The sequence below is a fragment of the Apium graveolens genome, chromosome 5 (assembly GCF_009905375.1).
Source record: "Apium graveolens cultivar Ventura chromosome 5, ASM990537v1, whole genome shotgun sequence".
Classification (NCBI taxonomy): domain Eukaryota; kingdom Viridiplantae; phylum Streptophyta; class Magnoliopsida; order Apiales; family Apiaceae; genus Apium; species Apium graveolens.
In genome coordinates this window covers 133106859-133178947 of record NC_133651.1, presented here as the reverse complement: position 1 = coordinate 133178947, position 72089 = coordinate 133106859, and the positions used below count along the sequence as shown (strand labels likewise).

General features: G+C 36.9%; 1 protein-coding gene across 1 annotated transcript; it reads right to left on the bottom strand.

Moving 5' to 3' along the window:
• Positions 1-49739: 49739 nt before the first annotated feature.
• Positions 49740-50120, bottom strand: LOC141660389 (uncharacterized). The gene has a single exon (XM_074467375.1). It carries the CDS (start codon positions 50118-50120, stop codon positions 49740-49742), a length of 381 nt encoding a protein of 126 aa, XP_074323476.1.
• Between the last annotated feature and the right edge of the window lie 21969 nt (positions 50121-72089).

The following is a 72089-nucleotide window of genomic DNA, read 5'->3' as shown; positions in this document are numbered from 1 at the left end:
CAGGACCCAAGGAAACTTGGGTACCAAAATCAACTTGATTTGGTTTTGATGTGTGCATGGAAACATAAAGAATCTTTGGTACCTGAATAGTGGTCATTCAAGGCACATGACTGGAGATTCTACCCTGCTCATAGAGTTCAAGGAGAGAGCTGGCCCAAGTATTACCTTTGGAGATTACAACAAGGGTTATACTGTGGGATATGGCTTGATTTCAAAAGACAATGTTATCATTGAGGAGGTTGCCCTAGTGGATGGTCTCAAGCATAATTTGTTGAGTATCAGCCAGCTTTGTGATAATGGCAATTTAGTAACCTTCAACTCAGAAGCTTATGTTGTGACAAATAAAAGGAGCAACAAAGTGGTTCTCACTGATGTGAGAAGAGGAAATGTGTATCTAGCTGATTTCAACTCATCAAATGTAGAATCTGTTACTTGTCTTCTCAGTAAAGCAAGTCAAGATGAAAGTTGGCTATGGCACAAGAAGCTATCCCATCTAAACTTCAAGACCATGAATGAGCTTGTCAAGAAAGAACTAGTTAGAGGAATTCCTCAAGTGGAGTTTTCTAAGGATGGATTGTGTGATGCCTGCCGAAAGGGAAAGCAGAATAAAGCATCATTCATGATGAAGCTTGATTCAATAATTGAAGAACCTTTGCAATTGCTTCACATGGATTTATTTGGACCAGTCAATGTGTTGTCCATCTCAAGGAAAAGATTTTGCCTAGTAATTGTAGATTATTTCTCAAAGTTCTCTTGGACATATTACGTAAAGTCTAAAGATGAGGCTAGTGAAATCATCATCAATCACATAAGGCATGTCAACAATCATCCTGATTTTAAAGTAAGAAGAATCAGGAGTGACAATGGAACTGAGTTCAAAAATTTTGTGATAAGATCATTTTGTGAAGAGAATAGGATAATGCATGAGTTTTCTGCAGAAAGAACTCCACAACAAAATACAGTGGTGGAAAGAAAGAACATATCTCTTATTGAAGCTGCAAAAATAATGCTTGAAGAATCAAAGTTACCAACATATTTCTGGGCTGAAGCTGTGAATACTGTCGCTACACTCAGAACATTTCTTTGATTAATCAAGCAAAGTGTATGATGCCCTATCAATTGTTCAAGAATAAGAAGCCAACTCTAAATTTTCTTCATGTCTTTGGCTGCAAATATTATATCTTGAGAAATCAAACTGATCATCATGGGAAGTTTGATGCTAAAGCAGATGAAGGAATTTTTGTTGGATATGCTGTGGGAAAAGCATATAGAGTCTACAATCTGAGAACCAACATTGTTATGGAATCAATACATGTTGTGTTTGATGATAAAAAGATTGAAGGAGTGCAAAATGAAGATTCTCATGAAAGCCTCAAGTTTGATAATGTGGAGCTGGTTAGTGATGAAAATGATCAAGAAACAGTAAATAAGCATAATGCAGAAAACTCTACTACAAATGAAGCACAAAATTCAACATCTGTCAAGTTACAAAATGCTTCATCCGTCGGGAGACAATCTGCTTTATCCGTCGGGAGACAATCAGCCTCATCCGTCGGAACAGAAAGTGCACCATCCGCCGGGTCATCAAAAGAAGCTGAATGTCAAAATAGATCACCTATATAAAATTCTCCTTTCTCAAATCAAAGATTCACAAACTCAGGGGGAGTTTCTAATAATTAAAACTCAGTCACACATCAAGACAACAATGAGGCCTCTTCATCTAGAGCTAATCTACCTCAACAAAGAAAATGGACAAAAGATCACCCCTTTGAGCTCATCATTGGTGATGTGTCTTCTAGAGTTCAAACAAGGAGAGCAACTCAAGAAGAATGTCTATATAGCAACTTTCTATCTAACGAAGAACCAAAGAAGGTAGAAGAAACTTTTTGGATCCCGATTGGATTTTAGCCATGCAGGAGGAGCTAAACCAATTTGAAAGGAATAAAGTTTGGAAGTTGGTACCCAAGCCTAAAGGAAAGAATCCAATTGACACCAAATGGGTATTCAGAAACAAGATGGATAAAAATGGTATAGTAGTAAGGAACAAAGCTAGATTGGTTGCTAAGGGCTATTGTCAACAAGAAGGAACATATTTTGATGAAACTTTTGCTCCTGTTGCAAGACTTGAAGCCATCAGAATTTTCTTGGCCTATGCAGCTCATGCCAGTTTCAAGGTCTATCAAATGGATGTCAAAAGTGCATTTCTGAATGGAGATTTGGAGGAGGAAGTCTATGTTAGTTAGCCTCCTGGTTTTGTAGATCCAAATTTCTCAAATCATGTCTACTATCTTTTAAAAGCACTTTATGGACTAAAGCAAGCACCTAGAGCGTATGACACTTTATCAAAGTTTCTTTTGGAAAATCACTTCACAAGAGGTACTGTTGATAAAACTTTATTCTTTAGAAATGTTAATGACTCTAGTATACTTGTTTAAATTTATGTAGATGATATTATATTTGGCTCTACAAATGAAAAACTTTGCAAAAAGTTTGCCAAATTGATGCAAAGTAAGTATGAAATGAGCATGATGGGAGAACTAACTTACTTTCTTAGTTTACAAGTTAAGCAAATTAGTGATGGAATATTCATTAGTCAAACTAAATACATTCATGATCTTTTAAATAAGTTTGATCTAATGGATTGCACATCTGTAAAAACTCCCATGGCCACTGTAACTAAGCTTGAATTAAACACTACTAAAAAGTCTGTGGATATTTCAATTTATAGGGGCATGGTTGGTTCACTTCTGTACTTAACAGCTAGTAGGCCAAATATAATGTTTGCTACTTGTCTTTGTGCTAGATTTCAGGCTGATCCTAGAGAATCTCATTTAGTAGCTATTAAGAGAATTTTCAGATATCTCAAGGGAACACCAAAACTTGGCATTTGGTACCCTAGAGATTCTGGTTTTGATCTAACTGGTCATTCAGATGCAGATTATGCAGGCTGTAAAATAGACAGAAAAAATATAACATGAACCTGTCAATTTCTAGGGAATAAGCTTGTGTCCTGGTTCAGTAAAAAGCAAAATTCAGTTTCTACTTCTATAGCTGAAGCTGAATATATTGTTGCTGGTAGTTGCCGTGCACAAATTTTGTGGATGAAAAACCAACTGTCGGACTATGGTCTACAAGTGGATAAAATTCCTATTTTCTGTGATAACACAAGTGCAATTGCCATCACTGAAAATCCAGTACAACATTCAAGAACAAAGCACATAGATATTAAGTACCACTTCATAAGGGAACATGTGATGAATGATACTATGGAACTGCATTTTGTTCCAAGTGAAAAATAGCTTGCAGACATATTTACCATGCCACTTGATGAATCCACCTTTTCAAAGTTGGTAAGTGAGTTAGGTATGCTCAATTATTCTTGAATCATTTCAGCTATTTTACAAGTTGTTATGCAGCCAGAAATTTAATTGATCTTACTATTTTGATGAAATTTTGGCTAAGTCAAAATTTACATCCCGACGGATCGGATTACTATTTGCCTATAAAAATCAATTATTTTTCTGGAATATTTTATAACTCGACGGATAACTGTTTTATCTTCATCCGTCGAATTGTCTCAATCCTAGCGGTTAATTCTCTGAACATTATCCATCGAGTATACTTACAGTTTGTAAGCATGACACGACGAATAAGTGAAGGAATTTTTACAGTTTATTCATTTTTAAACGGCTATTTTGGGCAATTTTTATTGGTCCTTTATTTCACTTTATTATTTTTTGCCAGTTTATCTCTGAGATAGTATAAAAGCTAAATTATTTTTCATTCATTTCTTTTATCATTCTCAAGATTCAATTTCTCTAATTTCTTTCTTCTCAAAAGCAAATTCTCTCTCTGCAAACTTTCAAATCTTTAACAATGGCACCTGTAGTGAAAATTATGTCTCAAACCGGTTACATCTATGAGAAAAACAACTTCTCAGCATTAGTAAACAAGGAGATTCAACAGTCTGGTGACTACCACAAAATGATGGATTTTGTGAAGAACTGCAAACTCAACTATGCCATGCTGGAATCACCCACCATTTACTGTGAGGTTGTAGAGGAGATATGGACAACTGCAGTATACAACTCAACAGAAAAAACGATCTCTTTCACGCTAAAAGGTAAGCAGTTTTGCATAAATAGTGATATTATTAAAGCATGCTTTAGGATTCCTAATAAAACTGTAACTGCTCCACACACAGACATTGATATTGTTATTCCTAGTGAACTAACAGTGATATTTACAGAAGGGGGGTTGAATGTAAATCTCAAAACTTTTTCAAGTTTTGAGCAGTTTCTAGGCTATGTGTTTTAATGAACAAGTGTGTGTGAATTGCTTTCAGCTAATGCAGACAGATATATATTCAAACATAAATGTAAAGAACACAACAGACTTAAAAACTTTTCTGGTGGATTTGTTGTTCCACCAGAGATGTGTTATTTCAGAAAATCTGTGATTTAAAGAATTAAATCACAGCTGCGTCCTAGTACAAACAAGATGATTTTCTCTCTGGACTTTTCTAAACAGCTCTGGAAAATTCACACACTAGTTACTAGCTGCTACTTGGTTTATATATATCACCAAGTTTACAAGTGAAGACAAAACTATAAAATACAAATAAAAGATTCTTCACATGTTTCTTCTTCATTTCTCTATCCAATGTAATTTAGGTTTAGCTATGAATCTTTGAATACTTCCTTGTTTGCACCAGAATGGAAATGCTGCATTTTCTTGATTCCTCCTAGAGGCTGCCACATTCCAGTTTATCTCTGTCAACCCATGTGCCTCTGTCAGCTTATGAATTGTCACTATCAACTGCTATTGAACTAAGCATCCGTTGAAGCTTTCATCCGTTGATGCTTTATCCGTTGAAGCTTTATCCGTTGATGCATTTAGCAATTGAAGCTTTATCCGTTGAAGCACTCATCCGTTGATGGATGTTATCCATTGAAGCTTTAGAGACATCCGTTGAAGCTTTGTTTCTCATCCGTTGAAGGCCTTTAATATCAGTTGATACTACTTCACTTATACAAAATTACAAGGCATGAAATATTTACAATTAGCCCTCATATTTGCATATTCACTAGTAGTCAACATGACTGATAATTTCCCACAACATCTAAGAATTACAACTTAAATACAGAGAATGAAATGTGCTATAATACTAGACTTATTTCTAAATAAAGCTACTCCTTCAACGGATAGCCAAAATGGTCTTATCCGTTGAGGCTACAACCACTAGATTTCTACTTAAGTGTTTTGTTTAACTTATCATCAAACTAATACACATATTCCTAACAATCTCCCCCTATTTATGTCTACTAGAACTGTAGGCATAAATTTGGGTTTAACTTGATAATAACAAAACACTTAACAAACATATGAACTGAAATAAAGTAGAAATTCAAAAGTGCTGCAAAAGTGTGTATACTAAGATAGAATTGAAGAATTACATTATTTCCAAGGGTGCTTCTTTAGCCTGAGCAGATTAATTTCTTTTTCTTTTGATCCCTTATTTTCTTCCCTAGCCTCCTGTCATTCTCCTCTATTTGGAGTTGGAGTTATCTGTAGAATTCAGCTTCATCTTTTTCATTGATGTCCAACTTAGATTGCATATCCTTGAGAGTTTCATTACTGGAAATCTTGAGCTGATCTTCAAGTCTGAAAAATCTTCTGACTCCTTTATTGTCTCTGAACTCCATCAACCAATGAGGTGATTTATGAATTGTAATTCCTCTCTCTTGGATGAGTAATGTTCTAGGCAAGGCATTGGGCTCCCACCAAGTTTTCCTTATGCTGCAATCTTGTTGAGAATCTCAGTTTTGGCAGTCCTGGTAAAGCCATAATCCCTTTTTATGGCTGAGTAGACTCTAAACAAGGTAGAATAGCCTTCATTCAGAATCCTGTAGAGAGGCCAAGTCCTTTCCCCACTTCCCTTATATTTGAACACTAGTCTTTCTGGAAGCTGTCTGTAGGCATCTATTCCCCTTACTTCCTCTAGCTCATCCAGATAGAGTTCAATATCTGAAAATTCCTTTATGTCACAAATGTGAACATAATCATCCTTTGAGGCTTGTGGCTTAGGCTTAGGCTTCTGAGTGAATTTGATTGAGGTTAAAAGAGGTGTTGATTTGATTTTCCTTTTCTGTTTCTTTGATGGTGGAGAAGTGGTTAAGAAGGTGGGTAATTTGATGGTGTCCCAATCAATTGGTTCCTCCTTAGGAGTGAGTGTTTGACCATGGATGTTTATGAAGGGGTTAGGCATAATGGGTTCAGGAATAGAAGGTAGTGGTATAGATTTTGATTGGGTTTCTTCAGTTTCATCTACCATCTTCCTTTTTGCATTGGCCTTCTTTCTGTTCCCTTTCTGCCATTCCTTTCTTTCCTTACTTCTTTCTTCGACATCATCACTAATCATGTCTCCCATACCTACATCTTCACTCTTGTCTTCAATTTCTTTCTTTTCTTCAGCTTGACTGGACTTTAGCTATTTTTCAAGCTTTGCTTGTGCTCTTTTTTCAGCCTTTAGCTTTTTAGCTTCTTCCTTCAACCTTCTGGTTTCTTCCCTCTTGGCTATTGAGAATTTGGGATGTCCTTGTATCACACAGATACTCTTTCCCTCTCTAAATATAATGGCCATGTTCATCCTTTCAACCACATCCTTAGTCTCCTTGTGCTTCATGATATTGGCACCCAAAATCTTGTCTTCATCAGGCTTTGGAAAAGGAAAGTCCACTTCTTTTAACTGAGCAAGGCTTAGAGGGTTCTTTGTAGAGTCCTTATTGGATCTGTTGTTGGGCTTGAGAACCATAGGTTTCAGATTCTTGGAAGAAGTCTCTCCAACCTTATTCCTCCTTACTGGCTTGAGCTCCATAATGATTGGCTCCACCTTTGTACTATGCTTCACAGATTGCGATTTAGAAGTTATAGAACCAAAGATTTGTTGCATCCTTTCATTAATTTTCTTCCTTTGCTCTTTGACTTTCATCTCAGCTGCTGCTATCTGGATTAGATCAATTCCATCAAGCTTTCCTTTGATTTGAAGAGTTGGAGAAGTGGTGATGGCAGGAACTAGCACTTTAGATATTTGAACTGTGCTTGATGGCTCTCCTTCCCCTTCCCTTTTATTCTCCCCCTTTTTGTTATCATCAAGGATAGGGGTCAAGCCTTGTGCTTTTGCCAGCTGCAATAGTAGATTTGTCTGAGATTGTTGATTTTGAAGAATGGTGACCACAGAGTCTTCAATGACTTGAACTCTTGTTTCCAACTTGGCCAGCCTCTTGTCAGCATCAGATTCTCTCCTCAATCTTAGAAACAAATCTTGCATTGTACCATAAGGCATAACTGAATCCAACTTCTCAGAATTGTAGGATTTCAGATCAACAATATCCTTTTTGAGTTCATCCACACTTAAATTCTGTCTGATATGCTGCAACTGCAAGAGATGCAGAGAGTCTAGATGAGCTTGAAGAATAGCCTTTGTACCAGCATTTGTAGTCTCCTGAAGGGCCTTTTGAATAGCCATTACTTGCTTGACCAAAGCTACACCAAACTGTCATGGTGTAGATTTCTTTGTCCATACCCATTCAGGTAAATCTGGAACAGAACTTGGGCCTTCATCTCCCCCTAAGTTCATGCTCCCATCCAAAGAATTGGAGTCATCATCATTAGAATTTACTTCAAATTCTTCAGATGGCTCACCAGCTTGAGAAGGCATCCTATTAACAGCAGCTTTATCTCTTTGAAGAGATTCTGAAGTGTGCACTATGTTCAAAGTCTGCTCTGCCTCCACATTGCCCTAAGCAGCCAACAGTTGATAGGCTGAAACAGGATGAGTAAAAGTGTCAGCATCCAAGGAAATGTTATCAATTTCAGCTTTGTAATGTTGCTGAAATTGTCTTCCCTTTTCAGCATCATCCACAATCATTGACTCACTGGCAATGGCTGGATCCACCCTTATAGCTTCTATACCTGCTTTTCTCTCATTTTCTCTATGTTCTTGCATCAAGGGCTCCCCCTGGCTCACACACACCCTCACACCCTCACCCTCACCTACTAAGGTGGCACTCCCCTCACTTACTTTTGCCATGCTGGAAGAAATAGCATGCATATTTTGACTCTCAACCTCTCCTTTTGCCTGGGAGCAACCCAGCCTCTCACTCAAATTATCACTCCCTTCCCTCAATTCTAGAAGTGATTGTACAGTAACCATGTCTGCTACACTTGGAATTGAATCAGTTATATGTGTAGAGACCATCAACGGATAGGGAGTATCCGTTGAAGTGGAAACTGATGATATCAACGGATAACTGTTGTTAAGCTTATCCGTCGAAGAAAAACCACTTGTCAATGGATGAGAGATATCCGTTGAAGAAGGAAAAGATGTAGATATTGAAAGTGACATAATTGTTGAATCTGTGTGAATTGATTTTAAGTGAGGTGACACAGATTCTTCAACTAAGTCTGAAAGAATTGGATGATGATCCAACAAGTGATCTAACAGATGATGATCACCAGGATTTGAGTGGGGCTCCTCCCTGAGTTTTAAAGAGGGAGAATCAGGAATTGATGTGAATATCATATCCACATCCAGAGATGGTGATGGAGAATTTGGTGATTGTTGTGTGTCTATTATGAGGGAATGGGGTTGTGACTCCACATTTGCTGGAGCCACATCAAGCTGAATTTGAGAAGGCAAAGATACAGGTGGATGTATCTATGTAGTGTGTGCCCCCTGTGTGGAAACTAGGGTTTTAGCCTTCTTTCTTCTTGAAAAAGCTTTGACAGGTGAATGTTTGGCTTCAGTGTCCCTCCCTCTTTTGTTCTGTGTCCCTGGTTGGGGACTATTTTCAATAGCTGCATCCTTTTGGGAGGATGCAACTAGGGATGTGTTTGACTCCTTTTGAACCACCACAGTCTTTTGAGAAACTGTGGCTTGGCTGGCTAGGGTACCACTCACCCCTCCCACCTTATCCTGGGGGGTTTCTTGATGTTCACCCCTTCCCTCACCACTCACACCCTGTTCACTCCCTTCAGGGTTTTTGGTAGTTGTTACAACTGTTGTCTTTTGAGAAACAACATAGTTGGTTTTCTTTGACTTGTGTTTTGGAATTTTAAGTTTGGTGGCTTTGGTAGGAATCTGTTGGGACAAATACACAGATTCCATTACCACACTAGAAGACAAAGAAACAATGGGGGAGGAAGATGGAGGAGTTGCAGAAGTGTTTACCTCACTTACCTGAGGTGCATTCATTATTGGTAAATATACCAATGGCACCTGGCTATTGAGGTTAATTCTCAAAAGGTCTGCAAGGACTTTTTTCTCTTGTGCCCAGCATTTGAGATTATTGCTCTCATTAGTTATGACCAAACCTTCAGAAACATGGTTAGCCAATAACATAAAGAATCTAGCATAGTAGATGTTATGAGGTCTATTAGCTTTGTTACCTAACCTGGAACCTAATTCTAGCATGACATAGTTGCTAAAATTAAAGTACCTATCAGAAACTAGCATATAGAGCATATTATCAAGAGATGAAGTTATGGCATCAAAATTGCTAATCTTCCCAGAGAAAACCTTAATAAAGGCATCTCAAAGAAAACTCCATTCTTTCCTAAGGCCCTTTCTTCTAATGCTCCCTAAACTAGAAGAATCAAAAGAATAGCCTATAGAATCTAACATAGTAGATACATCATTATCAGTGTGTGGTGTTATGGCATTATTCTCAGGTAACTTAAAACATGACTGTATATCATCACAGTTAATACAATAATCCTTACCTTTGAGAGAGAAAGCAATGGTCATATCTGTGGAGTTGAACTCTGCAGTTGTCCAAATCTCCTCAATTACCTCACAATAGATAGTTGGGGCTTCCAGCATTGCATAGCTTATTTTATAGTTCTTGATGAAGTCCATCATCTTGTGATAATCTGAATGGGCTTCATTCTTTTCCACTAAGGCTACGAAATTGTTCTTTTCATAAACAAAGCCAGATTGAGACATAATCTTGACTACTGGTGCCATTGTTGTGAGTAGAGGTTGTAGAGAAAAGATTGAGAGTTTTGGGAGAGAAAGAGAGTAAAAATTGCAAGAAAGCGTAAAGTGAAAATAAGAATTCAATGGGCTTTTATACTTTCTCGAATTAAAACGTAAATAAAATTATTAAATGATACTTTTAAATAAATTACAACCGTTTGAAAATAGAGAAAACTGTAGAAATTTTGAAAACTGCCTTTAATACAAATACATACAACAGGGTATATATGTATCAACGGTTAAGTAAACAAATCAACGGTTGTGACTCACTTAAGGTAACTGATGTGACACTTCAATGGATGAGCTAAATAGTTATCCGTTGAAGGTTAACATTGTTTTATCCGTTGAAGGATAAAATTATCAGAAATGTATTTGTCTTTCAACGGATGATGAACATACGTTGATAGAACAATTTTGGCTTTCAACGGATAGGGAATATCCATTGATAGAATAATCTTTACTTAAAGCCAATTTTGTTCTTGCCACAAATTCATTTCAGGCTTCAAAGCAGATTAATGAGGACATGAATTTATGAATAATTAAGCATACGTAGCTCACTTACTAATCTTGTGAATGTTGATTCATCAAGTGGCTTGGTAAATATGTCTGCAATCTACTTTTCACTTGGAACAAAATGAAGTTCCACTGTACCTTTCATCACATGTTCCCTTATAAAGTGGTACTTGATGTCAATGTGCTTGGTTCTTGAGTGCTGCACTGGATTTTCAGTAATGGCAATGGTACTTGTGTTGTCACAGAATATAGGAATTTTGTCAACAGTTAGTCCATAATCAAATAGTTGATTCCTCATCCACAGTATCTGTGCACAGCAACTACCAGCAGCAATGTACTCAGCTTCAGCTGTTGATGTTGAAACAGAATTTTGCTTCTTGCTGAACCATGACACAAGCTTATTCCCTAGAAATTGACAGGTGCCAGTTGTGCTTTTCCTGTCTATTTTGCAACCTGCATAATCTGCATTTGAGTAGCCAATTAGATCAAAACCAGACTCTCTAGGGTACCAAATTCCTAGATTTGGAGTCCCTTTAAGATATCTGAAAATCCTTTTAATAGCCACTAAATGAGACTCTTTAGGGTCAGCTTGAAATCTAGCACAGAGATATGTAGAAAACATTATATCAGGTCTACTAGCAGTTAAATATAAAAGTGAACCGACCATGCCTCTATAACTTGAAATGTCTACAGACTTTTCAGCCTTGTTTAATTCAAGCTTGGTGGTAGTGGCCATGGGAGTTTTTGCAGATGAATAATCCATTAAGTCAAACTTCTTTAAAAGATCATAAATAAATTTAGTTTGACTAATGAAAATTCCACCACTAACTTGTTTAACTTGTAAACCAAGAAAATAAGTTAGTTCTCCCATCATGCTCATTTCATATTTACTTTGCATTAACTTAGCAAACTTTTTACAAAGCTTATCATCTGTAGATCCAAATATAATATCATCTACATAAATTTGAACAAGTATTGTAGAGCTATTAACATTTCTAAAGAAAAGAGTTTTGTCAACAGTACCTCTTGTGAACTGATTATCTAGAAGAAATTTTGACAAAGTCTCATACCAGGCTCTAGGTGCTTGCTTTAGTCCATAGAGTGCTTTCAACAGATAATACACATAGTCTGGAAAATTTGGATCTTCAAATCCTGGAGGTTGGCTTACATAAACTTTGTTATGGATAAAAAACGAAAGTTATTATATGCTGTATTTATTACTAAGATTCGGGAGCTCAAGGCCTTTAATGGCTGCTCTCGTGTTTCGTGACTCAATCTGCCTTTACGAGATGCCTACGTATCTCTGTGAATTAGAGAATCAAGCCAAAAAACGTAGTTCTGATTGGTGGGGGTGAGACCCCTTATATAGATGTGGGAGTCCTTGATTTGGACTTGGTATAGGAGACTTGGTGGACAAGCCTCTGAATTAGGATAGACTTAGGAGTCCTAGGAAGTAGGAAGCTGATCCCTTATCCTTTTAGGTCCCCTTGAGGCTAATCTATAAGGATTTATATCCTTATCGGGACTCTTCTCAATAGCTGATTTTTCCCTTATTAATTAATTACGAAATTAATTAATAATCAGGGCTTTTGGGCCTTTCTTATTCCACCAGGCCTGATCTGGTCCATCAGGCTTGACCTTTCTGGTCTGAGTTTCATATATCTTTTTATTGGGCCTAGCAGCCCACAACTTGTACAATTAATGCAGTATTTAATTATACAATCATAATTTATTTATCCCTATCATTTGCCCCCCAACTTTTGGGAAACATTGAATAGGTTTCGCAGAAGTTAAGTCTATTTGTTCCCTTACAGGGTTTCATTTTTCCGTAAAGTGTGGAGCGACCTACACGTTTACAACGAATTTTTCCTTTTATTTAGGAATTATTTTGATTTCCAGGAATTTTTCCCTTATTTCCGGGATTTTTCCCTAATTTCTGGATTTTTCCCTAATTTTTCTGGGATTTTCCCTAATTTTTCTGGGATTTTTCCTTATTTTTCTGGGATTTATCCTTAATTTCTGGATTTTTCCCTTAATTTCTGGATTTTTCCCTTAATTTCTGGGATTTATCCTTAACTTCTGGGATTTATCCGCAATTTTCTGGATTTATCCGCAATTTTCTGGATTTATCCGTAATTTTCTGGATTTATCCGCAATTTTCTGGATTTATCCGTAATTTTCTGGATTTATCCGTAATTTTCTGGATTTATCCGTAATTTTCTGGATTTATCCGTAATTTTCTGGATTTATCCGTAATTTTCTGGATTTATCCGTAATTTTCTGGATTTATCCGCAATTTCCTGGATTTATCCGTAATTTTCTGGATTTATCCGCAATTTTCTGGATTTATCCGTAATTTCTGGTTTAAAATGCATACAAAATTGATTAGGATGCAGAAGAAATCGATCAGGATTCAGCCAAATCGATCAGAATTCCTGCTCGATTTCGATCAGGATCCTGATCGAATTAACTCAGGATCTTACACTCTGGTCGACAGGATTCCTGATCGATTTCGATCAGGGCTCTGATCGAATTGATCTTCAAAGTGACACCCTAGTCGACTGTTACACGTGCTTAATCGATCAGGATTCCTGATCGATTTCGATCAGGACTCTGATCGAATTAAGTGATTTTCTATCATTCTGATCGAATGGAATATCGATCAGGATTTTCTTCTGTGTCGACCAGGACTCTGATCGATCTTAGGGGATTTCTTCCCTCCTGTTCGAATAATATATCGACCAGGATTCTCTTTGGTATCGATCAGGACTCTGATCGATCTTAGGGGATTTCTTCCCTTCTGTTCGAATAATATATCGACCAGGATTCTCTTTTGTATCGATCAGGACTCTGATCGGATTTAGGGGATTTCTTCCCTTCTGTTCGAATAATATATCGACCAGGATTCTCTTTTGTATCGATCAGGACTCTGATCGGATTTAGGGGATTTCTTTCCTTCTGTTCGAATAATATATCGATCAGGATTCTCTTTTGTATCGATCAGGACTCTGATCGGATTTAGGGGATTTCTTCCCTTCTGTTCGAATAATATATCGACCAGGATTCTGATCGATCCAGTTTAAAACTCTGGTCGATTTTTGACCATTCATTTTCCATATGAGCTTCTAGATTATTCCTGATATTTCTAGTATACGGGCTTTTAGGTTGGGCCTGGCTAAATGGGCCTAGAAACGCCTCGTATTCCGAGCTTTTCGCCTATATAAGTGTAGTGTGAAGTGAGAATCCTCACTTCACTTCTCATTTCTCATTTTCTTCTACAAACTTCTCTAGAGTTCTCCCTTTGAGTAGGCGATTTCCGGCGAGCACACAGCCACCGTAGCTCCACCATTCTCAAGTATTTCTGGGTTTCAAGCTTTTAAACGAAGTATATCAATGGCGGACCGCGACTTGGCTCGTTTGCAGAAGATGAATGTCTCTAAGAGAGGTACAAACATTCAAATTCAATCTCCATATACTTCTCTCATTGACATGATTAACTCGAGAGGTGATGAATATCCTTCTCTATCTGAGTTAGATTCGTATAATCATGGTAACACTTTTCATGAGTTAGATGGTAGAATAGAGTCTATGAACACCCTGTACAGACTTCCACCCCACCTTAGGATCACTCCAGCCGCCCCTGGGGATAGGACTTGTAATTGGGAGGGGGATACCCTGTTCATTTATCGAGGAGCCCTGACCGCAGGTCTTAGGTTCCCATTCCACGAATTTATTCCTCGTTTATTAGCCGATGTACAAATCAACCCTTGTCAACTCCCTCCCAACGCCTGGAGGAATATTATCTGTTTTATGGTCCTTTGTCTCAGGAATAACTTCCCTCTTTCCGTAGCTGTCTTTAGGAAAGTTTTCCAATTCTATAATAGCTCCATGAGTCAACCGGGATGGGTTTTAATTCGCCAACGACCCAAAGTTCCCCATATCTTTGATAGTAACTCTATAGTCGAGAACAACCCTAAATGGAGGGATGAGTTTGTGAGGCTGACCTGGGCTGGGGGTGATTGGGCCACACTCTTCCGTAGGCCATTTTGCAAGGTATCAGATGGTAGTCCTGGTAGTATCAGATTGACTGATGAGGAGGAGGTGGCCTACCAGGCCTTAATTTCAGATGATGGGAAAACGGATACCTGGACCCTTTTAGAGGAGTTTTCCTTGAAGAAAGTTGGTCTCTCCCAGGCCAGTGATAAGGGTAAATTTATACCTGCGTAATTATTTTTCCTTCTCTTTAATCGCACTTTTTCTTTTTTTCTGGATTTTAATGTTCCTTCTACTTTTCCTTTCAGCTTGCGAGGCCATCAATAATGTTAACAGGCCTAAGGAGGGGGAGTCAGGCCGTCAGAAAAGGGCCAAGCTAAACAGGGACCCTAGGAGCAAACCTGACGGTCCTTCTTTTCTTAAGCCCCACGTCCCGGTGGTCGAGCTGGGGGACGATGTGGATCCTCCACTTAAGGCACATTCCTTCAGGCCTAACTGGGGCTTCAGGAGGAGCGATACGGTGGTTGGATCCACCAAACACGCTAAAGATTGGTCTTATCACTCCGTCACTCCCCATGACTTTACTGACATTGTTACGGGGAGTGATATTGAGACTATTGAGCTTCTGGGTTCTCAAGCCCAAGCTGCGGTAATTTTCTTTCTCTCCTTCTTTGAATCCCAACTTTCTTGTATTCCAACGAACTTGTGCTAACTCATACATATTTCTTTGCAGAGTAATACCTACTTCCAGGCGGCCCTCCATCAGGCTAGGTCCTGGAAGGGTAACTCAGATGGGTTTGAGAAAGAGATGAAGAAATGGGAGGAGAGAGCCAAGGTCCTGGAGAAGAAGCTGGACACGAAGAAAGAGGAGCTGGCTCAGGCTCATTCCGAGCTGGTGAAACTTAGGAGCGATAAGGATAAGCTCATCGATGACTACATGGATTCTGACAAGTTTAAGAATCTCATGGAGATTCATGATGAGGGTCTTTATTCCCTACAGTTTACTCAGGGATGGGACGCGGCCGTGAAGGCGGTTTCTGAGAAGTACCCGGGCTTAGTCGACCCTAAGGACTTTATAAGTCCTGAGCAGGCTGAGTCGGAGGACAGCATAGATGCCCTCTTTAACTCCCCTCAGCCAGATGATCGCATCTTGGATCCTAACACTGCTTCTCCTCCCGCTTCTCCTGCGAAGGACGCTGAAGGCGCTGATAAGGAGAAAGAGAATGAAGGCTCCCACATGGAGGAGTAGTTTTTCTATTCTGTAATTTGATCCTTAATTTATGTCTGGACTTTTGTTTGTATCAGATCTTATTACCCTGCGGGGCTATGCTACTTTCCTTATTTGCATTCTCTCCTTCATTTTTCCGATACTTTAATATTCAAACTTGGCTTAATGGGCCACACAAGTATTATCACAACTCAAACATCCATAGGTTGAAATAATTTCGAACTCTTCAATTTCAAGTCTGGTTTTCCAAAATCTTACATAATATGGGTTCGACCCTGATCTATAATAGCTAAAAAAAATACTATGCAAACAAAGCTTCAAGGTGCTTTTAAACCTACTTGTCATAATGACAAGTGAGAATCGTACTTTGACCATCTTACACGTAGTAAACCTTCAGGTTTTGTGCGTGCCAGGTTCTCGGGACTTCAAAACCATCCATAGTCTCCAGCTTGTAGGTTCCTCTACCCTGAACGCTCTTGACTCTATACGGCCCTTCCCAATTTGGGGCAAGCTTTCCTTTCTGTCCGACACCAGAAGCCTCTATTTTTCTCAAGACTAGGTCACCTTGTTTGAAAAACCTCTCTTTAACCCTTAAGTTGTAGTAGAATGAAGCTTTTTTCTGATATTCTACTATCTTTGCATGTGCTTTATCTCGCACTTCATCAATTAAATCCAGGGCTAATCTCTGCCCTTCCTCATTTTCTTTCTCATCGAAAGCCTGAATCCTTGGAGAGGAATGTGATATCTCTACAGGAACTACTGCTTCCGCCCCATATGCCAACATGAAAGGAGTTGCATCTGTCGTGACTCTACAGGTAGTCCTATAAGCCCATAATATGGGAAGTATCTCATCTACCCAATTATTTCTCGACTTTTCGATCCTCTTCTTCAGTCCATCCAGGATTATCCGATTTGCTACCTCTGCTTGCCCATTGGCTTGCGGGTGAGCCACAGAGGTGAACCGTAACTCAATTTCATTTTCTTCGCAATACTTCTTGAATTCCTCATTGTTGAATTGTGTTCCATTGTCAGTGACGAGGATACGGGGAATTCCATATCGGCACATAATGTTTTCCCACAGGAATTGTGCAACCTGCTTAGTTGTGATTTTGGCCAAAGGTTTGGCTTCGATCCACTTGGTGAAATAATCAATGGCTACAATCAGAAACTTCCTTTGTGCTGTGGCCATAGGAAAAGGCCCTAGAATATCCATCCCCCACATAGCAAAGGGAATAGGTGAGTTGATAGAGGTCAGCATCTCGGGGGGTTGTCTGGCGACTGGTGCATGCTTCTGACAACGATCACACTTCTTTACATATTCTTTGGCATCAGCCATCATTTCTGGCCAATAGAAGCCTAAACGAGTTATCTTATGAGCCAAGGCCCTGCCCCCCAAGTGTTGCCCGCAAATGCCTTCATGCACTTCCTCAAGAGCCAAGCGTGCCTCATCGGGCCTGAGACACCTCAAGTAAGGAACCACGAAAGATCTTTTATATAGAATCCCATCTATCAAAGAGTACCTTAGTGCTCGAACAGTTAACTTCCGTGCCTCAATTGTATCGCTTGGCAACCAACCGGTCTGAATGTGAGCCTTGATGGGATCAATCCATGACGTCCCCAAGCCTACGGGAGCCACAAGCTTAACATCTATGCTTCGTGTCTTCAAAACACGGAAGTACACACTTCCTGAACTTTCTTCAATCTCAGATGAAGCAAACTTTGATAGCGCATCTGCTTTAGCATTTTCTTCCCTTGGAATGTGTTCAACATGGCATTCATTAAATTGGGTCATCACAGCCCTTACTAGGCGAACATACTTTGCCATCGTATCATCCCTTGCTTCAAATTCTCCCTTTACCTGGGATATGATCAACTTCGAGTCTCCACGGACCTTTAAGTTTTTGACTCTAAGTGTCCCAGCTAGACCAAGGCCAGCAATCAGGGCTTCATACTCTGCCTCATTGTTTGTGGTTGGGAAGTCTAGCTTCATGGCATACTCAATTAAGAATCCATCAGGGCTTTGCAAAACCAACCCTGCTCCACTGGAATGTGTTTTTGATGCTCCATCAAAATAGAGAACCCAATATTCTTTCTCCTTGTCCCCATTGTCGACTCCCTTGTCTTGAGGTGTGGTATCTTCCTGCCCCCCGACTTCTTGGTTGGGTATGGTACATTCCACCACGAAGTCAGCTAGTGCCTGGGCTTTTATGGCCATACGTGGCTTATACTTGAGATCGAACTCTCCCAACTCTATTGCCCACTTAATTAGTCTCCCACTTGCCTTGGGACTGTGAATGATATTTCTCAGTGGCTGATTTGTTAGCACTTCAATTCGGTGAGCTTGAAAATAAGGACGCAGCTTTCTTGAAGCCATCACCAAGGCTAAAGCGAATTTCTCAATGGCTGAATAATTCAACTCAGCACCATGCAAAATTTTGCTGACATAGTATACGGGTTTCTGGACTTTCAGTTCCTCCTTAACCAACACCGCGCTCAAGGCGCTTTCTGAAACAGCCAAGTACAAGAATAAAACTTCACCCAGACCTGGCTTGGCCAACAACGGGGCATGACCCATATACTTCTTTAACTCTTCAAATGCCTTCTGATTTTCCTCACTCCATACAAAGTCTTTAATGTTCTTTAATGACTTGAAGAATGACAAGCACTTGTCTCCTGACTTGGAGATGAATCGTCCTAGCGCAGCAACCCTTCCTGTGAGTTTCTGAACATCCTTGACAGTTTTTGGGGGTTCCATGTCCAGGATTGCCTTTATTTTATCGGGGTTAGCCTCAATTCCCCTCTTTGAGACCATCAATCCCAAGAATTTTCCAGATCCTACTCCGAAAGCACACTTCGTGGGATTCAACATCATCTTGTGGTACCTCAGGACCTCAAAAGCTTCCCTCAAATGGGTTATATGATCAGTCTTTACTAGACTCTTGACTAGCATGTCATCAACATAGACTTCCATAGTCTTCCCAATAAGATCCTTAAAAATTTTATTCACCAACCTTTGATAGGTGGCTCCTGCATTCTTGAGACCAAACGCCATAACAAGATAACAATAAACACCAAAGTCAGTGATAAATGATACCTTTGGAATGTCATCCTTATGCATTTTGATCTGGTTGTATCCGCTAAACCCATCCATGAAACTCAGCATCTCATGTCCAGCGGTGGCATCAATCAAAGTATCAATTCTAGGCAGCGGAAAACAGTCTTTGGGGCATGCATCATTCAGATCGGTGAAGTCTATACACATCCTCCACTTTCCATTAGCCTTCTTCACCATTACAGGGTTTGCTAACCACTCCGGAAATTGAATCTCCTCAATGAAACCAGCCTCTAAGAGCTTTTCCACTTCCTGCTTTATAGCCTCTTGTCTTTCCGGGGCAAAATTTCTTTTCTTTTGTTTCACTGTCTTCCGACTTGGATCCACGTTTAGCTTGTGAGTAATTAACTCCGGGTCTATGCCTGGCATATCAGCTGCTGACCATGCAAACACATCACTATTTTCTTGCAAAAATTTCACTAACTTCCCTCTAAGGGGCTCCTCTAATGTGGCTCCAATGAAAGTCATCCTCTCCGGATTCTTGGGATCTAAAGGAACCGAAACCAATTCTTCTGCTGGCCTTCCTCTATTCTCATCATTTTCTCGAACATCCATATCTTCAATAGGAAGAACCTGTCCCCCGACTCCATCTGCCCTCAAAGAGGCCACATAACAGCTTCTAGCCATTTTTTGATCTCCTCTCTCTTCTCCAATCCCGTTTCGGGTGGGAAACTTCATGACTGAATGGTAGGAAGAGGGGACTGCCTTGAAGGCATGTATCCCTGTTCTCCCCATGATAGCATTATAAGTTGAACTAGCCTTTACCACTACGAAATCCAGCATCTGCGTTGCTTGCCTTGGCTCCGTACCTATGGTGGTTGGCAACTTGATTATCCCTTCCACAGGACATTCTACTCCAGCAAATCCATATATCGGCATGTCGGTTGGTGTTAACTGGGAGTCGTTATACCCCATCCTTAGAAAGGTGTCGTGGAGCAAGATATCCACAGAAGCACCATTATCCACAAGGACCCTCTTAACCGGGCTATTTCCTATTATTGGTGTTATGACCAGCGGGTCGTCATGGGGAAACTTCACACCCTCTAGGTCGGAATCATCAAAAGCCAATGTTACTTCTGTCCTGGCCCTCTTCGGGGCTTCTCCAACAATATGCATAACCTCTCTAGTATATGCCTTTCTGGAATTTTTGGACAATCCAGCAGCAGTTGGACCTCCAAAGATCGTGTTTATCACAGGCCCTTGAGGTCTCGGCCCTCCATAAATGGTGTTTATAACTGGTCCTCTAGGTTGGGGATTCCGCCCCTGATCATCTTGGTCCCTCCTACGATCTTCAAAGTTCTTCCTTCCATTATTATTTCTGTCCCCTCCATCTCCAGTATACTTATTCAATCTTCCTTTTCGAATCAAAAACTCAATTTCATCTTTCAATTGCCTACACTCATCGGTGTCATGGCCAACATCTTTGTGAAACCTGCAATACTTGCCCCTATCTAGTTTGGCGGGATCAGCCTTCAAGGGCTTAGGCCAGCGAATATCTCTATCTTTCTCAATCTCCATCAAAATCTGACTTCTGGGAGCATTCAGCTTAGCGTATTCAGTGAACTTTTGCCCAGGTCCTCCCTTCTTGGGGGTTGAATCAGGGTTTTGTTCGGTTCTAGGATATTTGTCCTTAGCGATATACTCCAAATCAGTTTTTCGTTTCTTGCCTCCAGTGGGCTCATTACTTACTACGGTCTTCCTCATACTTTCTTCAACCTTGATATACTTCCCTGCCCTCTCTTGGAGCTGCAACATGCTCTCAGGGGGTCGTTTGGCCAAAGACATCTTAAAAAACTCATCCCTAGTTCCTTGTTGCAATGCTATCATGGCTACCTTATCATCAAGATCTGGGACTTTTAAAGCCTCCTTTGTAAAACGATTCAGGTAATCTCTTAAGGATTCCTTAGCTCCTTGCACAAGACTCATAAGAGATGCTGAACTTTTCTCATGGACTCTTCCACTGATGAATTGCTTAATAAAAGCCTGACTTAGTTCTCTGAATGATCCAATAGAATTTGGGGGTAGGCGACTGTACCATCTTTGAGCCATACCCGACAGGGTTTGAGGGAAGGCCCGACATTTTATAGCATCATTCACGGGTTGCAGCAGCAGTGCATTAGAGAATGTCCTAACATGATTAGCGGGGTCTCCCGTGCCATCATAGGCTTTGATAGTGGGCATCTTGAATTTTCTCGAGATATGGGCATTCATTATCTCTTCTGTGAAGGGTGGAGTTGGATCATCAGGATCTCCAAGGGGAAGGAGATTGCTTGGATCAGTTCTTGGGACAGCAGCCCTTCTTCTTACCGGACCATCCAGGTCTATGATAGGAGGATTTCTCCCCCTAGGAGGTATGTGGGATCTGGTGGCTTGGTGAGCCTCCAAATCACGCCTCAGCCTTTGGATTTCAGCCTCATGAGCCCTGATCTTTTCCTGCACTTCTTGGGGATTCGCCCCTGGGGTGCTTTGGGGGCGTTGCCTTCCATCGGCCATTGGCTCTTTTCCAGGGCGCCTCCTTCTCGGGGCCACTTCATCATCCGAAGATTCGGAGTCTCTCTCAGTGTATGGACCAGAAAATTCCCGATCCTCAGGGATAGGATCCAAACCTCGTATATAGGGGGGCGACCGCCCTCGTGCTTCGCTTCGCCCAGCATATCCACTTCCTCCAACCTCAGGGTGAAGGGGCATCCCATAAGGGGGGTTAGTAGTAACAATAGTTGAATATTCATACCCGACGGGTCGAGAATTCACAGGTATATGTATTTGTTGAACTTGAGGATTCGTACCTTGAATAGTCGGGGGAGTTGTCCCTTGTGGCTGAGGATGAGTTGCCCCTGTCTGGGCTTCCTCCTGAGTAGATGCATAAGTTGAATGGGGAGGAACCTCCACGGTTGATGAAATCACCTGGGTCGTCCCTGATGGTGTTCCCTCCTCCAGAGTGCTAGTTGTTCTCCGTGTTCTCGCCATGGTTGTTGTTCCGTTTTCCCACAGACGGCGCCAAATGTTATGGATAAAAAACGAAAGTTATTATATGCTGTATTTATTACTAAGATTCGGGAGCTCAAGGCCTTTAATGGCTGCTCTCGTGTTTCGTGACTCAATCTGCCTTTACGAGATGCCTACGTATCTCTGTGAATTAGAGAATCAAGCCAAAAAACGTAGTTCTGATTGGTGGGGGTGAGACCCCTTATATAGATGTGGGAGTCCTTGATTTGGACTTGGTATAGGAGACTTGGTGGACAAGCCTCTGAATTAGGATAGACTTAGGAGTCCTAGGAAGTAGGAAGCTGATCCCTTATCCTTTTAGGTCCCCTTGAGGCTAATCTATAAGGATTTATATCCTTATCGGGACTCTTCTCAATAGCTGATTTTTCCCTTATTAATTAATTACGAAATTAATTAATAATCAGGGCTTTTGGGCCTTTCTTATTCCACCAGGCCTGATCTGGTCCATCAGGCTTGACCTTTCTGGTCTGAGTTTCATATATCTTTTTATTGGGCCTAGCAGCCCACAACTTGTACAATTAATGCAGTATTTAATTATACAATCATAATTTATTTATCCCTATCAAACTTCTTCCTCCAATTCCCCATTCAGAAAGGCACTCTTGACATCCATTTGATAGACCTTGAAATTGGCATGGGCTGTATAGGCTAGAAAGATTCTGATGGCTTCAAGTCTGGCAACTGGAGCAAATGTCTCATCAAAATCTGTTCCCTGTTGTTGAGAATAGCCTTTAGAAACCAGTATGGCTTTGTTCCTTATGACAATGCCATTTTCATACATCTTGTTTTTGAATACCCATTTTGTGTCAATAGAACTCTTGTTCTTTGGCTTGGGTACCAGCTTTCATACTTTATTCCTTTCAAATTTGTTTAGCTCCTCTTGCATTGCTAAAATCCAATCTGGATCCAATAGAGCTTCTTCCACTCTCTTAGGTTCCTCCTGTGATAGAAAACTACTATACAAACATTCATCTTGAGTAGCCCTTCTAGTTTGCACTTTAGATGTAGCATCACCAATGATTAGTTCAAAAGGGTGATTCTTGGTCCATTTCCTTTGAGGTGGTATATTAGCTCTAGATGAGGTTGCCTCAGTATTGTCATGATGTGAGATAGAATGTTGATTGGTTGAAACTCCCCCTGAGTTGCTGATCCTTTGAAAGGAATCGGGAGTTCTATCAACTGATGAAGTGAAATGATTATCCGTTGACAGACTGTGATCAACGGATGCTTCATTATGAACTTCAACGGATGATGCACTTTGTCTTTCAACGGATGCTGCATTGCTTCTATTAACGGAAGCTGAATTATGACTTTCAACGGATGCAGCATTCTGTGCATTATGCAAAGGCAGATTTTGAATTCTTTTCGAGGTGCCTTCTCCATCATTCTCATCTTCACTATTATCACAATATAGCTCAATGTTGTCAAATTTAAGTCCTTCATGATGTCCCTCATCTGTCAGTCCATCAATCTTTTTATCATCAAACACAACATGCACAAATTCCATGACAATGTTGTTTCTTAGATTGTAGACTCTATATGATTTTCCAGCTGAATAACCAACAAATATTCCTTCATCATCCTTTGCATCAAACTTCCCTTTGTGATCAGGTTGATTCCTTAAAATGTACCATTTGCAACCAAAGACATGCAGAAAGTTTAAAGTTGGTTTTCTTCTCTTGAACAATTGATAGGGAGTCATGCCTTTTTCCTGATTAATTAGAGAAATATTCTGAGTGTAACATGCACAGTTAACAGCTTCAATCCAAAAGTATGTTGGGAGTTTTGACTCTTCAAGCATTGTTCTTGCAGCTTCAATTAGTGATCTGTTCTTCCTTTCCACCACACCATTTTGTTGTGGAGTCCTTGGAGATGAGAACTCATGCATGATCCCAGCCCATGCATGATCCCATTTTCTTCACAGAATAACTTCATGGTTGTATTCTTGAACTCAGTTCCATTGTCACTCCTGATATTCCTTACTTTGAAATCTGGATGATTGTTGACTTGCTTGATATGGTTGATGATGATTTCACTAGCTTCATCCTTTGATCCAAGGAAATAAACCCATAAAAACTTTGAGAAATCATCTACAATCACTAGGCAATATCTTTTCCCTGAAATTGACAATACATTGACTGGTCCAAAAAGATCCATGTGTAGCAGTTGTAATGGTTCATCAATTACAGATTCAAGTTTCTTACTGAATGATGCTTCCTTTTGCTTTCCTTTCTGACAAGCATCACACAGTCCATCCCTTGTGAATTCCACTAGAGGGATTCCTCTAACTAAGTCCTTTTTGACTAGATCATTCATTGCCTTCAAATTCAAATGGGACAGCTTCTTGTGCCATAGCCAACTTTCATCTGGACTTGCTTTGCTGAGAAGACAAGTAATTGATTCTGAATCTGTAGAGTTGAAGTCAGCTAAGTACACATTCCCTTTTCTAACTCCAGTTAGAACCACTTTGTTGTCCTTCTTACTTGTGACAACACAGGCTTCAGAATTGAAGGAAACAGTATTCCCTCTGTCACATAGTTGACTGATGCTCAATAGATTGTGTTTGAGACCATCAACTAATGCAACTTCATCAATGATGACATTTTCTTTTGAAATCAAGCCATATCCCATAGTAAACCCTTTGCTGTCATCTCCAAAGGTTATGCTAGGGCCAGCTCTCTCCTTGAACTCTGTGAGCAGGGTGAAATCTCCTGTCATGTGTCTTGAACAGCCACTGTCCAAGTACCATAGATTCCTTCTTTTTCCCTGCACACAACAAAATCAATCAAGTTGATTTTGGTACCCAAGTTTCCTTGGGTCCAGCCTTGTTAGTCTTTTTCCTAGACTTCATTCCTCCTGCATCTTTTGACTTAGGTAACTTTGGGTCAACCTTGGTCTCAGATGTAGTTGGTTGAAGTGTAGGGTTAGTCACAGAATCATTTAGCACATTTGATTGAATTTGATAAGGCATGGATTGTGCAAATATATTATTCCACATAGGCATGTTGTATGGCATCTGAGGCATACTGAATGCAGTAAAATAAGGATTATTAACATATGGCATGTTTGTAAAATGTGCATGAGGATTCTGATGAGACATGATAGGCATAGCATTCAGAGGTGACATAGATATGTTAGGCATGGAGGGAGTTAAAGGTATGGGAGCATTCTTAACAGATTTGCAGTTATCAGATAGATGATTAACACTTTTACAATGCACACAGCCTTTTCTAGGAGCATATTTATCAGGTGTGTAATTGTTGTGTTTGTTAATCCCTACCTTCCCATTTTTATTAGATTTTCTTTTAGTTTCCTTTTTATCCTCAACCAATTTAAGCCTATTTTTCAACTGATCTAAAGTCATGTGTCCTATATTCACCTTACTGGCATCTTTGGATGTGCTAGCTCCTTCTTTGACAAAGTTCTTGAAAGTTGAACCAACCTTCTTATTGAGATTTTTCTTTTTAGAATCACTTGCCTGTTTTAATTGATGAGCTTTCAACGGATGCTCTTTTTCTTCCTTCAACGGATAACTTTCATCATCCGTTGATTCCACATCCGTTGACAATCCATCAATTAATTCTAACTCCTTTTTGTTTTTCTTCCAGGCATTCTCACAGAATGATTCAATTCCCTGAACCTTGACAATCTGAGCACTAACATCCCTAGATGTTTTCCAGGCCTTGATTACCTCTTGCTCACTTTCTAACTGTTTAAAAAGAATTTCTACTTTCTTAACAGCTTCTTCTAGTTCACTTCAACAGTCAAGCATTTAATTTTAATCTTTTCAAGCTCAATTAACTGATTCTCTAGCACATCATTCCTATCACTTAAAAACAAATTATTCTCTTTAATTCTTGTGTTTTCTTTAGCTAGTGATTTAAGGGAAACACACAAATGATATAATTCATTGGATATATCATTTATGGCTTCATTGCATTCAATCTTAGAAAGCTGAGAGAGAGCAGTAGTAATTACCTGGTTGCTTGATGAACTAGTTTCATTTTCATCAGAATTAGCCATCAGGTCTAGGTTGACATATTCCATATCATCATCTTCATTGATTCCATCTGCTGCCCAATCATCTTGAGTCAGAAAATCTCTTTCCTTTTGTTTGAGCAAATCAAAATACTTCTTTTTGTAATCAACTTGCTCAAATTTCTTCTTATCAGAGGTTGGATTCCTGCACTCATTGGCAAAGTGTCGACTAATGCCACAGTTATAACATTTGAACTTAGATTTGTCCACCATGTTTTTGTTTGACTTAGTGAATTTTGTATTTTTCCTGAATTTCATCTTTGTAAACCTCCTGGAAAGAAAAGCCAGATGTTCATCAACATCATCAGAGTCATCTTGACTGGAATTGTCTTCATCCTCAGCTACTTGCTCCTTTCCCTTGCTTGATTTTGATTTGCTTGTGCCAATTTTGAGACTTGGCATTGTCTTTTCCTCATTCCTGGCTTCAATCTTCTCATTGTCAGCTACAAGTGCAACTGATCCTCCTTTTCTCTTTCCCTTTTCCAACAGCTCATCTTGCTCCATCTCAAGTTCATATGTCTTCAAAATTCCATATAATCTTTCAAGTGTGAAGTCTTTATAATCTTGAGAATTTCTTAGAGAAACAGTCATAGGCTTCCATTCCTTTGGTAGAGACCTCAGAAATTTTAAATTGGAGTCCTTAACTTGGTACACTCTACCATACAACTTCAATCCATTCAACAGTTTCTGAAATCTGTTGAAGGTGTCATTCAATGATTCTCCTTCTTCAAAATGAAAATATTCATACTGTTGAATGAGAAGCTGTATTTTGTTTTCTCTAACTTGCTCAGTACCTTCACAGATAAGTTGCACAGTATCACAAATTTCCTTAGCAGTTTGGCTGTTAATGACATTGTCAAACATATCTTGATCTAGGCCATTAAACAGAATGTTCATGGCTTTCTTGTCCTTGTGAACCTCTTCAATATCTTCAACAGTCCATTCTGCTTTTGGCTTGGGAATAGACTGTCCAATAGCAACTGTTGCAGTAGCAGCTGTGGCCACCTTGTGAGGGATGTGAGGACCATTTTCAATGCAGTTGATGTAGCTTTCATCTTGAGAGAGAAGATGTAAATGCATCTTCACTTTCCAGTGATGATAGTTATCTCTTTCCAGGATTGGAATCTTTACACCAATGTCCTTCTTACTCATGATGTTAGCAGAATAGATCTTTAAACTCTTTGTATGTTAACATATTGCTCTGATACCAATTGTTATTCCTAGTGAACTAACAGTGAGATTTACAGAAGGGGGGTTGAATGTAAATCCCAAAACTTTTTCAAGTTTTGAGCAGTTTCTAGGCTATGTGTTTTAATGAACAAGTGTGTGTGAATTGCTTTCAGCTAATGCAGACAGATATATATTCAAACACAAATGTAAAGAACACAACAGACTTAAAAACTTTTCTGGTGGATTTGTTGTTCCACCAGAGATGTTTTATTTCAGAAAATCTGTGATTCAAAGAATTAAATCACAGCTGCGTCCTAGTACAAACTAGATGATTTTCTCTCTGGATTTTTCTAAACAGCTCTGGAAAATTCACACACTAGTTACTAGCTGCTACTTGGTTTATATATATCACCAAGTTTACAAGTGAAGACAAAACTGTAAAATACAAATAAAAGATTCTTCACATGTTTCTTCTTCATTTCTCTATCCAATGCAATTTAGGTTTAGCTATGAATCTTTGAATACTTCCTTGTTTGCACCAGAATGTAAATGCTGCATTTTCTTGATTCCTCCTAGAGGCTGCCACATTCCAGTTTGTCTCTGTCAACCCATGTGCCTCTATCAGCTTATGAATTATCACAATCAACTGCTATTGAACTAAGCATCCGTTGAAGCTTTCATCCGTTGATGCTTTATCCGTTGAAGCTTTATCCGTTGAAGCTTTATCCGTTGATGCATTTAGTAGTTGAAGCTTTATCCGTTGAAGCACTCATCCGTTTGGGATGTTATCCATTGAAGCTTTAGAGACATCCGTTGAAGCTTTGTTTCTCATCCGTTAAAGACCTTTAATATCAGTTGATACTACTTCACTTATACAAAATTACAAGGCATGAAATATTTACAATTAGCCCTCCTATTTGCATATCCACTAGTAGTCAACATGACTGATAATTTCCCATAACATCTAAGAATTACAACTTAAATACAGAGAATGAAATATGCTACAATACTAGACTTATTTCTAAGTAAAGCTACTCCTTCAACGGATAGCCAAAATGGTCTTATCCGTTGAGGCTACAACCACTAGATTTCTACTTAAGTGTTTTGTTTAACTTATCATCAAACTAATACACATATTCCTAACAGATATTGTTAACATGCTTAACTCTATGGGCTATGCACTCACTACCTCTAAATTAAGTTAATTTAGAAGGTTGGGTCCTAGGAAAAAATGGAGTTATCTGTGTGATGTAGTAACTAAAGTGTTTTTTGGCAAGTGTAACGCCCTCCAGACCCGGGGAATAAGTCTGGGGGTTACTAGCTAATCACCAAACCTGTACAATCTGATTAATAATTAATAAAGAAATGAAATTAAACCCCTTTAACACTAACTAGGATCTTTTTAGGTTGAAGTATGAAAACAAGAACCACTAACTACTTTTATTACAAACCAACATTCAAAGTCTCACAAACTCTCTTTATTACAAACCATTGTCTAATTCATTTTAAACTAAGTTCAGCTTTTATTCAAACACACACACATACTATCTATCAACACTCCATCTGCTCGGGCAACTCAAAGCTTTCTTCCTGGATTGGGATCAACACCTTGGGTATGAGAGGATCCCGATGCTTGACCCGCTTCTTTACCACTCGAGTCCTGATTGGTTTCATATTCCTTCTTAACTGAAAATAATAAGGTGAATAACAATAAAAGAGGTGAGCCAAAAGTTGCTCAACAAGTCCACAAACATATAAACAATGTTAAAGCATTTTAAATGAATCCGCCATCCCAGGTATATCTGCCAAGATATAACCTCACGAGAATAGAAAGAAGGCCATTACTGGCGAGTACAAATAAACTAAACTGGACACAAGTTCGCATCTATATTCTGCTGATCAGTCAGAATATAATACAGATCCATATCTCAATATATAGATCCAGTCGGGTACCCAGGCACTACAGCCCACGTCGAGGCACCAGTCATCCCGGTCCTCAGGATTAAGACACACTCAATCCCAAAATATCATTATCCAGTCCATCGCTTAGCAACCGGGACAATCGGTATGCTTTGATATATTCCAAGCACTAGAATATATCAATCTCCATGTGTTACCAACAGAATATGAATCAAGAATCCAAAGAAATGGAGAAATCAATAATTGAAATGAAATATAAACAAAGGAATAAGGATTGTATATTAGTGATCAAGAACAATAATCAAGAGAATGTAAATGTGATAAATATTTGAATCAATATCACTATTCTGAAAGTAGAATAGAGGAAAAACTTGCCTTCTGCGCGACTTACTGCAATTGAATTACTTATGTCTATCACCTTGGACTATTACCGACTCAACTGGCCTCGCTGGCTTAGCTTCTGTTGGCAAAACAGACTGGTTAAGTCACGTCGTACTTCATTTGCATCTTGAAACGACTTCAAACCGATCCTAACATCTACTCATGCGCTTATGACTAACTCATGTATTATATATAAGCAAGTAAGACTCGATTAACCACGTAATACACATAAGCACATAAGCACATAATCATTTATATGGTTAAAATAATTTTTAAAACCAAAATCGACTCGCTGATCGCTCAACTGATCGTTATCTGATTCATTTCTCATTTTTTCGGAATTTTTCGGATTCGTCTCGGCAAGTAACTTGATTGATAATCAAACAAGTCACAAAATCAATTAACTTCTAAAAGAAATTAAGCTTTGATATTATTTTTAATGAAAATGATTCATTTTTCTGAGTTAACAGGCTTTCGTTTCACGCAAAATGGACTAACGGTTGAATTATTATTAATTAAATACTGATAATTCCATTTATTAATCATTATAAATAATTATTACTAATTTTTAAAACTCAAAAATAATTTTTAAATCATTATTTAAGAAAAATCAGAATTAAAAATAATTTTTCTATAATTTTTGGAATTAAAATGAATTTATTATGATTTATTGAAAATTATTTGATTAATTATCAAAATACTTAATCACTTTTAAATAATTAATAAGTAATAAATAAATAATAAATAATTAAGAAAATAATTCAATCTGATTTTTAGAAAATAATTCAGAATTATTTATAATATAAATTAATTAATTAAATAATTAATTAATCAATTTATAAAATAAATAAAATTGATTTTTAAAATTAATAAAAATAAAAAGTAAAAATAATTTCCAGAAACAGTTGTCAGAAAACCATCCCTGACAAAATCAGATCAAACCCGGGTATTTTACACGGGTCAAACGGGTCAAAATCCGGGTCGTGAAAAACACGCAGGATTTTGCCCAGAATCCGGCCACCGGTGCAGAATTCGGTGAGCCACTTTCAGGCCAAAAACGGAACCGTTTGGTTCATTTTTCACAAGGTTTCAATTCCAAATCGTTCTGGCAATCTAATTCTGGCAATAACATCATAGAATAACCCTCGGGTCATCTTCTCCGATCAAAATCGACATGAACTCCGGCCAAAAACCCAAATCATTCATTTGTACATAAAATCAAACGTTATATAGTGCAAAATGAAGCTAAGAACATATACAATCAAAGCCCTAACATTACAAGAACCAAATATTCACAGAAATCATCGAGTTGTGTTTTGAAAATTCGACCTAAACCCTAGAAATCGTGAATCACTATCCAAGCATCGTTTGTTCAATTAAACACCATGAATCGACTGTAAATCATCTAACAAAGCTATATCAATCATCAAAACATCAAAATAACCCCAGAATCAAAAAACCCTAATTCGAACATAAACCCTAGAAATCAAAAATCAAAAACGATGCAATAAAACGTGAAATTGATGCAAGAAACAGAAAGAACGGATCAAAACCTTCGATTTGAGTACTTGAATCACACGATTTGATGCTGTAATCAGTGAGAAATCACGACTTGATTCTTCGACTCGAACCTGTTCTTCCCGACCCGATTTCAGAGAATTTTTGGTAATTTTACAGATTTTAATGATTAATTATAATTAATTAAATAAAAATTAGGCTATTTATAGTAGTAAAAATAATACTCCTAATTAAAATTAAGGGGCTAATTATACATTAAATAAAAATATTGGGCCCTAATTTTTATAATTTTTGAGTATTAAAATTTAATTTATTAATATTTTATATATGCAATATATATGCCAAAAATTCCCAAAAATTGTGAATAATGCAAAAATGCAAAGAAATAATATAAATGAAAGTCCTATAATTTTATAAAAATAAAAATGTGATTTTTGTGGGGTTTTTGACACCCAATGGGGCCGGAAAAATCATTTTTCGCAAAACGAGAAAATTTATAAATTATCTAGATGTTTAGAACAAGGCGATTGTAAAAGCCATTTGATGAAAAATAAGGACCATTATTTTATTTGAAATACTGGCTTTAAAATCATCGTTTGGGTCGTAAAACATTTGAAATAAAACCTATAAATGCATAATAAAATATCTGAAAAATACCTTAAAAATACAGAAATGACATGGGATACACGTATCACGTAACAGTTAGGGTTTATCAGATAATTACACATAAATGGCACATTAATTCATATATTTTATTATAATCATGATATAATATAAACGTAAAGTTCCCAGTCGTTACATCCTTCCCCCTTGAAAGGATTCTGTCCTCAGAATCTTCTATGAAAACAAATGAGGGTATTTCTCTAATATTTCACTTTCGAGTTCCCAGGTTGATTCTTCAACAATAGGATTTCTCCACAACACTCACACTAAATATACAAGTTTATTTCTCAACACTTTCTCTCGCCGATCTAAAATTCTTACCTGATGTTCTATAAAAGACAAATCAGGTTGGATTTCTATCGGCTCATACTCGATTACATGCCTAGAATCAGGATTATATCGCTTAAGCATGGAACGTGAAACACATTGTGAATATGCTGCATATGAGGCGGTAAAGCTAATTCGTATGCAACTTTTCCCACTTTCTTCAAAATTTCAAACGGTCCAACGTATCGTGGTTTCAATTCACCCTTATTGCTAAATCTGGTTAATCCTTTCCATGGCGATATTTTGAGTAGTATGTTTTCTCCTTCCTGATATTCCATATCTTTCCTGGCTTGATCTGCATATTTGCGTTGCCTGTTTTGCGCTGCATCGAGTAATTTTTGAATGAGTTCAATCTTTTCTTTCATCTGTTGAATTAGTTCTGGACCCAAAATTTTGCGTTCTCCAACTTCATCCCAATATACTGGTGATCTGCATTTTCTCCCGTACAATGCTTTATACGGTGGCATTCCAATGCTGGCGTGATAACTGTTATTATAAGAAAATTCCACTAGGGGTAGATGTTCATCCCAACTGCCTTCAAAATCGATCGCACAAACTCGTAGCATGTCTTCAATCGTTTGGATAGTTCTTTCACTTTGCCCGTCGGTTTGCGGATGATAAGCGGTACTCATGTTCAATTTAGTTCCAAGACATTCTTGAAATTGTCTCCAAAATCTTGAGTTGAAACGAGGATCTCGATCAGACACGATAGATACTGGAACTCCATGTCGCATCACAATTTCTTTGAGATATATGTGCACTAGCTTGTCGAGTGAAAATCTTTCATTGATTGGTAGAAAATGTGCCGACTTCGTGAGTCTGTCAATGATTACCCATATCGCATCATGATTTGCCTTTGTCCTTGGTAGTCCTACCACAAAATCTATCGCTAGATGTTCCCATTTCCATTCTGGAATGTCTAATGGTTGCAATAATCCACTCGGACATTGATGTTCCGCTTTAACTCGCTGGCATCTGTAGCACTTACTTATCCATTCAGCTATTTCCTTCTTCATGTTCGGCCACCAGAAGTTTTCTTTCAGATCACGATACATTTTTGTACTTCCTGGATGAATGGAATACTTCGAATTGTGCGCATCTCGCAATATTTCTTCTTTTAATTCTACTACGTTAGGGATCCAGATTCTCGACGCAAAGCGTAAAATTCCTTTATTATCTTTCTGAGTTGTGATTTCTTCTCCCGTCAGGTCATCATCTTGACTCATCACTTCATTTTGACAGCGGCGAATATTTTCTAACAATTCCGGTTGGAAAGTCATAGTGTAGATAGCTTCTGCAGATTCATTGGAAATACGAATCTCAATTTCCAATTTGTCAAATTCCTTGATTAAGTCTTCACATGAAGTTAACCGATTCAATCTTTCTTTCCTGCTCAGCGCATCTGCTACAACATTTGCTTTCCCTGGATGATAACTAATCGTGATATCGTAATCCTTTATCAATTCCAGCCATCGACGTTGTCGCATGTTCAGCTCCTTTTGCGTAAAGATATACTTTAGACTTTTATGATCTGTATAAATTTCACATTTTTCACCGTAGAGATAATGTCTCCAAAGCTTCAACGCAAATACGATCGCTGCCAATTCCAGATCATGAGTGGGATATTTTTGTTCATGAGGTTTAAGTTGTCTCGAAGCATATGCGATGACGTTACCGTGCTGTATCAGTACACATCCTAACCCGCGATACGAAGCGTCGCTGAAAATGATGAAATTTCCTAGCTCGTCTGGCAATACAAGTACTGGTGCGGTTAGTAACCGATTTTTCAGCTCTTGAAAACTTTCTTCACACTTATCACTCCATTCAAACTTTTCATGTTTCGAGTTAACTTGGTCAGCGGCGTTGTTATTTTCGCAAAATCTTTGAGAAACCTTCGATAATATCCAGCCAATCCCAAGAAACTTCAAACTTCTGTCGGCGTCCTTGGTCTTTCCCAATTTAACACAGCTTTAATCTTCGCTGGATCGACTTGGATGCCTTCTCTACTGATAATATGCCCTAGAAATTGTACTTCTCTTAACCAGAATTCACATTTCGAAAATTTTGCGTATAGTTGCTTTTTCCTCAGAATTTCCAAAGCTATTCTCAAGTGTTCTGCATGCTCTTCTTCTGACTTGGAGTAAATCAAGATGTCATCAATGAATACAATCACGAATTTATCCAAATATTTCTTGAATACTCTGTTCATCAAATCCATGAATGCTGCTGGCGCGTTTGTCAGACCGAATGCCATTACCAAAAACTCGTAATGCCCATATCTTGTACGAAACGCAGTCTTTGGAATATCTTCAGCTTTAATCTTCAATTGATGATAGCCTGATCGCAAATCTATCTTTGAAAACCATGCTGCTCCTTTTAGCTGATCGAACAAATCGTCGATTCTCGGTAAGGGATACTGTTCTTGATAGTGAGTTTATTCAATTCCCTATAATCAATGCATAATCGCATGCTGCCGTCCTTCTTCTTCACAAATAACACCGGTGCACCCCATGGGGATACGGTCGTATGATGCCTCGGTCTAGAAGATCTTGCAGTTGCGTTGACAATTCCTTCATTTCGACTGGAGCCATCCGATATGGAGCTTTCGAAACTGGTTCTGTACCTGGTGCTAGATCAATTGTGAACTCAATTTCTCGATCTGGTGGTAATCCTGGAAGCTCGTCTGGAAAGACGTCTGGAAACTCGCACACAATTGGAATGTCTTCTATTCTAGGACTTCCTCTTTCAGTATCTAACACGTAACCTATGTACGCCTCACATCCTTGTCGAAGCAATCGTTTAGTCTGCATCACAGTAAGAAATTTCTTCTGCTGTTTTTCGCCTTTGAATATTATCGTTGCATTTTCCGCAGTTCGTAATTTGACTCTCTTATTCGCGCAATCTATCTGAGCGTTATGACATGCTAACCAATCCATTCCCAAGATAATATCGAATTCTCCTAGCTTAAAAGGAATTAAATCTACCGAAAAATGATGTCCGGCTATTTCTATATCACATGCAGGACATACTCGATCTACCGGAACTTGGTCATCATTCGCTAATTTTATAATTAACATTTCGCCCAACCATTCAATTTCACAATTTAACTTATCAAGAAATTCTTCAGAAACAAATGAACGAGTAGCTCCAGAATCAATTAATACTTTTGAAATTACGAAATTCACCAAAAGCGTACCTGCAATAACACTCGGACTCTGCACCGCTTCTTTCATGGTCATGTTAAAAGTTCTTGCTTTGGGTTGATTAGGCGGCGGCGGAGGTAATGCTAACACTCTCGGAACACTGGCTGCCATAGATGATCCTTTGCAATTTCTGGCGATATGCCCTTTCTTTCCACACTAGAAACAAGTCATCTCTGTTGTTCTACCTGTTGGACATTCGTTAGAATAATGCCCTTTCTGCTTACACCGATAACACGTTACATCCCTTTTGATACATACACCAGTATGCTTTCGATTACATGTCTTGCAGTACGGCACTGGAACTCTGACCATTCACTGCTGACTGGAGGTTTGGAAACGATTACCTGCCTTCTGTGAACCTTGTCCTATCCTTTTAAAATTCAAATTTGCCCGGGCTTGGAATCCCGGCTTTCTGCTGGAGCGATCTTGGAAACTTCCATGTCCCTTGTCTTGCTGAGATCTTTCACTTTCCCCTTCTATAATCAAAGCTTTCTGAACTATGGCGGTATACGTCGTTAATTCGAAAACTGCAACTTGGCCACGAATCCATGGTCGTAACCCTTCTTGAAACCTTTGAACTAGTTTTTCTTCAGTGTCAACCTGTTCTGGAACAAACCTAGCTAACTCAGTAAATTTGGCTTCATATTCTGCCACGGACATATTTCCCTGCTTCAGTTCTAGAAACTTAATCTGCATTTGATTCTTCACATAGCGAGGAAAATGCTTTTCTAAAAACAACTCTTTAAACCTATCCCATACAATAACTTCTTCACCCTCTAAGGCCTTTTTAGATTCCCACCAATAATTCGCCTCCCCTTTCAACAAGTAACTAGCAAAATAAGTCTTCTGGTCCTCACCTACCTTCACTAGTGTGAACGCTTTCTCTACTTCTTTTAACCAGGTGGTAGCTTTAATAGGATCAGTAATCCCTTCAAACTCTGGAGGTTTAACTGACTGAAACTACTTAAAAGTAACAACAGGTAATACTTGTGGTAATTGAAGCTCAGGACGAGGTGGTTGTTGTAACATTTGTTGTTGTATCTGCTGTTGCTGATGCTGCATCTGCTGCTGCATCATGACCATCTGTTGTTGCATCAGATGGAACATTTGATTCATGGTCTCATTAGTCTAATCTTCAGAATTGCTGTTAGAGGTCTCAGCCCTAGTCTTTCTTTTTGGTGCCATCTTCTTCTGATAATAAAACAGGTGATATTTATTTAACAGTTTAATAAACAATCGACAATATGTATGGAAAACAATTTATCCTTTATTCATAACATGGTTTATTTAAAGAAAACAGTTGCTGAGTGTACAGACTGGAAATGTAAACAGTTAAATAAAATAAATATATTTTTTTTCAACAGGAATTATAATATGAAAAACTGTAAAGTGAAAGTAAATGCTGTAAAACTGTAAAGACTGAAATTTAAATAAAAGAATTTGAAAAAGTTCATCTTATATATATGTGACACAAGCTTCAGGTGTAAATGCTTGATACAAAAAGTCTCGGGCTACTGGTCATCACTACGGCTACAAGTCACACTATCGCTACAAGTTAAACTACTACTACAAGTTAAACTACTGATACACACATACACACTACTCACTAGGTTATACTATGCTGCTTCTATATACACATGTACACTGGAGTCACCGTCTCAAACCCTCTCAGAACCCAGGCGGAATACGCCTAAGCTCCTCTCTAAGTGCCTGGACCAAAGTCTGTGCCAAGCAAAAAACCCTGTAGAACTCTGCAAAAGAAGGAGGTCCATCATGAGTCATATCATCCAGCTCCCAAGTAGCACTCATCAACACTGACTGTAATCACTGTCTCATATAATAATCCGGCTGTAGGGCCGCTAACGGTCCTCTGTCCCTCTGATCAAACAGATGCATAATCTCCCGACACTGTGCTCGCCAATACTCCACATCATCCCTCATAACTCTATACTCATGGTTTGGTACCATATGCGGCTGAGCAACCTGACCTACTGACTCCTGAGAAGGAACCCTCGGAATACCTGCACCCTGCTGGGGTAAACCTAACTGTAGATCCACATCATGCTCTCCCATCCCCTCTACTGGAATCATCTGAACTATGTCCGGCTCTGGGGCATGCACTGGTATAGGAGGTAACAATGGTGGTGGTGGTAACTCCTGCTCAATACCTAGTATAAACTGGTGCTCAATAGGTAAAGGAACCATCGGCTCGAAGAACTCAAATGAATTAAACATCTCTATGGGGTCATGCACTATCCCCTGTACTGGTGGTACCGGCTCCTGTGGCAATGGTGGTGGAGGTGGTGGAGGTGGTAGAGGAGGAAACATATACTCAGATACTGGAGGTATGGCTGGTGCTACTGGCCCAGTGACTGTCCTCTCGGAAGATGCAGAATAACCAGAATATGCCATCTGATAATATACCAAAGAAAAGAAAAGGTCATTAACAATCCTAAAATTATTTCCCTATTCTAATCTAACCTAAATCCTAACACTATTCATCCTAATTTGACTATCCCTATCTTATATGATCTCCCTATCCTATCTTATTCCTAATGTTCTTGTTTTCAGGGACCAAACCTACAGCTCTGATGCCAAACTTGTAATGCCCTCCAGACCCGGGGTATAAGTCTGGGGGTTACTAGCTAATCACCAAACCTGTACAATCTGATTAACAATTAGTAAAGAAATGAAATTAAACCCCTTTAACACTAACTAGGATCTTTTTAGGTTGAAGTATGAAAACAAGAACCACAAACTACTTTTATTACAAACCAACATTCAAAGTCTCACAAACTCTCTTTATTACAAACCATTGTCTAATTCATTTTAAACTAAGTTCAGCTTTTATTCAAACACACACACATACTATATATCAACACTCTACCTGCTCGGGAAACTCAAAGCTTTCTTCCTGGATTGGGATCAACACCTTGGGTATGAGAGGATCCCGAGGCTTGACCCGCTTCTTTACCACTCGAGTCCTGATTGGTTTCATATTCCTTCTTACCTGAAAACAATAAGGTGAATAACAACAAAAGAGGTGAGCCAAAAGTTGCTCAACAAGTCCACAAACATATAAACAGTGTTAAAGTATTTTAAATGAATCCGCCATCCCAGGTATATCTGCCAAGATATAACCTCACGAGAATAGAAAGAAGGCCATTACTGGCGAGTACAAATAAACTAAACTGGACACAAGTTCGCATCTATATTCTGCTGATCAGTCAGAATATAATGCAGATCCATATCTCAATATATAGATCCAGTCGGGTACCCAGGCACTACGGCCCACGTCGAGGCACCAGTCATCCCGGTCCTCAGGATTAAGACACACTCAATCCCAAAATATCATTATCCAGTCCATCGCTTAGCAACCAGGACAATCGGTATGCTTTGATATATTCCAAGCACTAGAATATATCAATCTCCATGTGTTACCAACAGAATATGAATCAAGAATCCAAAAAAACGGAGAAATCAATAATTGAAATGAAATATAAACAAAGGAATAAGGATTGTATATTAGTGATCAAGAACAATAATCAAGAGAATGTAAATGTGATAAATATTTGAATCAATATCACTATTCTGAAAGTAGAATAGAGGAAAAACTTGCCTTCTGCGCGACTTACTGCAATTGAATCACTTATGTCTATCACCTTGGACTATTACCGACTCAACTGGCCTGGCTGGCTTAGCTTCTGTTGGAAAAATAGACTGGTTAAGTCACGTCGTACTTCATTTGCATCTTGAATCGACTTCAAACCGATCCTAACATCTACCCATGCGCTTATGACTGACTCATGTATTATATATAAGCAAGTAAGACTCGATTAACCACGTAATACACATAAGCACATAAGCACATAATCATTTTTATGGTTAAAATAATTTTTAAAACCAAAATCGACTCGCTGATCGCTCAACTGATCGTTATCTGACTCATTTCCCATTTTTCCGGAATTTTTCGGACTCGTCTCGGCACGTAACTTGACTGATAATCAAACAAGTCACAAAATCAATTAACTTCTAAAAGAAATTAAGCTTTGATATTATTTTTAATGAAAATGATTCATTTTTCTGAGTTAACAGGCTTTCGTTTCACGCAAAACGGACTAACGGTTGAATTATTATTAATCAAAATACTGATAATTCCATTTATTAATCATTAAAAATAATTATTACTAATTTTTAAAACTCAAAAATAATTTTTAAATCATTATTTAAGAAAAATCAGAATTAAAAATAATTTTTCTACAATTTTTGGAATTAAAATGAATTTATTATGATTTATTAAAAATTATTTGATTAATTATCAAAATAATTAATCACTTTTAAATAATTAATAAGTAATAAATAAATAATAAATAATTAAGAAAATAATTCAATCTGATTTTTAGAAAATAATTCAGAATTATTTATAATATAAATTAATTAATTAAATAATTAATTAATCAATTTATAAAATAAATAAAATTGATTTTTAAAATTAATAAAAATAAAAAGTAAAAATAATTTCCAGAAACAGTTGTCAGAAAACCATCCCTGACAAAATCAGATCAAACCCGGGTATTTTACACGGGTCAAACGGGTCAAACACCGGGTCGTGAAGAACACGCCGGATTTTGCCCAGAATCCGGCCACCGGTGCAGAATCCGGTGAGCCACTTTCAGGCCAAAAACGGAACCGTTTGGTTCGTTTTTCACAGGGTTTCAATTCCAAATCGTTCTGGCAATCTAATTCTGGCAATAACATCATAGAATAACCCTCGGGTCATCTTCTCCGATCAAAATCGACATGAACTCCGGCCAAAAACCCAAATCATTCATTTGTACATAAAATCAAACGTTATATAGTGCAAAATGAAGCTAAGAACATATACAATCAAAGCCCTAACATTACAAGAACCAAATATTCACAGAAATCATCGAGTTGTGTTTTAAAAATTCGACCTAAACCCTAGAAATCGTGAATCACTATCCAAGCATCGTTTGTCCAATTAAAAACAATGAATCGACTGTAAATCATCTAACAAAGCTATATCAATCATCAAAACATCAAAATAACCCCAGAATCAAAAAACCCTAATTCGAACATAAACCCTAGAAATCAAAAATAAAAAACGATGCAATAAAACGTGAAATTGATGCAAGAAACAGAAAGAACGGATCAAAACCTTCGATTTGAGTACTTGAATCACACGATTTGATCCTGTAATCAGTGAGAAATCACGACTTGATTCTTCGACCCGAACCTGTTCTTCCCGACCCAATTTCAGAGAATTTTTGGTAATTTTGCAGATTTTAATGATTAATTATAATTAATTAAATAAAAATTAGGCTATTTATAGTAGTAAAAATAATACTCCTAATTAAAATTAAGGGGCTAATTATACTTTAAATAAAAATATTGGGCCCTTATTTTTATAATTTTTGAGTATTAAAATTTAATTTATAAATATTTTATATATACAATATATATGCCAAAAATTCCCAAAAATTGTGAATAATGCAAAAATGCAAAGAAATAATATAAATGAAAGTCCTATAATTTTATAAAAATAAAAATGTGATTTTTGTGGGGTTTTTGACACCCAATGGGGCCCGGAAAAATCATTTTTTGCAAAACGAGAAAATTTATAAATTATCTAGATGTTCAGAACAAGGCGATTGTAAAAGCCATTTGATGAAAAATAAGGCCCATTATTTTATTTGAAATACTGGCTTTAAAATCATCGTTTGGGTCGTAAAACATTTGAAATAAAACCTATAAATGCATAATAAAATATCTGAAAAATACCTTAAAAATACAGAAATGACATGGGATACACGTATCACGTAACAGTTAGGGTTTATCAGATAATAACACATAAATGACACATTAATTCACATATTTTATTATAATCATGATATAATATAAACGTAAAGTTCCCAGTCGTTACATCAAGGTTAGAAATTTTGATTCTATCAATATTTCCATGCTTAACATGCTTTACATGCTAGTTACTGATAAGTACTTTAATTTTAGTGACTTAATTTTTTTTGACTTAGGCTTTAAATTAGGAGAACTTAATAAGAGAGGTAGAAGTGTCTATTATGTTAGATTCTTTATGATGCTTGCTAACCATCTTATTGAGAACATTGTGATTGAGAACCCAACCAACAAGCTGAATTGTTGGGTTCAAGAAAGAAGAATAATTGCAGATCTTAATAGAGAAAATCATCACAAGGAGGTACCCTTATACTATTTTCCAGTAATGGAGGGACCTCGGGTAAGTGAGGTAATGTCTACTGTCTCTACTCTTCCAACCTCACACACTTCTTTTCCTTCTAGTGTAGCTATGACATCTGTACCAATGACCAAAGAGATGGCTACCGAAGCTGCCAAAACAAAATTTCCAAAATCCAAAGCTAAGAAAGTCCCTTTGATTTCTTTCAAAAGAAATTAGTTGTAAAATCTACTAAACCTAAAGAGGGGAGTGTGAAGGAGGGTAAGAAATGTGAGGGACAGGGTGAAAATCAAAGAAACCCTAAGAATAAGGTTGGAGAGGTGAGTGTTTCCCAACCTAGCTACACTGCAGTTAAGAAAGCCCCTTTGATTTCTTTCAAAAGAAATTAGTTGTAAAATCTACTAAACCTAAAGAGGAGAGTGTGAAGGAGGGTAAGAAATGTGAGGGACAGGGTGAAAATCAAAGAAACCCTAAGAATAAGGTTGGAGAGGTGAGTGTTTCCCAACCTAGCCACACTGCAGTTTCTCAACAAACTGGAGTGCTTAAAAAGGATCTAAGCTCAATAAGGTTGGAGAGGTGAGTGTTTCCCAACCTAGCTACACTGCAGTTTCTCAACAAACTGGAGTGCTTAAAAAGGATCTAAGCTCATTACTAGTTGCATCCTCCCAAAAGGATGTGACTATTGAACAAAGCTCTCAGCCAAGAGCACAGGCCAAGAGTGTAAGGGACACAAGCTCACCCCAAACTTATATTAGAAAGAAGAAATAAAAAACCCTTGGGGATGCACAAGGCACACACTTAGTGCAAACTGGTGCTAAAGACCTAGTCACTGCACCTTCTCAAAGTCAGGTTAATGTGGCTCCAATAAATATGGAGTCACAACCAAAATCTCTCATAATTGAAGCACCTGATACACCAAATTCTCCCACACACTCACTGGATATTGACATGATCAATACATCACTTCCAAATTCTCCATCTTTAACTCTCTTGGAGAAGCCAAAAATCCAAGTAAGTGTGCATCATCTTTTAGATGATTTGTTAGCTTATATACCATTTCTCTCTGAGATTGTTGAGACACCTGTGCCAAAATTTTCATCAATCTGCACAGAGTCTACAATAGTCTCCACTCCAAACCCTTTCATTTCTACTATGCCGATGGATATTCATCATCCGTCGAGTAGTGATTGTATCCCGACGGATAAGCCTAACAACAGTCATCCGTCGGATAGCCATACTACTAACCCGATGGATATTCATCATCCATCGGGTGTCTCTGCACAACTTCAAATTTCTTCAATTCTTACAAGTGCAGAAGACTTAGTAATAGTGTAATCACTCTTTGGACTGAGGGAAACGAGTGATTTGAGTGAGAGTTTGGGTTGCTCCCAGGAAAAAGGAGAGAAAAAGAGTGAACAAATGTAGTCCATTTCTTCAGGACTGGCAAAAGTGAGTGAGAGGAGTCCCACCTTAGATGGTAAAGGTGAGTGTGTGAGGGTGGGAAGCCAAGGGTATCCCTTGATGCAAAAATAGAGAGATCATGATAGAAAAGCAGGTACAGGAGTGATAAGGATGAAAATCATTGCAAGTGAGTCAATTAGTGTCAATGAAGCAGAAAGGAAAAGATTATTTCAGCAAGACTATCAAGCTGCTATAGACTCTATTTCCCTATATGCTGAGACATTTACTCACCCTTCTATAGCTTACCAAACTTTAGCTGTACAGGGCAATGAGGAGGCTGAAAGGATGCTACAATTGGTGCACACTACACAATCTCTACAAAGAGCAAAAGATGCAATCACTGCTATGCCTTCCAACACTGGTAGTGATTTTGAATTGGCTGAAGATTCATTTAGAGATGCTGGTGGGGATGATAAGGAAGACAGCATGAGTATAGGGTTAGATGTAGACACTCCAGCCTGGATGCTAACAAAAGATTATTCCTACTAACATCTCCAATCAACTCTATTCAAGCTGATCCATGACACCCAAGCAGCAATTCAATTATCTAATAATGCCAGCATAAGGAAGCTCCTTACAGCTCACCTTGAAGCACTTCAGCCACACAAAATCCAAGCTCTTCATCATAGTCAGAGTGTAGATGAAATCAAATAAGAAATTTCTGAAGTGAAACAGGATTTCATAGCAAAGTTGGATGCTAGAATGCCTGGAACTACCATGAATGAAATAGCTCATAAACTAAGGAAGGAAACTGATCTAAATAGAAAAGTGATTGTGCCAATAATTACTTTCACAAAGCCACCAGCCCTGGACAACATTGATATCATAAATTTGGCAGCAGCAAAACTGAACATAGATGACAAACTGCTAAAGATTGATATAGCAGCAACTGAGAAGGAATTGAAAGAAAAGTGGAGAAAGATAGATGTAGAGATTCAACAAAAGTTTGGGCCAATTCAGAAATCAGATAAAGTCTTTAGTCATCACTCTCAAGTCATGAAAATCTCTGTGAATGACATAAGTATGAACTATCTGGAAAAGAGTCAAACTTCCTGAATCAAATCTCCAAAAGCAGATTTAATCATGAAGCCTAAAAGAAACTATCCAAAGTTTTCAGACAAGAATCCTATGGATACTGTGTACGAGACACCTAGGCCAGATGAGAAGAAGCTGTTGGCAAGGTCAATTGCATTTTATAAGGATCCAACAGATTAAGCACTTAAAAAGAGAATTGCAAAGATCTACAGAAATGGTAAAGAAATATGTGTGGTGGCTGGACATCCTCAGTTTGTAGAAGCCAAAAGGGAAGAGAAAGAGAAGATAAGGTAAGAAAAGAAGCAAGCTGCCTTAGATGCTAAGAAGCTCAAACAAAAGAAGGAGCAAGCTGCCATCTTAGCCAAACTTCAAGCTGTGAAGACTACAACTGCGATCTCTGCACAACCATCTGTGATTGCTGAACCTCAAAATCAGAAAGTGCAAGATGAACATCAATAGACAAAGAAACCAAGGTACAAGCAAAGAATCAAGAGAAAATTAGACTTCAGTGATGAGGAAAAGGAAGACTCTATTCCCAAGAAGCGTACAACTACAACTCAAACATTAAAACTTTCTGTGGTATTTGAAGAATTTAAAGTGGTGGATCCAATAAGGAATATTCATGGTGAGCCAATTATTCCTAAGGATGAGCCAGTAGACTGCGTTAGTTTGCCAATTCCTGATCTAAATTTACCTATTTTCAAGCCAAAGAAGACAAAGACAAGAGCAAGTAAGAAAGTGAAGCTAAATCTATAGTCAACAAGGGAGACATGTTGTACATCTGTGACATCAAGGAGTTTTCTAACATAAACCTTTACTTAGATAAATTGGAAGAAGTTAGAGGAATTGATGCTCACAGACATCTCCCTGAAAGGCTGGTATTCAAATACAAAGGAGAAAGAGTGATCATATGGCCACTTCACAGGATTTTCCTAGAAAGCCAATCTGTGCTAATAAAGGTCTACTCTTCATTCAAAAAGAATTTTGGTTTCAATGTGACTGCAAGAAGACTAGTTCTAAAGAATATTGAGGAGCTGAGGAGTATTAGAGCCAAAGATGCACTTCCAAAAACTCTATCTATCCCCTTTACAGGAAAGAGAGTGCATCTGAGGCCCTATTGACTGCTGGAATTCAGGGATGAAAAAGGAGTTTGAAAAATCTTCAGGTTGGAGGACCAATTGAGTATATCTAGCAATGAGACTCTTTTAGAAATACAGGGAATGCTAAATCTCTCAGAAGCTGATGAACTTGAATTTTATAGACAACTCTAGAATCAAATTGAAGAAAACAACAGAAGGCTTGGAAAGAAATCTAGACAATCAAGGAAATAGATCTATCTGCTCAGACTAGAGGAGCACCTTGATAATTATTGTGAGCAATATCTTTGTGTACTTTGCACTGTTCAATTTTCAGTAATTTTGTAGCACTTATCAGTTTTATCTACTATTTTTCAATCTGTATTTTTAGGATGTTTTGTTTTCATCAAGTTTCTCTTAATTTATGGCTACAATTCCAGTAGACATAAATTGGGGGAGATTGTTAGGAATATGTTGTGAACTTGATGATAAATTAAACAAAATACCTTAGTAGATTTAACTTAGTGAATTTTGTGGCACCCGATGAATGATCAATTATAGTCCCGACATACGATTCAATATAGTCCTATGGATGACTAATTGATATCCATCGGGTGAGTAGCTTATGTAACAATAAGTAATGTAGCACATTTCTGCAAACAACTTTATGTAGATTCTGCAGTAGCATATGAGTCATGTTGACTACTAGTAGATATGCAGAATAGGTTGATTAATTGTAAATATTAGATGTCTTGTAATTCTTCATAAATGAAATGGAGTCAAATGTCAAATAGCTACCCGAGGATGATCAAAAAAGCTACACGACGGATGATCAACAAGACTACCCAACGGATAACAAGCATGTACCGGACGGATGATCAATTCAAATATCTGTTGATAGTGACAACACAGTCACATGCGCAGGGTGTTTGCAAAAGGAATGTGGCAGCATATTTAGCAGGGTTTTGAGAACAAAGAAGCATTACCATTTCCCTGCTATTATGAAGATATTCAAAGATGTTGGAATAGAGTAGTGAAGCAGCATGGAGTTAGACTTGATAGGTTTTGTTTTATTATCCTTTCTTATTACCATGTAAACTTGGTGATATATAAACCAAGTGTAGCTAGTAGAACAAACAACGAAGCAAACACAATTTAGAAGAGAAATAGAAAAGGCTGTAACGGTTAAGAGTTTCTCAGTAGTTTGTTTGTTCACTTGTACAAAGCAGCTGTGAGCTATTCAAGTTTCACAAGGTCTCTCGATATATATATATCTGATGGATACATTCAAATCCACCAGAAAGTTTTAAAGACTTGTGTTTTTATTACTTGTGTTTTGATTTATACAATTTTCTTATTCCGCACTTTGCAAATCAAACATTTATATATTATTGAGTTAGAACAGTTTTAAAAATCTCAAAAAGAAGCCAGAATTACATTCAACCCCCCTTTCATAATTCTTGTTATATTGTTAGGGAATAACAATCTCTGTGGGTAGGAATCTGATTTATATGTTATACTACTTGCTAACGCGTATACTTGCGTGTAAGTTTAGCACGTGTTTTCTCCCTAACACTTGTAATCCCAAAAAATAACTTAATTCTCCCATCATACTCATCTGATATCTTGACTGTACTAGCTTTGCAAATCTCTTACAGAGTTTATCATTAGTAAAACCAAAAATGATATCGTCAACATATATATGAACTAACAACAAGTCCTTACCATGGTACTTAAAAAATAAAGGTTTATCAATTGTACCTCTTTGGAACCACTTTCCAATAGAAATTGAGCAAGTGTTTCATACCATGCCCTTGGAGCTTGCTTTAGTCCATAGAGTGCTTTATCCAGTTTATAAACATGATCTTGATACTTTGCATCAATGAATCCTGGAGGTTGTTCAACATAAACTTTCTCATCAAGTTCACCATTTAGAAATGAACTCTTTACATTTACTTGGAAGACCTTGAACTTCATGGAGCAGCATAGGCAAGAAAAATTTTGATTGCCTCAAGCCTTGCAACTGGAGCAGAAGTCTCATCATAATCAATGCCTTCTTATTGTGAATATCCCTTTCCAACCAGCCTTGATTTATTCCTTATAATAATTCCCTCACTGTCATTATTGTTTATGAACACCCACTTTGTACCAACTACTGATCTATTCTTTGGTCTTGGTACCAATGGCCAAACTTTGTTCCTTTCGAATTCATTTAACTCCTCTTGCATTGATGTGATCCAATCAACATCTTGACGAGCTTCTTCGACTTTCTTGGGTTCAGTTTGCGATTGTAAAGAATGCTAGAAACATTCATTTTGAGTAGCTTTTCTGGTCTTGACACCACTATCAGGATTTCCAATGATTAAGTCAGGTTTGTGTGACTTAGTCCATTTTCTTACAGAAAGAAGGTGACTTCTTGAAGTGGAACCCCCCTGATCGATGAAGTCTCTAGTTTCACTTTGCTTTGTACCATTATTATTTCCTGAAGCTCCCCTTGAATTAGTATTTCCATTACTATCAATATTTGATTCATCAGTATTTGAGAAATCAGAGTCTGATGGAGTATCTACTGATGTTTCTTGATTTGAATCACTTAACTCTTGATGTGACTCATGTTGCTCCCCCTCAATATATGCTTCAGTAATTATAGTATTGCCATTGACTTGTGGCTCATCAGAGTTTAGAGTGACATCAGGATTTGCAGTATTAGGATTTGTCAGATCATCAGGATTTAACTGTTTAGCATATGGTACTTTATTTTCAAATGTCAACTCTTCATGGTCATCCATATTTTCTAGACATGTAATCTTCTTGTCATCAAAAGACACATGAATAGATTCTATGACCACTCTTGTTCTCATATTATAAACTCTGGAATCTTTTGTTGACAGTGGATATCCAACAAAAATGCCTTTATCATCTTTTAGATCAAATTTTGTAAGTTGTTCAAGTTGAGTTTTGAGAACAAAACATTTGCATCCAAAAATGTGAAAGTATTTTAAATTTGGCTTTTTCCCTTCACCATCTCAAATGGTGTTTTCCCATGCTTGTTTATCAGTGTTGCATTTTGTGTGAAGCATGTAGTTTGTACAGCCTCAGCCCAGAAGTAGGTAGGCAATTTTGCTTCTTCAAGCATGGTCCTTGCAGCTTTTATGAGAGTTCTGTTCTTCCTTTTAACTCTATTTTGTTGTGGAGTACCAGGGACAGAGAATTCCTGTTTGATCCCCTTGTATTTGCAGAATTCTTCCATAATATTGTTCTTGAATTCAGTTCTATTGTCACCTCTAATGATCTTTACTTTATGAGTTGATCCTTTTTCCACTTCTCCTACATGATCAAGAAGAATGGATGGTGTGTCATCCTTGTTGTGCAAAAAATACACCAATATGTATATTGTATACTCATCAACAATAATAAGTGCATACCTCTTCTTTTCAACATACATTACATTTACTGGACCAAAAAGATCAATATGAAGCAAATGATATGGTTCAAGAATTAAGGATTCAGTTTTACTCATAAAAGGTGATTTCCTTAATTTGGATTTCTGGCACGAGTCACGTAAGCCATCAGAAGTAAATACTGTATTGGGAAATCTTCTCACAAGATCTTTCTTCACAAGTTCATTGATGTCATTGAGATTGAGATGAGAAAGTCTTTTATGCTAGTTCCAGTTGTCTTTCACAGATGCTCTACTAAGTAGACATATTTCAGAATTATCATTATTTGTGAAGACCCTGGCTTCATATAAGTTGCCATGTCTATAACCAGTCATTACAACCTTACCATCTGAATTACTGACAATTTTACAATGTTCCTCATAAAAAGTCACATGGTACTCTCTGTCACATATTTGACTCATACTGATCAAATTTTGCATGAACTAGAGCTACATTCTCAATGATGACATTTTCAAGTTTGATTTTGCCATATCCCAAAATCTTTCCTAAGTTGCTATCTCCATAAAAAAATTGGGCCAGCCTCCTCCTTCAACACTGATAGCAGGGATTATTTCCAGTCATGTGTCCTGAACATCCACTGTCCAAGACTAGAGAATTTTTCTTGTTACCCTTTAACTCAGTAGTCTCCGTCTCACTATCAGCATTTGCCATGAGAGCATAATTGACACCATCATCTGATTCTGATATTTCATCCAAGTTCTTTGTTTTGGTAATCAAAGCTTATTTCTTCTTAGCCTTTGGCTTCCTGTAGTCAGCTGCAAAGTGTCCTACTTCATCACAGTTGTAGCACTTTATCTTTGACTTGTCAGATTTTCCTTGTTTTGACTCATTCTCATCATAGTTTCTTCTATAATTCCTCCTATCAGTGTTTGAGGAACTAGGGTCCTTCCTGGAAAACCGTTTTCCCTTCTTGAAGTCCTTGTAGACTATCCTCTTGAAGCTTTTAACCAATAGAGTAGCCATCTGTTTAATATCTTCATTATTATCATGATCACTCTCAATATCTGATTCACTTTCAGAGTTTGAGTCATAATCAGTGCCTGATGACTCAGTATCAGACTTTGCAATCATAGCCTTGCCTTTGGAGTGGCTTTTTCCCCAGCTTTCTCTCTTGGTTTCTCTTCTACCTTGAGTGCAACCTGTCTTGCTCTAGGTCCTTTCCTCTTGCTTCTTTGCTCCATCTCTAGTTCATGAGTCTTTAGTATGCCTAGATCTCATCTAAAGATGTTTCATCAAGATCATAATTATCCCTTATTGATGTAACTTTCAAGTCCCACTTTTCAGGGAGTGCAAGAAGAAACTTCAAGTTAGAATCTTCTAGATCATATTCTTTATCAACTAGTGACAAGTCATTCATCATCTTTTAAAACCTATCATAGATTTCAGTCAAGGATTCATTAGACTTTGAGCCAAAGTGCTCATACTCCTGATTTAGTATTGTCCTTCTGTTCTTCTTGATAGCAGTGGTGCCTAGATACTTGACCTCAAAAGTATTCCAAATTTCTTTGGCAGTTTTGCATCCAATAATTCTATTGGACATGACATTGTCAAGACTGCTATGCAAGATATGTCTAACTTTTGCATCTTTTATAATAGATGAAAGATCCTCAGGAAAATAGTCCTTATTCTCTTTATCAATCATATTTTCTTCTTGACCAACAACAACAACGGCTAGCTTCATTGGCCTGTAAGGACCATCATAAATCATGTTCAGATATTCAGGATCTATTGCCTCCAGACACATGATCATCTTCACTTTCTAGATTGGATATTCATGTATCTTTAGAATTGGAACCTTGATAGCCTCGTATCTACTCATATTGTGGCTGATTGGATTTGTGGCTGGTGGAGGTGGGGGATTTTATTGTGCTTCCTTGTCTGCCATTGGAGATTGTTCTTTGGATCTTAAATTGTTTGTATATCAACAGCTCGCTATGATACTAATGTAAAATACAACTGTAAACTTTCTAAAATTATTAATTTACATACTGAAAATCATTAAATATAAAAATAAATTATATATTAATAAGGCAGTGAATATCACTAAATTACACATAAATAATAACTAAAATACTGAAAATCACTAAACTATATTGATTACTAAATGAGTGGTGTCACCGTAATAAATATATAAGTGGATTAGCTAATAATCACTAACTATACATACATCAATCAATAATTGGTTGCTTGTTTATAATTTGTATTCAAATATTGGTTTGTATTTGATTACTCGCTACCTTTTATCATGTTATTATAGTCTTTTATATTTCAACTTATCTCAATTATAGAATTTAAGATATATATATATATATGTATATATATAAATTCAAGTTAAATATTATAATATGAGATTTAAGTATTAATTGATACTAAATAATTTTTACATATTACATAATATTTAAATCATAATATTATTCAAAAATAAATTAAAGTTTAATATTTAAATAAATCTATGTTATTTTTAATTAAAGATGAATCCATATTATATATCACTATATATATTGAATCTTATTTTAAATGTAATGTTTAATATCATTCGTACTATTTATATTTTAGTATTTAGTAATTTAGTAATATACTAGCGCATCATAAAAAGTAGCTTGCTTAAAAAAGTTAAAACTTTTTTTTTCTTTTTATTGAATGATGCAATCATCTTTTAAGCTTAATAATTTCTTTTGCTAAACAATAAAATGGAGCAATCGAGGTAAACATATCTCCAAAAATCAGCATGTGTAAAATTCATGAATTTTAATTTACTTATTTGATATTAGTTGTTATATAATTAGATGATTATATTTTATTAAGAATATTCCGGAAATTCTTTGTGCAAGCTAATTGATTTGTGATAAGATTTGTTATAAGTAGAAAGAAGTATAAGAATATTTTAGAAAATCGAGATCTTTTTTAAATTTGATATTTGTAAAATATATTATTTTAAATTTAGTAATTATTTGGAAAGGTCGGAGAAACTTTAGTACCAAGATTTATAATTATCTTATTAAATTTAGGATTTTCGTGTGCCTATATAGGAATCCCATTTGATAATAAAAAGACTTGTACATAAATATTCATTCGATTCACTTGAGAGGTACGTGAAGCATTTGATCTGATTTATTAGTTATATATATATATGTTATGTGCCATTGTACGTGTGCCATTCTCATTATTTAGTTTACATTTAACTCACATGCTTTGCTTTGTATATAGTCATCCATGTCAAATTTGAGAAAGTGAAATAAGTTGTTTTGCAAGACATGCCTGCATATAACAAGACTAAGTTATATTGACAGCACTAATGATAAGTTGTATGATTATCTATATTTGTATTTTCTAATTATATTCCTTGAGTCTGTAAAAATGTTAAGTAGATTAGAATGGAGGATTTTTCTGTGAACAACCTTCAAGCTAAGGAATAAACTCTGGAAGAAGATGAACTCCTGATCATGCCATCATGTCTCAGAGAGAAGTGTAGCAGCTTGGATTTGAATAATACTGTTCTAGGAAAAATGTTTTAAGTCAGATATCAACAAGTCACAGATCAAGGGATATCGAGAAGTCTGTCGAAAAGTCCAGAAATGACTTATAGAGAAGTTCCAAGAGATATCGACAAGTCAACATGCATGTAGAGAGCTCAGTTATCGACAAGTCAAAATGTCTATGTAGAGAACTGAGATATCGATAAGTTATTTCTTCATATAGAGATTTAGATATATCGATAAGTTAAATCTTCATGTAGAGAACTAGTGTAAAGCATAATGTAATATAACATGTAATCGAGGAATTGTGGTCACAGGTTGAGATTCTCTAGTCACCAGTTAGCACTTGGAAGTTTATTCAGATTAAAATGAAGCAATTGATTTGGTTTATGTGGATAAAATGATACCACCTATCCAATACAGATTGAAGACTATAATAACAACAAATGAATGTAAATTCATAGGGCTATCTTCTTCAGTTCAACCAAAAGTGTTTTACAGGAGTTCCATTAGATAACCTCATTTATTAATCTTGTAAACACAAAGTTGTGCTGCTGAATTTATTGAAGCTAATTAATTCATTGATTAGATTGTAGCAACCTCAAGGATTATATTAATAAAACTATATATTCCTCAAATTGTTTTGTGTCTATTTTGATTCCGTACTTATAATGAAGAACTTATAACGAATCAAAAAAGATTGTAGGTATCGTATTCAACCCCCCTTCTACGATACTTTGGGATTAACAATTGGTATCAGAGCTTGTTGATTGACATACAAATCAAGATCCGGAGAAAGAAACAAGTTCTTGAAAAAATTTCTTGAAATTTTTTAATTTTCAAAAATTCGTATTTCTTGAAATTTTTGAACTTTAAAAAATTTTAATTCTGCCAAGATGATGCATAACCAAAGAATTGGAAGTATCAATGTTCCCCCATTCGATAGAGATAATTACAATCTATGGAAGAAAAAAATGATGCTGTTTATGAAAGCTTCGAATCCACTTTATGTTGGGATATTACTAAATGATCCTTATGTCCCGATGGAAGTAGTTGTTGAATCCACTACTGCAACTGGTGTAAGAATTCCTTCCTCATCTACTCCCAGGGATCCGTATAGATGGAGACTGACAAGGAGTTAATAAATCTGGACACAAGCCTTCAACACATAATTGTGGAATCGACCGATAATGATATGAGCCATCAACTTCTAGGAAGTAATAGTGTAAAGGATATGTGGGATACCATTGAGCTTTTGATGGAAGGTACAGATTAAGTCAAAGAGAATAGGATGGATATTCTGACTACTCAGTATGAGGCATTCAAACTTTAACCCGGAGAAACACTATCATCACTCTTTGAGAGATATACAAGACTGTTAAGCGAATTAAAGCTACAAGGGAAAGTTTATCATATACGAGAGTCTAACAGAAAGTTTATGATGACTATCCCAGTTCACCTGGAATAAAAGAACATATTAATCAGGGAAAGAGCTGATTTTATTACCATATCTCTAGATGTGATTTATGGAAAGGTAAGAACCAATGAACTGGAGCAAGAGCAGAGAGTTATTACCTATGGACCTGGTTCTATTGACCAGTAAGAGTAGACACTTGCAAAAACCACTGCACTTGTAGTTCATGAACCTGAAACCCAAGAAGTCAAGGTTGCACCCTCTTCAACAATTAATGAAATTGTTGTAGCTGAAATTGCTCATGGTGAGCCAGAGGAAGAAAGTGAGTTTTACACTCAGGAAGAACTTGAACAGTTGGAGGATAAATCTATGGCATACATGGCTGCAAAATTTAGTCATGTTAGATTCAGAAGGAAACCCAACTATAAACCAAGGGGTTCATCAGAGAGATTTCAGTAAGGAGGCTACTCATTAGGGTCAAGCTTCAGAGGAGGCTACAAGTCAAGTGTTAGTGTAGGTGCCCTAGAGGCAATACATTATTCTTTTATCTTTATGTCAGTTGATCATTCAATAAATGTATTTATTATGACCTTAATTACTGCGATATTTTGTTAGCATAATAAATGTCCTTAGAATCATGATACAAATTGTATAGTTTAAGTACATGACTTGAACTTGAGATTATATAATATATCATATTCTTAAAGGTCCCTAGTCGAGTATTATTATATAGGACAATAATAATACATAGATAGACTAGTATGTTGTTTGACAAGATAACCACATCTCATTGGTTATAAGTATGGGGATACTGAAGTCAATACATAGGTACATGTGAGAGTACATGGTACTGGACAGACCCACAGTGAGATTCTTCATGTTTAATAAAGTCATAAGAAAGACTCACAGTGATAATGGTGTAACGATCCTTTGACTTGAAATCATTATATTTCTATACGAGGATTAATATACTTTGACTACATTAAAAGTTACTTTTGATCGGGTGATGATAAAAGTGGACATCGGGTATATCATGAGTCGTATGAGAAATATGAATGATAGATAAAGGATTTAACCCTCCTATAATTAGGAGAGATATTATTGGCCTCTTGATTGAGTGAGATTATAAAAGCATGGCCATGCTCAAATAATGATTTGTTTCAATAATCTACTCATGCATCAAGTAAACCCAGATTAAATGTTGAAGAGGATGACTAAATACATGCCTCGAGTTTAATCTATAATATGTATGGTTAAAGGGATTATATTACACGAAAAAACATTAATCACGAAAGGTTTTATCTAATCACGATTTAATTATTGTTTAATTGGGTAACAATGATGTATTACTAGATACCGCTCATTGTTTATAATTTTATTAGAGAATAAAATTATTGCCAATTAAATAATAGCCTATAGGGTCGCACAAATAGAGCACTTAATGGAATAGTTAATTTAAATTATGGATTTAAATTAATTGATGATTATTTGAATTTTATTATAATTAAGTAAGACTTAATTGAGATAATATAAATTCGAATTAAAAGGAATGTTTTTGCCCATAATAATTAAGTATGACTTAGTTATTAATTAAATAATAGAAATTCGTTTTTATTATTTAATCCAATACCTACTAGGGTTGGGCTTTGCTATTATGGGCCTTTTTAATCAGTCATTATAAATAGATAATGAGAGGTTAAAGAGGCTTGAACGTTTTTTAAGAAAACCCTAGCAGCAAAGAGAGGCAGAGGCAATTCAGATCGTCAAGAAGGAGGCTAGTACATCCATTCCGTAGTCAAGTTCGTGAGACGTTCTTGAAGGTGCTCGTGTGGATACCATAGAGGTGTTTCTCCGAGAGGTAGACACAAAGCGTGATAGCTAGGATCTCCGTTGAGTTCGTAAAAGTTAATCTCTTGAAAGGTATGATTCGTTATCTCCATAATCTGCCCATAATTATACATGGATCCTGTTTTTGGGTTTCGAATTTTTTGTTTTATTTACGTTTATCCGCTGCGTTTTATGCCTTCGGAACCCAACAATGGCATCAGAGCTACGTGTATAAGGGGCTGATTTGGTTACGTGTTTACTGTATTTTTACAAGTATGCATGTGTGATGAGTCTGCCATGATAACAGTTATGTTATATGAGTCTGCCATGATAACAGTTATGTTATATGAATGATATGATGAATCTGTTAATGATCTATATGATGATACTAGTATGTTTAAGATCTGCCATAACTCATATGTATGCGATCTCTTAAAATATGTATACTGATACACGTTTTTGGTAACTGGGATATGGATCGTGTGTATACTGATACAGGCTTCTGGAATAGTATTCTGATACATGTTTTTCTAGTATTCTGATACTTGATTTTGCAAAAATTTCCGCCATCGGGGGGCTCGCTGCCCCCCCGAACCCCCCCAGCGACCTCACCGCGGAGGTCGAACCGCGTGGTTAGGGTTTCGTTTTTAATTTGTGCTTATGACATATGCTTTACTTATTTATTATTCTTGATTGGATCATGATAAGTGATAAATAGTATATCATCTTTATATGATCTATCATGTTCTTTAATGGTTACTGAGCATGGTGCATAGTTATGGCCTTAAGACCTTAGTTGTAATGGTTTATTCTTTTGGTTTGTAATAAATACGACTTGCATGTCGTTTTCTATTTGTAGTTGTTTTATCTCGAATGTAACTCGAGTTCTTTTGTAAGTTCATTAGTATAATTCTTAATGTAACATCCTAGAAGGACAAGGGAAAGAGGAGGCATCCTATGGAGGCCAAGGAGACAATGGAAGCAATAGAGAAGACATATGTAATAGTTATTTTTACACCATAGATTGACCTTGATCTTTTCATTAGCCTGAAAAGATCACATAGGATTGGGCCATAACTATTGCACGTTTACTTTACGTACTTTTCATATGATGTATAAATAGTATGTGTAGAGTAGAAAAATGCATGTTTTAATTAGATTAATGATGTATGTATGTATTAGATACATCACCCATGCCATGCCTTTAAACAAGATAAAATCTGTAACGACTCAAGATTTAAAATTAACAAACGATCATGAGATTCTCGTGTTTATGAAACACGGAATAAAATACGAATTTTCTTTATTTCTGACATGGGGCGATTTTGTCAACAACGGGTTCATAGAACTTGTAAGGCTGTGGGTTTTAAGCGAGACCGATGTGACTCCTCCACTACCTGGAAATCAAACCATTGACGAGTATTGATTTGAAGTATTTTATTCAAGGAAAAATTGGGAATCTCTTTATGATGGGATCATGATCGTTCTAAATTAAAATCCCTAAGTAAAAATATTAAGTTTTAATCAGATGCTTTCCAATGAATGAACACTCATTAAATCCTAGATCGATAAGGGGAAGGGCTGTCAGTGGCAGGGGACTCCTATCTATCATGGTGAAATGCGACGAATATAAACGGTTATATTCGGACGTTGTATCATTGGGTCTAACTTAACTGAGTCATCATAATAAGGTGAATATAAACGGTTATATTCAACTATTATGAACTTAGAAGCATAGAGTTTGGTTAAAAATCTATTAGATAGATAAGATCAATTGTTGTTCACCAAATTATCCAAGAATTATATATGATATAATTGACAACTGTTGTCTACCTAAATAATCATGTTTTAAGGATACCAGTGGTTGACTTAGAACATGACGAAATATGGATCTTGGCTCACTAGAAAGATTTATGGGATATACTTTCCGAATTAATAGTTAGGGCTATTAATTTGATAAAAAAAAAAAAAAAAAAAAAAAAATAGTGGGAGATATATTACGAATATATCATAATCATATGAACATAAAATTTTAACTCAGACAATCTAATGTTTATTTTGCGCTTTAATTATTGTAGATACTGAGTAATGGCAAACAACACAAACACACTATCCGTACGTTCAGTCCTTGAGAAGGACAAGCTGACAGGAGGAAACAACTTCCTAGACTGGCAGAGGAATTTGAGGATTGTCCTTAGGCAGGAGCGCAAGCTTCATGTCATTGATATTCCTCCTCCAGGCCCCCTTCCTGAGGGTGCTACTGCTGATGAACGAGCAGCACGCACAAAGGATGAGAATGATGCAAATGATGTTGCATGTCTTATGTTGGCAACTATGAGTGCTGAGCTTCAAAGACAACATGTGCATATGGATGCATATACTATCAATGAGCACTTGCAAAGCATGTTTGCAAGCCAAACTCGTCAAGAAAGGTTCAACACGAGTAAGTCACTTTTTAATTGCAAACAAGGGGCGAGTGAACCAGTTGGCCCACATGTTCTGAAGATGATTGGTTACATTGAGTACCTTGAAACTTTGGGTTTCCCGATTGGTCCGGAAACTGGTATTGACCTAATCATGAATTCTTTGAACAACAAATTCACTCAGTTTGTTGTGAACTACAATATGAATGAATTTGACAAAACACCTACTGAATTGTTGCATATGTTGAGAACATATGAGACCAACATGAAGACAGCTGAACCTGCTCCCATACTGATGGTGGGAAATAAAGGTAAGGCCAAAGGGAAGGGAAAATGGAAGGGTAAGAAGAAGATTGGATCTGATTCTACAACCAAGCCAAAGTCAGGTCCCAAACAGGCTTTAAAGCCTAAAGGTGGTGTGGCCAAGGGTGAATGTCACTACTGTAAGAAAGATGGTCACTGGAAGAGAAACTGTCCAATTTACTTGGAGGATCTGAAGAAAAAGAAAGCAGTTCAGATTTCTGGATCAGGTATTTATGTTATAGAAGTCAATTTGTCTATTTCTACATCCTAGGTATTTGATACTGGATGTGCTTCTCACATTTGTATAAATGTGCAGGGCCTGCAGAGAAGTAGAACTCTGGCTAAGGGAGAAGTGGACCTAAGAGTAGGCAATGGAGCAAAAGTTGCTGCTTTAGCTGTAGGGACTTATTATTTATCTATGCCCTCTGGGCTTGTTTTAGAACTAGAAGACTGTTTTTACGTGCCTGCGATTCGCAGAAACATTATTTCTATTTCTTGTTTGGACAAGAAAGGTTTTTCGTTTACAATAAAGAACAACAGTTGCTCTTTTGCTTTGAATGATTTAACCTATGGTGTTGCGCGTTTATTTAATGGTTTATATGTTCTTGATTTAGATAACCCTGTCTGTAATATAGAAAACAAACGACTTAAAATAAATGACTCAAATCAAACATACCTCTGGCATTGTCGTCTAGGCCACATAAATGAGAAACGCATATCCAAATTACATAAGGATGGATACTTGGATAAGTTTGATTTTGAATCATACCAAGAATGCGAATCTTGTTTGCTTGGTAAGATGACTAAAGCCCCTTTCACTGGTAAGGGTCAAAGGGCCACTAAACGTCTGGAGCTAATACATAGTGATGTATGTGGCCCAATGCGTGTAATGGCTAGAGGAGGCTACTACTACTTCATAACATTTACTGATGATTTCAGTAGATATGGATATGTATATCTTATGAAGAACAAATCCGATTCTTTTGAAAAATTTAAAGAATACAAGGTTGAAGTAGAGAAGCAAATTGGCGGAGATGCAAGTATTAAGATCTTACGATCCGATCGTGGGGGTGAATACTTAAGCACCGAATTTAGAGAGTATTTGAAAGAGTGTGGTATTGTATCGCAACTCACTCCGCCAGGAACACCTCAATGGAATGGAGTTTCAGAGAGGAGAAATCGCACCTTGTTGGACATGGTGCGATCGATGATGAGTCATGCAGATCTTCCAATTAGTTTCTGGGGTTACGCTCTAGAAACAGCAGCTTTCACACTTAACCGTGTTCCTACTAAGAAGGTTCAAAAGACTCCATATGAGATATGGAAAGAGAAACGGTCAGGCATGAACTTTATGAAAGTTTGGGGATGTAAGGCATTTGTGAAACGTCAAGAATCTGACAAGCTTGGACCTAAATCCGAAGAGTGCATTTTTGTAGGATACCCTAATGAAACAAAGGCGTATTATTTTTATAGTCCTTCTGAGCAGAAAGTGTTTATTGCTCGAGATGCTGTCTTCATGGAAAGAGATTTTGTTTCCAAAAGAAACAGTGGGAGAACTATAGATCTCGATGAAGATCGAGAACCGCAAAATAGCATTGAACCTGAAGTGGAACAAGAGCAGAATAATGATAATGCTCAACAAACACAGGTTGTTCGTAGATCTGGTAGATTTCGCCATGAGCCAGAGAGATATGGATTTCTCATGACTCAGTGTGGTGATTTGATGCTCATAGATGAAGATGAGCCTCTCACATACCAAGATGCTATGAACAGTCCAGACTCTAAGAGATGGCTTGAAGCCATGAAATCCGAGATAGATTCCATGTACGAAAACCAAGTATGGACTTTGGTTGATCCACCTGAAGGGGTAAAACCCATAGGGTGCAAATGGGTTTTTAAGAAGAAAAAGGGCATGGATGGAAATGTTCAGACCTATAAAGCTAGGCTGGTTGCAAAAGGTTTCAAACAAATTCATGGTATTGACTATGATGAAACTTTCTCACCAGTGGCTATGGTCAAGTCTATAAGGATTTTACTTGCCATTGCAGCATTCCATGATTATGAAATCTGGCAAATGGATGTCAAAACAGCCTTCCTTAATGGAAGCCTTGAAGAGGATGTGTACATGACACAACCTGAGGGTTTTGTCGATCCAAGGAATGCTGGCAAGGTATGTAAATTGCGTCGATCCATTTATGGATTGAAGCAATCCTCTAGGAGATGGAATATCCGTTTTGATGAAATAGTCATAGAGTATGGCTTTGTTCAAAACGAAGATGAACCGTGTGTTTACAAGAAGGTTAATGGGAGCTATGTGGCATTCATAGTACTATATGTTGATGATATACTACTAATGGGGAATGACATACCTTCTCTAAAGGCTGTTAAGACGTGGTTAGGGAGCAATTTCTCCATTAAAGACTTAGGAGAGGCATCCTACATTCTAGGAATGAGGATCTATAGAGAAAGATCTAGAAGGTTGATCGGTCTAAGTCAGAGCACATACATTGATAAGGTTTTGCATCGTTTTGGAATGCAAAATGCAAAAAGGGGATATGTCCCTGTGTCTCAAGGGATAACGATCTCTAAGGACCAATGTCCGAAATCATTGGATGAGAAGGACCACATGAATAAAGTTCCATATGCTTCAGCAATTGGATCTATCATGTATGCAATGGTATGTACTCGCCCAGATGTCTCGTATGCTTTGAGCATGACGAGCAGATACCAGTCTAATCCGGGTGAAGGTCACTGGACGGCAGTTAAGAATATTCTTAAGTACCTGAAAAGAACTAAAGATTCATTCTTGGTGTATGGAGGAGAAGAGAAACTCGTTGTAAAAGGTTACACCGATGCAAGTTTCCAAACAGACAGAGATGATACTGTATCACAGTCTGGTTTTGTGTTTTGTCTAAACGGAGGTGCTGTAAGCTGGAAGAGTTCAAAGCAAGAAACAGTAGCTGATTCTACAATGGAGGCTGAGTACATTGCAGCTTGTGAAGCAGCTAAGGAGGCCGTTTGGATTCGAAAGTTCATTTCTGTTTTGGGAGTGGTTCCATCGATCGCAGATCCCATTGATCTATACTGCGATAATAATGGAGCCATTGCACAGGCTAAAGAACCTAGATCACACTCCCGGGCTAAACATATACTCAGGAGATTTCACCTTATTCGAGAGATTAATGAAAGGGGTGATATACACATATGTAAAGTGCACACAAATGATAACATTGCAGACCCACTGACCAAAGGCTTGTCGCAGCAGAAGCACGATGGTCACACTAGTTCCATGGGTATTAGATATATGGGTGATTGGCTCTAGTGCAAGTGGGAGATTGTTAGTGTAGGTGCCCTAGAGGCAATACATTATTCTTTTATCTTTATGTCAGTTGATCATTCAATAAATGTATTTATTATGACCTTAATTACTGCGATATTTTGTTAGCATAATAAATGTCCTTAGAATCATGATACAAATTGTATAGTTTAAGTACATGACTTGAACTTGAGATTATATAATATATCATATTCTTAAAGGTCCCTAGTCGAGTATTATTATATAGGACAATAATAATACATAGATAGACTAGTATGTTGTTTGACAAGATAACCACATCTCATTGGTTATAAGTATGGGGATACTGAAGTCAATACATAGGTACATGTGAGAGTACATGGTACTGGACAGACCCACAGTGAGATTCTTCATGTTTAATAAAGTCATAAGAAAGACTCACAGTGATAATGGTGTAACGATCCTTTGACTTGAAATCATTATATTTCTATACGAGGATTAATATACTTTGACTACATTAAAAGTTACTTTTGATCGGGTGATGATAAAAGTGGACATCGGGTATATCATGAGTCGTATGAGAAATATGAATGATAGATAAAGGATTTAACCCTCCTATAATTAGGAGAGATATTATTGGCCTCTTGATTGAGTGAGATTATAAAAGCATGGCCATGCTCAAATAATGATTTGTTTCAATAATCTACTCATGCATCAAGTAAACCCAGATTAAATGTTGAAGAGGATGACTAAATACATGCCTCGAGTTTAATCTATAATATGTATGGTTAAAGGGATTATATTACACGAAAAAACATTAATCACGAAAGGTTTTATCTAATCACGATTTAATTATTGTTTAATTGGGTAACAATGATGTATTACTAGATACCGCTCATTGTTTATAATTTTATTAGAGAATAAAATTATTGCCAATTAAATAATAGCCTATAGGGTCGCACAAATAGAGCACTTAATGGAATAGTTAATTTAAATTATGGATTTAAATTAATTGATGATTATTTGAATTTTATTATAATTAAGTAAGACTTAATTGAGATAATATAAATTCGAATTAAAAGGAATGTTTTTGCCCATAATAATTAAGTATGACTTAGTTATTAATTAAATAATAGAAATTCGTTTTTATTATTTAATCCAATACCTACTAGGGTTGGGCTTTGCTATTATGGGCCTTTTTAATCAGTCATTATAAATAGATAATGAGAGGTTAAAGAGGCTTGAACGTTTTTTAAGAAAACCCTAGCAGCAAAGAGAGGCAGAGGCAATTCAGATCGTCAAGAAGGAGGCTAGTACATCCATTCCGTAGTCAAGTTCGTGAGACGTTCTTGAAGGTGCTCGTGTGGATACCATAGAGGTGTTTCTCCGAGAGGTAGACACAAAGCGTGATAGCTAGGATCTCCGTTGAGTTCGTAAAAGTTAATCTCTTGAAAGGTATGATTCGTTATCTCCATAATCTGCCCATAATTATACATGGATCCTGTTTTTGGGTTTCGAATTTTTGTTTTATTTACGTTTATCCGCTGCGTTTTATGCCTTCGGAACCCAACATCAAGTTGGGTAGACAAGAGCAAAACAAGATGTTACAACTGCAATAAGTTGGGACACTTTGCATCTAATTGTAGAAAGCCCAAGGCAGCTAAAAGAAAAGATTCCTATGAAAAGAAGGAAAGTTATGAAGATCTGAAGAGGCAAATGAGAAGCTGAAACAGAAGCTGAATGCTTATGTGGTTAAGGAAAAGGGAAGAGCATATATTGCTGAAGGAAAAAGCTGGAATGATACTGCTTCGGATGAAGAGGAAGAGTATGCGAATCTAGTTCTTATGGAAGACTCTGCAGAGGAATCACCAAAATCATCTCAGGTTCCTGAACTTACCACTATTGATATGTCTGTGTCGGAATATAAATCTACTATGCATGAACTTACTTTAGAATTGTATAATGTTCATACAAGCATTCTTGCATATAAACTTGAAAATGATAAGTTAGATCTTAAAACTGAGAGTTTAACCTCTAGAAATAAAGAACTAGAATTGCTTGTAGTTAGATTAGAAGACCTTAAACAAAAGAATGAATATCTAGAGAATAAGGTTAAGTACAACGCAGACATAGAAGCCATTCTTAGAACCCAAATTGTTGATTTAGAAAAGAAATTACATGCTTTTAAGAATGCAACTTTGACTCAGAAGGAGATAATAGATAGTCAAAGATTCAAATCTAAGACTTCAATAGGACTTGACTATTCTAAGCTGAACAGTAAGAAGCATAGTGGTACATCTGAGATTAACATGTTTGTCTCAGATAAGGTACCATATGTTATTAAAGATGATGTAAGTTTGCTAATCAATGAGGAATTGATTGCTGAGGATAAAGAGAAAGAGAAGGTAGAGGAATCCCCTAAGACTCCTAAGGCTCCAGCTTGTAAAGCTAAATCCAAAGCTGACCTAGGTAAAAAGGTGGATATGAAAGAACCTGACACACTTAAGAAACCAGACCCAATAGATAACTCTAAGACTGGTGAGAGTGCTAAGGTTAAGGCTAAGAAGAACAGAAATAGCAAGATATGTGTAAATAAGAAATCTGATTTTGCATCTTCCTCATCTACAACTAGAAAGTTATGTAATAATTGCAATTCTGCTGCACACGTTACACATGCATGCACAAAAGCTAAAGTAGAATATGTTGCAACTTCTAATGTGCCTTCCATGCCTAACATGCCTAGTTTTCATGAGCCCTGTGGCATAGTTGGTTGTATGTCATGTGCATTTATTACCATGTCTGAATATTTCAAGGCTTTTCATGCAACTGCCAACACTTGCACTGACATTAAGACAAGCATGAGTAATGAACACACGCAGGCCAAGACTGTAGTACCTCATATCTCTAAGTCTGACAACTCTGCTGAGACTAGCACAGAGAAGGAGTCAGTTAAAGTGAAAGCTAAGCCTATTAAGGTTTCATTTATTGATTCTATCTCTACCCCTAAACCTTCAGGATCCAAGAAAACTTGGGTACCAAAGTCTTCTTAATCAATCTGTGTTTGCAGGGTAAAGTATGAAAGGAAAAGATAATGTGGATTCTGGACAGTGGTTGTTCTAGGCACATGACAGGAGAAAAGTCCCTGCTCACAGGTGTGGTTGAGAAAGCTGGCCCTATAGTTACCTTTGGAGATGAAAGCAAAGGATTTACTAAGGGACATGGAAATTTTGAAATTGGGAATGTCATCATTGAAAACATCTCTCTTGTGGAAGGATTGAAGCATAATCTTCTGAGCGTTAGTCAGTTTTGTGACAAAGGATACAATGTTGATTTTAGACCAGAAAGATGTTTGATTACTCACAGGAAAGATGAGAAGCTTTCTTTACAGGGAGTAAGGAAGGGTAATTTGTTCGTAGCTAACTTGAAGTCTACCTGTGATGGAGTAATGAGATGTTTCTATAGCAAAGCTTCATCAGAACAAAGTTGGCTATGGCACAAGAAACTCTCGTACTTGAACTTCAAGACAATGAACTCTCTGGTTAAAAGAGAATTGGTGAGAGGACTACCACAGATGGAATTCTGTCAAAAAGGACTTTGTGAAGCATGTGAAAAGGGGAAATCAAAGAAAACATCACATAGAAACAAGGAAATGACAAGTATAACTGAACCTCTTCAGTTAATTCATAAAGATTTATTTGGTCCAGTGAATGTACTGTCACTATCAAGGAAAAGATATGCTTTAGTGATAGTCGATGATTGCTCCAAGTATACATGGGTGTTGTTCTTGCAATCAAAGGATGAAGCACCACAATTGATAGTTGATAATATAAAGAAGATTGAGTTGGAAGTGAAATTACATGTTAGAAAGATCAGATCAGACAATAGGATAGAATTCAAGATGCATTTCTATATAAATTCTGTGCAGAGAAAGTATTGTAACACCCCCAAATCCGGGGTGAGGGATCCGGGTAGTCACGAGTTCCATTTCCCTTATAACACTCAATCTTAATAAATAACCAACTACTGCATACTGTGACCCCAGAATATACACACACACCACAAGTTATAGTCTCAGAGAAGAATACCAAAACTAAAACAAGTCACTTTATTCCAAAATTATAAGTCATTACACCTCAAAATGGTTTCTGAATAAACTTACATATTCTTTTCCATTATTATAATTCATAAATATACATAAGTCTAGTACATCAACAGTTGAAAACCTAGCCTATTGGTAAAATCTACCTCAGCTACAGTGGCATCAATGCCTACAGAAACTGCGGAATGTTTCCTATCCGCTCGCGAATTGGGAGCTTGGTCTTGTTCATCTTGTCTAGCTATTGTTGTGTGATGAAAGAATAAAGCAAGCGTGAGCAACAAGCCCACCAAAATAACATGTATAATAATTAACAATCTATGAGAATTCTCATAGAAATCATGAAAGTCTTGATCAAGTAGAAATGAACCAAGTTTGATATTAACGCAACCAAGTCGCAAAATATCCAGTATATATGTATACATATTTATCAAAATCTTGGAAATCCTCTTCCATGCATAATATACACAGAGTTCCAGTTTATAACTGTATAAAAATATTGTTGCAAGGTGATCTCATATATCTAACCTTATCTCAACATTTTTCTGAAAATCTTTGTCATGCATAAGATAATCATTAACTAGATATAAGTTGAAAAGATGAAGTCACAAGATACTCCAATATACTTATACCTTACTACTTGAGCCGTTCAAGGTATAATAAGTGTCAAAAGTTCATCACATAGATGAGATTACAAGATAAGACTTGAATAGAATCAATCCTTGAAATATCATTTAAAAGAAATGAAGTTACGAGATACTTCATTCGATGGAAACATCATTATAACAATTTGACCCTGACAACACTCAACAATCACCGAGCCGTAGCCTTTCTATCGAAATGCTCTGGGTAGTATTGCAGAAATATCCAAACTGGATGATGAACTCATTATGGGAGTTTGCCGCGCTAGGAAGACCACTCACAATGATCAGTCGCAATAGTGCAACCCCGCATTTTTCTACATGTAGAGGAGAAAAGTCGGATTTACTTGTCGACCGAACGCTGGACTCCTAAGGAATGGACCGTCTTAGCGGAACTTCCGGGCCATTTGGGCCAATATAATAAGGGTGGGCCGGCACCACTCGACCACTTACTCCACTCCTAGTTCAGATGAAATCCATGACTCTGAAACGTAAAGCTCGTTCCCCCTTCCCCAAGTAGAAACCTGTTGATGCGGCTTCACCAAGAAGCCGTATCTAGTTGGAAAGGAAAACTCACTAATATTTCCCAGGCGATGCCTGTTAATGGATTAAACTCATTCCAAGAATTTTACTTCCCATGTGTTGGGTAATTAATCAAAAACCCTTTTATCAATCAACAACCTCGTTGCAAATATAAAAACATATCACGGAGCTGGATCCCTCAGATTTTTTAGCGAGTATTCAAGTCCCCTTTGAAAGGAAAATATTAAATTTGAAAACAAGTTTTAGGATCCGCTCTAGCCTTTAAAATCATTTTTAAGACTCAAAAATATTTTTGAAAGCGCCTGGAATAAGGATGATTTGATAGAATAAATCAATTCCAAGATAATCAAAGAATATCTTAATATTATGCTATAAATAATATTCCAATAACGAATAGCTTTTACCAAAGCAAATGAAGTAAAAGTTTCGAAAATAACTTTCTGAAAATATTTAAGGTAAGAATGATTGACGATATCAATCATTTCTCGAATACTTGACAAATAACGAAACATTATTCTTTAAGAAAATAAAGAATATTATTTAATAAAATAAGTGGAGTCATAAGTCTCGAATGAATATTCAAACTAATATTCATTAAATAAAATAAGCGGAGTCATAAGTCCTCGAATGAATATTCAAACTAATATTCATTAAATAAAATATGCGGAGTCATAAGTTCTCGAATGAATATTCAGACTAATATTCATTAAATAAAATAAGAGGAGTCATAAGTCCTCGAATGAATATTCAGAATTTCCATAACAGTACTCCTATATAGTGTGGTTTGATAATTTTCCTTAATTAGCATCATCAGCAAAAAGTTACTATTCATCAGGGTTTCAAATATTTCAAAAAATTGGGGTTGTTACAGTCTCCCCTTCTTAAAAGGATTCCGTCCCGGAATCAGATAGAAAATGGTTAGGGATGCTTTACTAGCATTGCGCTTTCTAACTCTCAAGTCAATTTTTTTTCCACATTGTGGTTTTACCACAAAACTCTGACTAGTCTGATAACCCTGTTCCTAAGCACTTGCTCCTCTCAATCCATAACCCTTAGTGGTTGCTCCATATAGGTCAAGTCTGGTTGCATGTCTATTCCCTCATATTCTTCTATATGTCCGACATTCGGATTATGCTTCTTTAATATTGATACGTGGAACACGTTATGAACTCGCTACAGGTTCGAGGGTAGGGCTTGCTCATATGCTAACTTCCCAATACGTCTTAATATCTCCAAGGGTCCACTAAATCGTGGAATTAGATTTCCTTTCTTTCTGAACCTTATTAATCCTTTCCAAGGGAATACCTTTAACAATATTAGGTTCCCTACTTCATACTCTTTCTCCTTTTGGGCCAAACCGACATACTTCTCTAGTCGATCTTGGGTTGCTACCAGCTGTCCTCTGATTAGATCTACTATGTCCTTGGTTATTTGGACTACTTTGGACCTAAGCATCTTGCGCTCTCCAACTTCATCCCAATATAAGGGAGATCGGCATCTTCTTCTTTTTTTCGTACAGGGCCTCGTAAGGCGATATTCCAAAACTGTCATATCATCTATCGTCGTAAGAAAACTCAATCCTTGCTAAGTTATCATTCCAAATTTCTTTCAAGTCTATCACACAGACTCTCATTATATCATCTAGCTCTACAGATTTCGCTTCTCAATACTTATTCTTTTCCAGTTTGCAATCATTACTATCTTCCGTACACAATACTATTCTGGATATACCTTTACTCGCTAGAGTTTTATAACCTTTTAATAAACGCGTCAACCTTAGTATCACGAACGCGTTTCCATTCCGAATACCACCATACTTATACTACTCCTTTTCTAGCTTCTTCTATCTTCCAAAGTTTAATCAATCATATAGAAGTAAGAGAATTTATTGAGAGATCACTATGATCATGAACACTTGTTCTATTGCATAGTTAGTACAGAAGGTGGGCATCCTTTAGTACTTTCCAAGCAATTAAACAACATGTGGTATCCTACTAGGCTTCTATCACACAGATAGATAGTCATTCTGCTATACCTCCCCTTTTGGAAGGGTTGCTCTTCTCAGTTTCCACGAAAATGAAAAGAAGAGAAAAGAAAGAATTTAAGAGAATTATATACAAATATTACCACAAAACATCTGGCTTGGAGTTTACCTCTGAACTATAAAGGTTTATCACACGAGAACAAAACATATATATGTATATATCTCAACATCAAGTACTATAGCATCGCAATTCATGTGCCTGAATATTTACTATTCCGTCCATCATTCTATGGACCCATGCTCTTGCGCGAGCTTAAAAAAAACAATCATCTTTGAAACTCCCTCGACATCGAAAATTGAATCTGGGATTTCATTCTAGACATCATCGTTACTAGAATCCATTGCTACACCGCAACCTTCTTCGTATAGTAATACTACTCTTTATCGATAAGAAGGAAGAAATATTCAATAGGTAGATAATCGACTTAATTAGTCTATCAATGATAACTTATACATCACCACGACCCAATTAGTGGTACCCAAACTTAACATCCTTTACAATACAACTCTCACGGTTGTTATCGTCTCATTATTCAAAGAATCGTTGATGCATTACTATAGTCCACCACGGACCTACGGTAGTCATTTGTTTTCCTTGGAATCTTAATAGCTAACCATACGGAGTCCATACCTGTCCTATCAAATTCTTCTAAGGAGGTAACATAATCACCATTCATGATTCATGAAGCACACTCCAGATCCCGACGTACATATATGACATGAAGCAGATAAAATTACAAAAGAGTTTCAATCAAAGCAACAATAGCAGGTTAATACCATTCTTAATCATATGCCTTCAATAGAAGACTTAAACTCAAGGGTTTGTTTAGTCCTTTTTGAAACATGGTCCCGGCTTATCTCAAGATAGGACCCTCTAAGATAGATACCCCGCTCACGGCGATTACATGAATTAAATCTTTACCAAACTACTATTACGGTTTAGTATCGCACAATTATCAGAAGGAATGTCAATCTTTCACACCATAATACAACCTTCACGGCTTTAACGTTCATCACTATATTCCTCTGGCACGAGCACCTATAATTTCTCTCTTACAGTTAGAGTGTCAGCCACCTCATTGGCCTTTCTTGATAGTAATAGTTCCTTATAATTAATGTCTTTTGAACGATCTCCAACTAAATTTTCTACCTCATTTCCAATCACTGCTTGTATGAAAATGTTCTTCCTTAAGCTTTGGTGAGAAAGAAAAAAAATATATCACCATTTTTCCATAAGTTATTGCCTCGGTCTTTAGAGGCTAACATTATCACGACTGACTCTCGATCATACTTAGGACGTCTCTTATCTTGGGTCCTAATTTCCTTGAATAATTTTGACCTTTGCTGGTTCGATCCATACTTTCTCACGGTTTAACACATGCCCCACTTGGCATTATTATTATTACGTCATATTTCCTTTACCAAAATTTTCTAATTTGGACAAACTTAAATATCACCTCTCTTTTTGTAACTTCTCCAAGGTTATCCTTAAATCAGTCCTCCTATACTCCCTAGGTACAGGGCATATCAAGATACCATTACTAATACTAGAACCATTGTCTATATAGTTCTTAAAAACTTTCTCCACTGATCTTTAAAGATTGTTGTTACTTTAATTCTTCCCAATTCATAATTTGACACTCATACTGTCCTTATTAAGGGTGAAATGCCAACCTTATGCATTCCCGTAGGTTCATCTCAAGTTATCGAGGTTCTTTCATTAATTCCACCTTTAAAAAGGTACTTGCATAATTTCATGGATAAATCAAGTCATCTATCCCTGATAGGGTATCTTATTCAACCATTCTCACCTTGATATTCTATACATAATTTCATAATAGCATCATTTATTCAAACGGAGGTCAATCCATATGGCCTCTAAAAGATAACAACGGTTATCCGATTTTCTTGCTTGATTTGGTAATAATATCAGGGATTGAAAGAGATATGTCCTAAGTCCAATCATGTATGAGGATTTAGGAATAACTTTTATGTAATCTATTTTGATTTCATTGATATTAATAAAAGACTTGTTTTGTTTTTATTACGGGCTCTATCTATTTAAATGTTTAAATAAGATATACCACAGTTTAGAGTAAAGCTTTTTATGGATTGTGATGAGATCATAATAATGAGACCTAAAAGATGATAACTCTAAACTTAAATAGTTCCTGGTCGTAGGATTACTAACTGGTAATTAATAATCCGCAAAGATCGGTACATACTATGCTTGCTTCATTATGAATGATGTATGTTCTCATAGACATTTGTGTGGTGACACTATAGCTAGTATGTAGGTGCTTATTATAGAATAAGTTCACTGAACATGACTCACACAGCTAAACAACTGATGGAGTTCACTCACGTGTCAGCAGTTGTTCACATAGTGATAGATGTACAAGTATCCTTAGACTTGAGGTCATCATAGTCATCTTGTGTACACTGAACTATGCTTTGGTTTAGTTCTTAGTCTCAAGGGAAAATTATAAGGGCTCTACTGGGTATATGAATTTGTACACGAAGATAGTGTATGATCAATAAAGGATCTACCTCTTCCAGTGAAGGAAGAGAATGTTCAATGCTGATCCACTTATGCTAGTTCAGGAATCTCTGGCCAGAGTGAATGAAATTAGAAAGGAGTTTCTAATTTACATTAAATAGAACTAAGCATAGTGAATGGGAAGGCAAGTGATTAAATAAGATAGGTTTGACACAAGTTCCATGCCTTGTATTTAATCGTGACATTACAGGGTAGAAGGAATTAATTGTACGGTAACTACTCACTGAATAGGTTATTGGTATTCTAAGCAGTGAATTCGTATCGTGATATGCTGAGAAGTATCCCTCACGATGTAGAATAAATATGATTAATTAATTAATCATATTTAATGAATTAGAGAATTTATATAAATAATGATAAAATAGTTTTATTATTATTTATTTTTACTACCGACTTAATATTGAACCTACAGGGTCACACCATAAATGAGAATGATTTAATGGTGATGGAATTAATTAATAATGGTTGATAATTATTTATTTATGAAATAAATAAATAATTGGAAAATTTAATAATTGATTAAATGAGATTTAATTCATTATAAATTAATTAAGAAAAGGTTCTTAATATTATTAATTAAGAATTTAATTTTTGGAAATTAAATCAAGAGAGAGAATTATTTCTAAAGTGTTTAGAAAAAGGATTAAAAATTAAAAGGTGTTTTAATTATTAGTGAGAATAATAAAGGGTTAATAATAATATTTTATGGGAAAATTTTCAGCTGAAAATTTTGCCTATAAATATACTATTATAAACCCTATTTTTGCCACAACCAAAAGATTTACAAAACCCTAATTCTCTCCACCTCCTCCTCCTTCATTACATCGTTTTCTTGGTGGATACCGGTGGAGTGCTTCACACTTGAGGAGCAGCTGCTAAGGATCTCCGCTCGTTGTTCTTGGATCGCTATTAAAGACCTCCATCTTTCCATTAACGTAAAGCTTCTTAAGGTAAACATACTGAACTACAAATTAAGTATTATTTTTCGCATGGATCCTGCAGAGGGTTTCATTTTTTTTAAGATTTAAATTTACGTTTTCGCTGCGTTTATGTGCTAAAAACCCTTCAATGGCATCAGAGCTACTTGCGAA

What these genes read in the sequence shown, in the direction of transcription:
- LOC141660389 (XM_074467375.1), bottom strand. Translation starts at nt 50,120, where the DNA reads ATGTGTCTGGAGGCAATAGATCCTGAATATCTGAACATGATTTATGAT.